At 38.1% G+C, this 72,089-nt stretch overlaps 1 pseudogene; it reads left to right on the top strand.

Moving 5' to 3' along the window:
* Positions 1-23,072: 23,072 nt before the first annotated feature.
* LOC102969802 lies at positions 23,073-45,919 on the top strand (annotated as a pseudogene).
* Positions 45,920-72,089: the final 26,170 nt, after the last annotated feature.

Below are 72,089 nucleotides of genomic sequence, written 5' to 3'. Positions count from 1 at the left end.
TTTATTGTCCACAAACTATAGTTGACTATGACCTTGGGCTGTCTTTCATGTTGAGAACAATGAAGTCAGACATCTCCTTGCTCTCAAAGAACTCTTGTTATAGGGAGAGAAACAGAAGGCTGGTGGAAGAGAGTGAAAAGGCTGTTATGAGCTGCAATGTATCACCACCACCCCCCCACCCAGAATTCATATGTTAAAGTCCTAACTTCTAGTACCTCAGAATGTGACTATATTTGCAGATAAGACTTTGTAAAGCGGTGATTAATTTAAAATAAGGCCATAAGGGTGGGCCCTAATTCATTCTGCCTGGTGTCTTTGAAAGAGGAAGAGATTAGAACATATTGAGAGACATCAAGGATACGGACGCACAGAGAAAAGCCCATGTGGAAGCCAAGGAGAGAGGTCTCAGAAGAAATCAACACTGCAGACATCTTAAGTCTCAAACTTTTAGCTCCCAGGACTGTGAGAAGATAAATATCTGTTGATCAAGCCATCAAGCATATGGAATTTTGTTATGGCAGCTGTAGGGATCTACTTGGAACCCCAACGGTGGTATGAGGATTTGAGATTCAGTGGAAGACTGAAAAAGGCCTTCACAGAGGTTCTCTTGTCTGACCAAGTGCAACAACAACTGGGGAAAGAAGCTATCATAAATCCCCTCTTTGGAGAGTCTAATCCCAGGAGAGAAATGACAAGTAAACCTACCATAAATTCCTTCTCTGGGGAATGTCATGTCCATGAATAAGAAAAAACACTCACAGCTGCATAAATAAATCTATCTCAAACTTCCCTATCTCCCACTTGTTCTTAAAAAAACATTTTTCTTTGCAAAGAAAATGATTTGTTTTTCCCATGGAAGTCTTTTCTCTCCCCTCCCTTTCCCCTACTAAATAAGGTAAGGTGTGCCTGTAACTTTAACCACTTAGCTAGCTAGATATTTATTTTGCTGATTGCCATACACACGTGTACAGACAAACCTGTTTTCTCCAGTTAACCTGTTGTGATTTTAATTCAAAGGCCCCCCAGGAATGGACACTAAGAGGGTGGACGAAAAGTTTTCCATTTGCAACAAAGCCCTAGCAATCAAGCATGCCATCCAATGGTGATGTGTACTACACAGAAAAGGAAACAAGGGGATGGATGCTATCCATGAGTTTAAAGGCCATCGGAAATGTCTTTGAAGAGATGACATTTGAGCTGAGACGTGAATTAAAAGATGATTTGAGGGAGCTGACATTTGAGCTGCTAACCAAATTACAAGATGATTTGGGGAAAGATGAACTATAAAGTGCAAAGCCCCCAAGGCAGGGCAAGCTTGGCGTGCTCTGGGATTGGAAAGGCCAGAGTGCATGAAGGAAACTAACTACCATCTGGGATGAGTGAGGGCCAATGTCATCAGCTTTGTAGGCAGGGTAAGGGGCTTGGTTTTCATTGTCACTCTGAGGCAAGCTGTTGGAGGACGTGAAGCAATACTTGAAAGTCAAGTTTAAAGTTGCAATTTGTGGAAATATTTAAACAGGCACACAGAGAGGGTTTCTTTTTCTAAATACTCCCCAAGTCTAATTCCATAGTCTTCTTGCCATCTTTTTTCAAAATCCCCTTTGAATGTTCAATCCTTGACCACAACTTTCCAGTAAGAATGGCATTATTATAGTTTATTTTACTGGGAAGAAATTCATTTTCAAAATGAACAGCATTCCCAGAGATAGTCTGTACTCTATCTCTCATCTTTTATTCCATTGACACCAAATTGGTTTTGTATTTTGTACTCATTAAAATCCCACAACTGTTTAGTTAATTGGACTATAGAATAAACATAATGGATGCTTTCAACTGATAATTTGTTTTTGCTTACATAGCTTTTCTTCTTAATATGACAACATAATATGGAAAACATTGGTGAAAGGATCTATCACAGAGCACTAATTTAAAAATTGGTTGTTGTTAGTAAAGTATAATAAATGAAGTATATTTAGAAGGAAATTATTCAGAAGGAAAATATCAGGCCCTTAGTATAGAGTTCTTAGCATGAGAGCTGAGCATCTTTAAGATATTGCATTTAAGACATCTCTAGGTAGGACCTGTAAAAACTCAACTTTGTTTTTATTATTTGGTTATCAATTGGATATCTTATACTTCTAGCCTAACATAAATACTAATCACATTCTCATTTGATTAATTAGGGTAAACGAATTTAAGTGTCACTCCCAACTGTAGGTTGGTGAGTAAACATTTGCTAACACCTCTGCAGGAGCATTTATGCAGCAATGGGCAGGAACATTTTAGTTTAGTAAATACATTCTTCATAGAAATTCAGTTGGCGTTTGGTAGTCAGTAGTGTGTACATGCATTATGTATTAATTCTTATCATAATATGGACATCCCGAGGCTCAAAGTAACTGTGACTATTTAGAGCAATTGGTTTCCTGGGCTATTCTGCCTGGTAATAGGTTGTTAGTTATAATAATAGACTTAATATCTGCATTCGTAGTCATATTTATTGTGGTTAAAATTTTTCTCTGACACGGGTCCTTTGTAGCAGGCTGTAATTTCTCCCAATTTAATTGCTTTGCAAAATGTGCAGTCATCAAAGCTGTCAGGGACGGAAATTCTTGGACTTAAGCACATTTTTCTCCCCAAACTAACAAGGTTTTTTGCATATTGAGAACTGCAAGGTCACTGTTCACGTAGAACACACGGAGGAGAAACAGAACAGGCAGAAGTTTGTAGCGATCTCTGCTTTGTGCCAGGCACTGTGCTGTTTGTTCTGAGTCTTCATGGAATCTTCATGACACTTTCTTGAGTTGGGGGTTATAGCAGGATGTAATTCACAGCACCAGCCTTTTAGAAATCAAAGCTAGATCTAGTCATGTAAATTGTTATCCACACGGAAGTAAAATGTGTTGACCCAAAGTCAGTAGAATGAAGACTCTTTAGCGATTTTTCCTGCAATAATAATAGAAAAAATAGAATAGCTAAAACAAATGAAAAAGTAGTGGTTACAGTTGTTAGTTTTCTCGCAGTCTTGAGAGCTTCTTGTAAACCTTCTCCCTGAATCTTTCTATCATTCTGTGAGGTGTTCATTAAACTGATTTTTATTTTGTAAGTAAAAATATTACTATGCAAGTGAATGTTTTTTTACCATAACCACACACAAAATAACTTGCCAAGTGAGAGCTTAATCCTAGGACTTTGATAGCTAAATATCACCTCTCTTTTAAATTTTTTTTAATGTTTATTTATTTTTGACAGGGAGAGAAAGAGCGAGCAGGGGAGGGACACAGAGCAAGGGAGACACAGAATCCGAAGCAGGCTCCAGGCTCTGAGCTGTCAGCACAGAGCCCAACGCGGGGCTCAAACTCAGGAATGGTGAAATCATGACCTGAGCCGAAGTCAGATGCTTAACTGACTGAGCCACCCAGGTGCCCCTATCACCTTTCTTACTATAACATTTTGGGGATGGCTCTTTACTGAGACATGCCATAACATGCTTTGGTGAAGACTTTTTAGTTGAAATGAGAAAGCAGGTCCAAAGAAATAGCTGCTCCACGCAAGGTTAGCTCACATTTATAGCACCTTTACCTTGGGCCCATTTTACACCACACTCTCCCTGATAGGGTCAACTTGCTCAGACATCCAGAACCAAGCACCTTGCACCTGAGAGCTTACTTGGAATTCTTTTGTGCTATACCTGATGTTCACAGTCCGTATCGACACCCTAAGATGTTGCTTGTAATTTTATTGTTCAAGTAATGATGAAGATGTCGTGTATTTGTATGCAAAAACACTTCATCGGATATCCTAAACATATATCTTTAAAGCAACAAAACGTTCCAAAAGTGATTTATATTTATCACATGCAAATATTTTCATCACCAAAGAATATAGATATACAAATCATTTACTACACTTCATACATCTCTAATTACTATCTAGATGTTTTCTTTCAATATTGTTCTTATAAAATAGTGATGCTTTATTGTTAGAAACAAAATCAAAACACTTAGACAAAAAGAAGTGGAGAAACTAGAATGAGCTAAAATACAATTCACAGTAAAAGCAGGCTTGATGAGTTTGTTTTGATTTTTGTTTTTATTCATGTGAAAACAAGAACTCTTTGGAAGGAAAGATTTAAACAGGTTTTCTGTGAACTCACAATAGAGAGAAGGGGTAGAAAAACAGATAAACATGAAGAATTATTACTTATTATTTATATATCATTAATTAGATATCAGAAAAGATACATGACTTACTGTCACACATTGTGTAACTTAAATACATTTTGTCAATGATGAAAAAAATGCTTTATAATTACCTTAGTAGTAGTAGGTTTTCGAAAGATTTTAGAACACATATTTTAGCACCAGGCTAAAGAATTAAATTCCCCTAGAGATTGATATCATTAGACATTTCAGTCCCTGAAACATCTCATATCTGTGTTTCATTCTCATAGATGACAGACGGCTTGAGTCTCTATCAGATCCAGTGTTTTTCCCTCTCATAGTTTAAATAATAGGTTGCTGCTTCAGATCAATATAGCAAGCAGATTAAGCCATGAAACTCAGAAAGATAAAGCATTCTGGTGCTATCCATCTCATCACATAATCTTTCCACCATTGCTTCAAAAATTGAACACATGCCTTCATGAATAACAGATAGGTTCAATCAGACATTACAAGAATCATCGGCAATACGCTTACAAATCTTCACTAGTCTCTTTCACGTACATTTGTTCATTTCCATGTCACTTCATTGTGATTTATATATTTCATAAGGAATTACTGAATTATCCATTTTGACAAATATTGCTAAGTGTATACTCTACAGCAGCCATTATGCGGGGATTAGAATACACAGATGAGCAAAGGTAGCCAAAAACCTTACACTGAGAGAAATTAAAATCAAGCAGGGGCTGAGGAGCAATATTAAATGAAAAATCACAGAGATAAATGCAAAACCACATTCTGATAAGTGTTTAAAGGACAATATAAGGTTCAGTAAATGCTCCTAATAAGGGGACCAGAACCAGTCATGTAGTTAAGTAGAAAGGGTCCTGTGATGATTGAATTGAGGGTTGCAGAAGGGTTTGAATGGTACATTAGTGTCCTGGGGCTACTGCAACAAAGGGAGTGACTTAAAACAACAGAAATGTATTCCCTCACAGTTGTAGATGCTAAAGTCTAAAATGAATGTGCTGGCAGGGCCATGCTCCCTCTGAAAACCTTCATTGCCACTTATAGCTTCCAGTGTTCCTTGGTTTGTGACAACTTAACTCCAATCTCTGCGTTTGTCATCACATGACATTCCCCTGTGTACCTCTGTATTTCTTCCCTCTGTGTGTGTTATCTCTGTACTGAATTTCCCCTACGTGTAGGGACAGCAGTTGTGTTGGACGAGGGCCCATCCTAATGATTTCGTCTTAACCTTATCATCTCTGTAAATACTTTATTTCCAAAAAAGGTCAATTCACAGGTACTGAAGATTAAGACTTGAACACATCCTTTTGGAGAACACAATTCAACCCATAACAAATGGGGTGGACAGCGTTTCAGATAGTCTCTGTGGCTGGAGAAAGCTTGATGCATTTGAGGAACTGAGGGAAGAGACTGTATGCTTAAGTGAAGGGGACACATTTCATGAAATAAATTTGCAGATGAAGTCAGATTTGGAGGCCAAGGGAAATCCAATCAAAGCATTTGAAAGGTTTGGAGAGCTCATGGCTTAATTTTTACATTCCCAAGGTAAGTTTGGCTTCAGTGCTTAGAAAAGCTATATGGATATGTGTCAGGCCATGTAAGAGCATTTGATGTGGGGAGGGTGAATTTAGGAAGATCAGTTAGGAAGTTATCAGAGTCATACAGATGAGCAACAGGTGGATGGGATCAAGATATAGCTAGGAAGTAAATGTATAGGTTTCCAGATGGATTGGTAAACCACATAAGGAAAATGGAGGTGTCAGGATTGACACTCATTTTTCTACATTGTGAAATTAGAAAGATGATGATATCACTTTGGGGTTAGAGATTAATTTTTGATGAACAAGATTGAGAGAAGATCGTAAGTTCAAGTTAGAATTTGTTGAGTGCAGAGTTTCTTGGAGGAAACCAAGAAGACCTATCTCGTAACTCATTTTCTTGAAGTTAACTAAATATGTGGAACTCAAAGGAGAGATCTGGGGTAGGGTAACACATTTTCAGGCCATCAGAATAACAAAGTAACTGAAGCTTTGCTTTCTATAGGCAACTGTATTTCTTATTTAAAATGAGTAGTGATGTTATGTAAGTCAATTAAAAATATTGTTAATTCATTTTTTAATGTGATAAAATTCACATAGTATCAAATTAACCATGTTAAAGTGTAGGACACAGTGGCATTTAGTACATTCACCATGTTGCACAGCAACCACTTCTGTCCAGTTTGAAATCATTTTCATTATTCCCAGAGAAAACCCTGGACCCATTCCGCATTTCTATTCTCCCCCCTCTACAGCCCCTGACAACTACCAATCCATTTTCTATATCTACAGACTTACCTATTATGGATATTTCACAAAAAAAGTCACGTTATACGCTTATTTTTGTGGTAATAGTGTCACTACTTGGAAAATAAAAGTAACTTACAGCTTTACAATCCCTAGAGGCTTGGTTTCATGTGAACTTAGATAAAATAAATCTAGTAAAAAATAGTGTTCCTTTATTTACAGCTAAAAACATACAGTTGAAAAGCATCTCCTAAGGTAGAATTACAAAGTGTCATTAAAATCAGTTTAATTAGTTTTGCAATATCCATTTGATATATTCCAGACTTAAATAGTACTTACCATGACCCAGTATTATTCTAAGTTCTTTACAAATATTAATTCTCTTGATCCTTGTTTCCACTTTCTGAGAAAGTTACTATTATTTTCTCTTTTATAGATGAGGATTCTAAAACATAAAGGATATTAAATAACTCACCCAAGTAAGCCCAGCAATACAGTGGAAAATCAGTCAGTCTGGCTCCAGGATCTGTTGTCTTAGGGTGACATAATTGTTCTCATTTATTGACTTCCTCCTGTGTAAAAGACTATCTATTACCAATCACAGCCATGGGACTCATAATGCCATACAAAGGATGAGTATATTCCTTGCCCCAGTGACTTTTGATTTAGTCTCATGACATATTTTGGCCAAGGAAATGAGCAGATGTGTTATATACATGGTTCTGAGCAAAGACTTTAAGACCCTTCTCTATGTGTTTCTACCACTTCTCTCTCTCTCTCTCTCTCTCTCTCTCTCTCTCTCTCTCTCTCTCTCTCTCTCGGGCAAAAAATGGCATATGGGGATGATCTTTCAGCCTAGGGCTCATAACAAAAACACACAAAGAAAAAAAAACCCTACAGCCCTAACATGCAATGTGAGAAATAAAGTGTTGTTGTTATTTACTGTGGTCCATGGTCTTTTTGTTCTCACTTAGCCAAAGCTAACTTTTTGACCACTATACTATATTTCCTTTTGTATGTCCTGCTACTTTATTAAAGATCAAAGTTATACTCAAGACACTGAATGTTTTCGTTCCACGGCATCACAACACCATTTCTTCTTGACAGTAGACCTCATTTAGCAGTTGCATTTTCTCATTAAAAAATTTTCAGTGACCACTGGACAACTGGGGTATCCTCTGACAATATTATTTATTTATTTTTAATTTTTAATGTTTATTTTTTGAGAGAGAGAGAGAGAGAGAGAGAGAGAAAATCTGAAGCAGGCTCCAGGCTCTGAGCTATCAGCACTGAGCTGGATGCAGGGCTTGAACTCACAATCCATGAGATCGTGACCTGAGCTGAATTCAGACACTTAACCAAATGAGTCACCCAGGCACCCCCTGATAATTTTAATAAAAGTCCCTCATATAAAAGTCTATCTTCAAAACTTCATTGTATTTCAAATTTAACGGTGTTATATTTATTCCTAGACTTTTACAAAGAATTTAAAAAGTGGACTCTGTTGACCCTTACCATATGATTGTATTAACAAAACCCAAATGTTCAAGCAAAATTTTCCATGTTGCCTTGTTTATGGCATGCACAAATACCTACATGATTTATTAGGATTAGCCCATATATTCTATGCCCCCTTTTTAGTTTTTTCTTTATTTTCAGAATTAATTCTCTTTACTTTTTTCTCAATAATGGCAACCATGGCAAGAACACTATTTAAAGCAGAGCACAAATCCTGGCCCATTACATGAATTTAATCACGGTGTAAAGAATCAATCATTTAACTCTTGATTAAATAAATGAATACATGTATCAATTTATAAAAATGGGCACGTATTCAAGATATTTTCTATTAAAGTGAAACTGCAATGTGCATCCTCCATTTTCTCATAGCTTTGCTTGTTTTTTCATCATCCCATTCACGGTAATAAGCCAAAGTGATCAACTTCAGCTGTCTTTAACTTCTTCACACGTTTGTGCTTTGGTTCTCATCGGGACCCATTTTTATTGACTTTTAAGTAAATTCTCAAGTACAATTTTTTTTTAACACTTTGGTTCTCCTAGAGTGGGGGAAGCATTATTACTTTTTAAAAATTTTTCATTGATTACATATTTTTATTAAATCCCTACCATAGGTTAAGCTGAGTGCTTGGTTATTCTCAAAAGTATGGTTCAGAACTGCTTTGGATTGTTGAAGTGCCATTTTCCTTGAAGGTTTCTACTTCCCATGATTCATGTGAATGTCATTTTATGATTCATTAACATTTGTTCACAGGCCTTTATCCAGTTGAGATCCTTCCCATCTCTAAAACTTCAATAGGAGGAACAGTTTTTGGGTTTTTTTTAAGAAATTATTTATGTCAAATTAAAAACTTAACTTTTAAGAATTCCAAAACTAATGAAACACAAGTCACTAACCAGAAATAATAATGCAATCTTTATTTTTTAAAGCCTGGAATATATAAAATGTTTGGTTTGGGTAGCTTGAAGGATAATGTCTTGAAAGAAAAATTGAGTTAAAGGATAATGTCTGGTTCAAACATTTTTTTATACCTTGCCCATAGATCAATACTGAGTACAATGTTGTTGGAATATTGGAATACCTAAAGTGAAGAGTGTACCTGGCATTAAGAAGTATGTGTGTGTGTGTGTGTGTGTGTGTGTGTGTGTGTGTGTGTGTGTATATATATATATAAAATTGAACTCATTTCTACACAATAATAAATTTTCCTAACCTCCCATTTTGTGGAAGAACATAATATTGTCATTGTTATTAGAATATTAGATAAGCAAAAAATAATCATTATATGTAGATATTTGAATTCTTTCTCAGTTGGTGACTTTCATTGCCATGTCCTGTACATTAATTAAGAAGTCTAAAAAGTACAAAGGAACAAAGACTTAAGACAGCAGCAATGGGCCTCTCCTAGAGAGCAGCAAAAGAGTTGCACACTAGGTTTAGTCTCAATTCAGTATGTTTTCTGCATACTCTCTAAGATAGCTTCTTGTTAGAGAAATCCATGAGTACTGGAGTCATTCCTTTGGTTATTTGATGTGGCAGAAGCTGAGACCACACATCTGCAACTTTGACTAACACATACATTAAGAAACTCTAGCTCCAACATTCAAGGAAAATAGGGTAGAAAGAATGAGAGAGGAAACAAAGAAATCTGATTTACTATCCTTTCTTGATTATTTCCCTCTGCATTTATTTTCTACAAGGAATCCATCCATTTTTCCTGTTGATAAGAAAACTTGAATTTCCAGACTTCCTCCAATAATTTTTTTTAAATGGTAGAATCTGCCAGGTTTTTCTCCATTTGTAACATTATCAGCATTCTATTCCTAAGTAAAGGGAAGCAAGTCATTAATTATCATCAACACTGGGTCACATTGAGAATCAACAAGCTTCCAATATGCAATCAAAGCCAGCCATCTATGTAGAATACAACCTATAATCAGAAGAGAGCCATTGTACAAAGCAGGTCAGAGATAAGTATAGCAGACATGTTTCAGGCTACAATAATCTAAGATTGTGCAGCATTAACTATTTTTTACCAAGGCCAATACACTTGCAGAAACAAAGACAAATGTACTTTACCATATTATTTAAGTGATGACCCAGCTGCAGAGCAGGGTGTGTACCAACCACTCAACCGTTTCCAAAGATATCAATGAGTCCTGAGGATGCACTCTGGGGGTGTCATGGTGGCAGAAAAGCCATTTGAGAATTGGTTTATCCTTTTGATTTTCAGCCCTCACCTTTATAAAGTACCACTTCAAACTGTAAGTTTCTCCTCTCAAGCTTATTGTCTGTTGTATTTTCTTTCCTCAATTTGATTTTATCTGCACGGCAGATTTGATTTATATTGAAAAAGATCTACAAAATTATAGAGGACCAAAAGTGTTTGGTTTATGAACTGTGTTGCAGGAACTCCCTCTTGCTTCTTTTGAATAATAATGATGACACAAAAGACAGATGGATTCTATAGTCCAGTCCTTTTGTTGTGTTATATTTTATACTCTCTATACTGTATAGAGACAGTATGCAGTACAATACTCTATACTATACTATAAAATGCAAGTAAATAATATTAACCCTCTAATTATTTATGTTCTTAGTATTTAGCCTAAGTAGAGCCAGACAGCTGCTTTCTTCATTTATGTAACAACTCTATTATTGTTTTAAAATTTTAGGCATGAAAATAAGCAAAGTACAAAATAACTCTTAGTTTGGAAAAAAATATCCATACTACTTAAATATTAAAGGACTCTTAGATAAGTTCTTTAATGAAGTATAGGATGAAAAGTCCAAGAGGCAGATTTTCACAGCCCAATGGGAACAAATATGCTTATAATGGCCATAAAAACTTGCTTTAAATATATGACCATTTTCTTCAAAAAAATGCTAGGAATAAAATGAAATGACATTGTAGGAGTTGCCTTCACCTCCACTTAAGTGTAAAAGATTCTTTGTCCTATTGTTATTTTGGTTGCCATGGCCATCAGCACCGACTTTGTGGCTGGTGAGTCCTTGATTTTGCTTATTGCAGAAAACTGTAACACCCATCTTTCTTACATTTTGAAGAGTCAACCATAGGAATACACGATGATATTTTCAATAACTAGTTATTTCCCATCCCTTTCATACCTGTGAAACTGACAAAGAATTATCCTGTCACCTGTACTAAAACTATTTTTTCAAAGGTCAACGATCACTTCCTCACTAACAAATCCAATAGTCTGATCACCCATTGTAGAGATGTGATTCAGAGATGGGAGTACAGAGGACTTGCTGATCTATGGAGACAGAAATAGGAGTTTGCAGGTACTGAGGAGACTTGACTTGATAGAGAAGACACCAAAAAGACAGGATATTCAGAGAAGGAGATCCAGAAATCTATATGTAAAGCTCTGGCTAATCTTTGACTGATTATAAGTGCAGAGGCACAGGTTAAGACTTCATGAAACCTGGCAAATTAAAATAATAAAATAAAAATAAAATAAATAAAATAAAATAAAATAATAAAATTTTAAAAAGAAAAGAAAAGGGAGAAAAGGGGCACCTGGGTGGCTCAGTGGGTTAAGCATCAGACTTCACCTCAGGTCATGATCTTGCAGTTGGTGAGTTTGAGCTCCCACATTGGGCTCTGTGCTGTCAGCTCAGAGCCTGGAGCCTGTTTCAGTTTCTGTGTCTCCCTCTCTCCCTGCCCCTCCCCCACTCATGTTTTGTCTCTCTCTGTCTCTTAAAAATGAATAGACGCTAAAAAATTTTTTTAAGAAAACAGCATCTACTGAAATTGCGCTGAATAACTGTTAGATGTCACAAAGGGATAAAAAATATTTGTGTGCAAACCACCCAGGGTGGAGAGACCACCTTCTACACCATGGATATTGAGTAATAATATTTCCAAAACATTACACTGTTAGAGAATAGGTATTTTAGATCTAAAATAAAGGCAATTCTAGAACTGACCGAACATGGCTGAAAAATAGGATTTTAATACATATGCTGATTGTTAATATTAAATGAACTGCCCATAAGAACCAAACTCACTATTAGGGAAGATAATAAAATGAAGATACACAACGTTAAGGATTCTTAATATCTAGCATGCAAAAATAAAAATTCTAAACATGTAGAAAATCAGAAAAACTGTGAGCAATAGATATGAATAGGGGATAAATAAGGAACCTTAACAAAGACATAGAAACTATAAAAATCAACCAAACATACATCGTCTAAAGTGAAATTTTTTTGGATGGATTTGACAACAGACTAAACCTGTAGAGATAAACTTGAAGTGACTTTGAAAATAGATTATGAAAATATCCAACAGAAACAGACTATGAAATAAAAGTTGGAAAATAATTGAATAACACTTCATTAATCTATGGTATGTTATAAAGTGGCCTATGTGTGATTAGAATACCATAGTAAGAGAGAAAGGAGAGAAGAAAATCATTGAAGAAACAGTAGCCACGATTTTTCAAAGAATTACGATAAACACCAGGCAACACAAACATACAAAGCCATCTCAGTCAATCATAATCAAACTGCTGAGAACTAATGATTGAGATAAAATATTGAAAGTAGACAAAGGAAAAATCCAAGTCACATGTCAGGGGGGAATCGTTAAGGATAATTCACAAGTCCTTGTCAGAAATAATGGAAGCAAACCAAACAAACAAACAAAAACATTGGAAACAGCATAAAGACCTGGGGAGAAAAAGTGACCTACAATTCTATACCTGTTCAAAATTGAAAAAAATTCAACCTAGAATTCTATAGCCTTAAAAAAATAAAGACCAAAAAAATATTGTCAAATAATAGACGCTGAGAGAATTTGGTACCAACACTTGTACAAAAAGTGTTCAAGAAAGTTGTTCAAAATGAAAAAAAAAAAATGATATTAAATGGAAACACCAAGAACTGGAGTGCACCAGAAATGATAGATATGTTAAACTGATGGACTCTTTAAAACAAACTAATAGTAAGTTTGGTGTTATAGAATGTAAAAAGGAAAAACATGTCTGAGAATACCGGCACTAAAACAGGGAATGAAGTATGCTCCTAAAAGGATCTTACATCGTACATCAAGTGATAAAATATGATTTCAGTGGAGGCTGTGAGAAGCTAAAGGTATGTATTAAAAACTGTGCAGAAACCAATAAAAAACCAGGGAGAAGATGTATACTAATGAGACAATAAACACACCAAATGAAATGCTTAGAAGACCAACCATTCTTTGACTTTAGGACCTCAGAGACATTCTACACACCAGCGCAACGGTAGGTTAATAAAACAAGTTTACCAAAGGCAACTGTTGGGCTTAACAAAGTTTTAGTAAAGATTTTGAGTACACAAAACAAATAGGAAAACAGAGACATGAGAGTCCTGGAATCAAAAGCCTAAAAGCAGGAAGTAGAATGTTGACACCAATGCAGCTGGAAGCCTCAGAGCTGTGTTGCCTGATACCAAGAGGAAAGTTTCTGCCCCATTAAGGCAGAATTCTGCGTGACAGACTTCCAGTTACACAGGTAATGAGTAATGAGAGGAAAACGAGCAAGTTCAGGGACAGGCTGGCTGGGCTGAGATAAAATGTTAGAGATAAGACCAAGAGAGGGAAACCTAGAAATGACTGAGGGTCATGGGATGCTATCATCTCTGGAAACCACGTTGTCTCTCAAACCAGAAATTTGGAGAGCAAGATTATCTTCAGTTATAATTTTCAAAAAAAATAGATGTTCTCTTTCTCAATGCTTCATGCTGAAATAGGTTATACAATGTTCTTCACATACAAAGAGCTATAAAATATGAGCTTAGTAGAATTTTTAACAACTGATGATTGGTGATATATGTTCTATTTTCCAAAATCATGTTTCCAAACTGTGGTTGAGAGTTCTCTAGATTTCCTGAAATTTTTGATACATGTGGGAATGAATTTTTTTTGGAATATTTTTTTAAATGATTTTGAAGTTCTCAGTAAACTGCTGAAGGAACTGGTATCAGAGATGGACTTGTTTTCTTCTAGCTGAAGAATATAGGAAACACACTTTGTTTAGAAATTGAACATCAGCTGTGCATATATCGTAACAGAACATGGAATTCATAATGCTTCTTTCATTCCATAAAAAAAAAAAAGAAAGAAAGAAATGGCCTCTTGGTAAGAGAATGCATCTTGCAATCCCTAGAAAGGAGTTTGGTATGATATATAACTCAACTACTATTAAAAAAAAAAAAAACCTCATTGAGTGTTGGGAAATAATGAGAATATTAAGATAGACCAATAAAAATCCTCCTTGTCTTTTCTAATTCCAGTAATTCTTGTGAAAGTCAGAAATATAACTTAACTTTGATCACATTAGATTTAAGAAATCTGTTCTCTTTCCTAAGATAAGTAGTGAGTACACAGGGAATCATTGCGTTTTATTTTTATTAATCTTCAAATTATATGTTATATTTGATATACTATCTTATTTGTATGACATTTTAAAATAAAACATTTAACACAATAAATACATCAGATATAAAGGTTATTTAGCAGGTACAGTTGGTAAGATGTGCATGTTTCTGATGAAGGCTAGGAAGAGATTCCTTATAAAAGGATCCTCAAAAGTTCAAGCTGCTTGCAGATATATAAGGGAAACAAATTCAAGCCATGACTCATTCAGTGTAGAGCAGGTCTGGTATCCAGGTGTGCCGGATGGTGAAAGAGAGGCAGCTTCTGTGATGCAGGGAGATGAGGTTGGCAACAGTCAATGGACTTCTGAGGTGCAAGGGCATATCCTAGGCCTTCTCCCCCAGCAAAGATTCACAATGCCTTTTCCACATTGTAACACACACAAATGCTTCACTTTAGACTTTTCTACGTAGGCTTCCCTGACCACTCCTTTCCCCGGTAGAATTAATAACTCCATCCTGTGTCCTCCCATTTTACCTTCGATTTCTTCTGAGTTCTGAACTTACCAAGCATACTGTAGTTTGTGTGTGTATGTGCAAAATTTCTCTCTAGAACAATTTTGAGTACTTCAAGGAGTCTAGAAAGAAGATGAGTACCTAAGTAGTCTCTCTATTCCTGGTGCCTGAGTACCTATCAATGTGTAAATGTATAGAATGAATTATCAGTGTAGCTCCTCATTATTCTTACCTTTTTTCCTTCCTTCCTCTTTATGCCTATATTCTTTTCTTGGAAAGCTTTTTTTTTTTTTTCACTTTATTTATGCAAGTCCACCCTCCATGATGGCTTCTTTCACATTTTTTTAAATTTTTTTTAATGTTTATTTATTTTTGAGAGAGAAAGACAGAGTGCAAGTGGGGGAGAGGCAGAGAGAGAGGGAGACACAGATTCTGAAGCAGGCTCCAGGCTCTGAGCTGTCAGCACAGAGCCCAATGTGGGGCTCAAACCCACAAACCACAAGATCATGACCGAGCTGAAGTCAGACATTTAACTGACTGAACCACCCAGATGTTCATCTCACAGTTCGAACCCACAATGGCCACCTCTCTTCTGAAAAACCACAGGGCTAATATTATGTGTCTTAATCAGCTCAGGAAGCTATAATGAAATAACACAGACTGGGGTGCTTAAATAGCAAAGGCTTGTTTCCCTATCACAGTTCTAGAGACTTTGAAGTCCTAGGTCAACGTTCTGACAAATGAGGTCTCTGGTGACAGCCTCTTCTTGACTTGCAAACAGCCACCTTCTCACTGTGTCCTCACGTGGTAACTCTTCCTCTTATTACAACACTAATCTCAGGATGGGGACTCTAGCCTCATGACCTTATCTTAACCTGATTGCCTCCAAAAGGCCCATCTCCAAACACCGTCATATTGGACATTAATGCTTCAACATACAAATTTTGGAGAAACAGAAACATTCGATCCATATGTGACACACAATTTAGTATAAATATAGCTGATGATTAGAGGTCAGAAGACATATTTCCTCCCTTCACATGAGGCACGGGTAGTTGAGGAGCACTCCAGTCATAGGCTCTCAAACTGTTTGCTAATCCCAAATCATGGTCAACAGCAAAAAAACATTTCATGCAGCATATTGCTTGGGTTTTTCTAATCATGTGTGCATTAACAGTCTTGGCTCAAATTTTCCTCTTATTCTCGATGAATAGGTTGCTCTTAAGAAATATTTCACTGTAAAATTATTTCATGCAAGTTGACCCTTAAGAGATCTGTTTCCAGTAGTTCTCTCCTTCTTCCCATCTGTCTCACCCAATAAACAATAAAAACATAGATGATAGATAGATAGATAGATAGATAGATAATAGATAGATATTCAGGATGAATATATGTATGAGCATTAAGTTTCTCTACACTGACAGTTACAGGCATATAAGATTCCAATAGAGATATGAATGAGCACTTTATGAAATTTATTAAAACATTCTGAAGAGCTCAGATGTTGATAGAAGAAGGGGCAGTCTAGAGAGATGTTCTTTTTCAAACTGAATTCCAAAATGGCACACAGCAGAAATCATGATCATTCATCTCAATAATATTCTGGTAATGCGTAGTTGAAAAATCAGTCTTTCAGTCCCCCTGGCTTCTCCCCTGACTCCAGCTCTTGGCTAATACCAAAGGCAAGTGGAGAAGGCAGCCCTCTGACCATTTCAAGACTCCATAATCACTTGGAAAAGAACTAATCCCTGAACTCAGCTTTTAGCAGGTAAATAGAAAAAGCAATCTGTTTTAAAGGCTAAAAAACAATCATAATCTTTATGTGCTTTTCTCAACCTCAGTACAATTTCATTTATAATATGCTGGAAATTTCAGTGGAAAGGGTATACTTGATGAAGTAGAAAATTGTATTTTTTATTTTCCCAGAATGCTCCTTCTATTACTAACCTCTGATTCTGTTAAACCCCACTGTGATATTTTTCCTGCAGTTGAGCCCATGAAAAGTATAATTCTTTAGGAATTTCATTAAGAGCCCATGAACTGCCTCCAGACTTTTTTTCCTGTGTGGACATTGTTCTTCTCATCTTCTCTCCTCCTGGTGCTCACCCTCCATTGTGTCTGGGGAGAGAAACCTGATTTGCAATTTTCTGGGCAATGAAGAGGGAATTTCTCTTTTTCCAAAGCCTAAAAACCTAAGTGTTACTTACACATTTGTGAATTATTCTAGGTTACCCCAGATAAGGTTTTAAAGAATTGCTTTAATTGGGGCTGTGGTTACAAATAAACAATTTTTTTTTCTTGCATAAAGGGGAAAGCACAATCATGGCCACTGCATTCCAAAATGAAATTTACTAACAAGGAATATATTCACTTTCTATACTCTTAGAATAAAAATTGGGCTGGTATAGATCATGATGATGTCACTCATGTGTACCCTCTCCAATCTTATTGAGGAGTATAGAATAAATATTTGCAGCTTTTTGTATATCAATCATATCTCAATAAAGCAGTTAAAAAAAGAATTGGGTGGTGCCTGGGTGGCTCAGTCAGTTAAGCGTCTGACTTGGGCTCAGGTCATGATCTCATGGTTCCTGAGTTCAAGCCCCATGTCGGGCTCTGTGCTGACAGCTCAGAAGCTGTGCCGAAGCTGGAGCCTGCTTCGGATTCTGTGTCTCCCTCTAACTCTTCCCCTTCCTGGCTTGTGCTCTTTCTCTCTCTCTCAAAAATAAATAAACATTAAAAAAAAAAGAATTGGATTGGCAATCTCTTCATGTTATTAATCAGTGCAGCACTTAAAGAGAAACCATATTTCTAAAATAAAGATGTATTTAGGGTGACTATGAAACAAAATATTTTTAACTTATTAAAGTATTGTAAGTCCACTTTTTTTGAAACCCTCACCCCCAATTTATCTGTAATCTGTAGTCAAAGCCTCTCTATGTCTAAGTCAAGGCCACCTCAATATCCTTCTCACCTCATTAAAGTGACAGTATTCTTCCATGCACCCTATTGGTTATGACGTGTTTTTTGAGAGAAATTTCATGACTACTCCACACCCCATCTTCTGTAGCTACCAGCTCACAGGCTCCCCTGCCCACTTGGATGGCACAAGAACTACCATAAGCTCAGGAATTCGGTCCTTCTAGAAACCACCCAGACACCACCAGTGTCCAGCTCTTAGAGCTCTCTGGAGACTGAACCCACAGGATGTCAGATAATCCTTGGATGGACTGTAGGTCCTCTTACATGCAAAACTGCCACCGAAAGCCATAAACACTGTGTCCTCATGTGGGTTGCTGGTTGTCCCTGCAGCCTGGCCAGGTCATGGAAAGTGATGAAACTCTAGGGCGGGAAAGATTCCTGTCCTGATCCCACCCTCCACAAGCCATCTTGCTATCGTACTGCTTCTTCTTGTCAGTTCAGCTCCTATTAGCTAAATATAATTTCCCAGGTTCCTCCTGCCTGAACTATTTAAATGCCACACCTATTTGGGACTCATGCCCCTTAAATCTAGCCTCTGCTTAATTCCCAAGCCTCATTTCTCACTACCTATCCTCACTACTCCAAGCTTTCATGCTCTCCTGCCAATCCTCCCACTTTCTCCCATCTGCTGGCTCTTTCTGCTTTCCGATCCTCTGTGAAGGACACTGTCCCTGCCCCGCTGGGGTAACTTTATCTCATTCTTCTCTAGGCATTAGTTGAATCTTCACTTGCCTTGGAATGTGTGTCAGGAACCCTGAGACTTACGTGGGCTCCCGTGCCTTAAAACTCATAACTTAATTGCCTGTATTTTTGTGTTATAAACTCCAGAAGAGATAGGACCATCTTTATTTTTCTTTCCTGCACTCTGATACTTAATTTGTGCAGTTATATAGTTTGCACCTCAATGTACACTTGCTGAATGAATTGAAGGTGGCAAGATTTTATTTATGCACCATACTGCAGAATTAAGCTAGGATGTAAACAAAAATACCTAAGGTATACTTTTACCACTGTGGTATTTGTTATCATGGCTCTCATTTATATTTTATGGTGGTTCTTCACACATGCTGGCTGAGATATTGTTTGATGAGTGTACCATCACGTATCTCTCCACTACCAGTACACTATGAAATTCTATAAAAATTACTAATGTTTTAAAATATGAAATGTGGCTGTCAGGGAACCAGAAACTCCCTAACTCCCACATCAGTTGGGATTCAAACAGAGAATGCCGAAGTTTGGGCAGTGACATTCTGAAAAGGGGGAAATGGGGAATGAGAGATATCACCAACCAATCAATCTGAGAAATCGTATACATTCAGCCAGTGACAGGCAGCATGAAGGGTAATGCAAAAATCCATAAGAATTCTTTGAGTCTGCAGCCAGGAACATGGAATAGGTCTCGTTGGTCAGCAGCAGGAGAGGTGAGCTGGATACAGAGCCCTGGAATATTAGGATATGCTAGAATCCTCTTGCCTGTGTGAGTCTGTCACAACCACTGACCACCACAACCTTCAGAGATCAATGGGCAATGCCTCACTCCTGCTTTCCAAATCTCGCACAAGAATCTCTTTCGGTCAATGCTGCCACAACCACTTCAAAAAGGATATTCTGGGAAACACAGTTCCAAGTTAAAAATATAACAATGCAGCCAGTTCCTTTTTTTTATTATAGGTAAATTTCAAGGTACACCCACACCCACACACACACCCACACCCACACACACACACACACAGAGTAGCTTGATAATTCTAAATGAGACAAACTTATAAACTCAGGAAAACTTTAAGGAAAACCTAACATAATGATCCTCATTGTTTAACATTGCTATGATAGACATTTAATAAAATATTTTACAATGTTTATTTGTGTTGTCTTCTGCACAATGAACTGGTCCAAAACTCAGTGACTTAAAACAACAGCAATGATTTATTTGCTTACAATTCTGCAATTTGAGCAGTGCTTGGTGGAAATGTTCCAAGTGGGGAGAATCAAGCTGGGAAGCTCTACTGGGGACAGAGAATTTACTTCCAAGATGGTTTGCCTCTCAGTGTTGAGCTCTCAACACAGCATTGGCTCTCAGGTGGAACTCAGCTGAGTGGGCAGTATTATCCAGGCCTCAATTCTGTCACTATTTGGGCTTCCTCACAGCATGACTGATGGGTTCCAAAAGGGGAAATCTTTTTCTTTTTTAATGTATTTAAATCTAAGTTAGTTAACATATAATGTAATGATGATTTCAGATGTAGGATTTAGTGATTCATCACTTACATATAACACCCAGTGCTCATCCCAACAATTGCCCTCCTTAAAGCCCATCACCCATTTAGCCCATTCCCCCCACCCCACACCCCCCAGCAACCCTCAGTTTGTTCTCTGTATTTAAGACACTCTTGTGGTTTGCAAAAGGGAGATTCTTAAGTGCCAGTCTTCTGAAAAGTTTAAACCCTCCACTGGCACCATGTCGATTCTGCTATATTTATTCTAGATTAAAGTAGTCACAGATCAACTAAGACTCAAGAAGATGAAGAAATATATTTTAGCCACAAATAGATTTTAGAGACAACCCGCCAACAATTGCTTAGGTTTGTTTTGCAATTATAGTATGTAGTCCATTTTAACAGGTAAATTTTAAACATATGCATCATAGGTATATGGTAATTAATAATTGCTAGAAAAATGTGGGCGTACGCTGGCCTTACATTTGCATGCAGTTTTTTTTAAGTTTATTTTTATTTATTTTGAGAGGTAGAGAGTAAGCAGGGGAGGAGCAGAGAGAGGGAGACATAATCCCAAGCAGGTTTTGCCCTGTCAGCATGGAGCCTAATGCGGGGCTTGAACTCATGAACTGTGAGATCATGACCTGAGACAAAGTCAAGAATCTTCAGACGTGTAACCTACTGAGGCACCCAGGTGCCTCTGTATGAAATTTTTTACTTTCCTTCTGATTTTTGCTATAGTGAGAGGCAGATGGTGAAAGGGTAAAAGTATGGACCCTGGGCACGTCATCCAAGATTTGAAATCCAGATTTGACCTTAAGTTATATAACCTATCTGTGTCTCAGTTTCCTACTAATAAAATGATGCTAATAATAGTACCTACATCATAAGCTTATTTCAGGATTAACTAAATGTAAATATTAATAACTAAATTGGCAATACATAAATCATTAATAAGACTATAAGCAGTATTTAAGCATTCACTGTCACTACTACTACGTCTTTTAGCAAATCTTCCTTGAATTTGAGATGAATATGGCATGTATTATTAGTGAAATGCAGAGGAAAAACAATGTAATTGTTTTAATTAAAATTAAATATTACTACTTAGAAATATATAAAAACCTACATGGACTGAGTTTACTTTTTTGAGTTGTAATGCAAGTGATATGAATGTACACAGAGATGTCTACTTAACACATCTAGAAAGAGATAAATCTACTTAGAGCAGTGGCAATGAAATATGGAGATGTTTCATGATTTTTGGAAATACTTAAAGTTTCCATGGTAAGGCAATGTGTTACATTATCAGTAAACACACTGCCCTGTTTTGACCCAAGTTTAACACATCCTCGTTTCTTGACTCTTACCTTGGGTCTATGTTGTATAATTGCTGTGTTTCCATTTCCTCACCTGTAAGGTAAATAAAGTAATAGTTCCTATTTCATAAGTTGTGAAAAATGGTATAAGCTACCAAATGTTAACTACATGGAATACTGCCTATCAGTTAACATACCAAAGCTGTTTCTATTATTATTATTATTTTATTATCTTTAGCAACATTTTATTTATAAGAATATAACACAATCGTCAGTATTAAAACTTCCATAACAATCAACATATTGATTCCAACAGCATAGTAAACATGGTTTACTATGGCACTCCACCTTTGCATGATGTGGTTTCAAAATAAAATACAATCACTTAAAAAAAAAAAGAACTTGTCAAAATGGACGTAGCTCACTGTTTCACTAAGGGGGAGGAATATTCTGTTCCCTGACATAAGGATAAGGGCTGCAGATTTTCCTCGTTGGTGGGGACAACTATTTAGGAAATCAGGCTACAATTTCCACCTTACTGTTGTTGTGAAAAGTTAGAGAAAACCATACCCTACTGAAATGGGGGGAGAAATGCAAAATGTTTCTGAATTATAACTGGAACTTCCAATCCTGGGGAAAAACTAATAATGGAGTTGCTAAATAAATTGAGAAATATTTTTTGTCAGTTACTGGAAGTGAAATATAAGAATAGCATTGATGATGATAGGAAAAAAATCCAACAATGCTTTGTGCATTAGTTTTCTAGGGCTGCCATAACAAAACACTGTACACTGGGTAACTTAACTTTGTTTTCTCATAGTTAAGGAGGTTAGAAGTCTAAGATCAAGGTGTCAGCAGGTATGGTTTCTCTTCAGGTCTCTTCTCTCCTTGGCTTGAAGATGGCTGCCTTCTCTCTATGTCTTTATGTGGCTTTCCCTCAGCACATACACATCCCAGTGTCTCTTTGTACATACAAATTTCCCCTTCTTATAAGGACACCAGTCATATTGGCTAGAGCCTATTTTAACAGCCTCAACGTAATCGCTTTTTTTAAGACACTACCTGTAAATATGGTTACATTCTGAGATATTATGGATTGGAATATCCATAAGAATTTTTAGGGGACACAGTTCAGCCTAAAACATTTACCATTCAGATACTAGAGAACAGATTTTGTATTAGTATTCTCCAGAGAAAGAAGCACAAGTGTGTGTGTGTGTGTGTGTGTGTGTGTGTGTGTGTGTGTGTGTGTGTAGAGAGAGAGAGAGAGAGAGAGAGAGAGAGAAATATTTTAAAAAATTGGCTCACACAGTTATGGAGGCTAGTAAATCCCAATTCTGCATAGTGGGTCAGAAACTCAACCTAAACAAGAGCCAAAGTTGCAGTTCAAATCCAAAGACTGTCCACTGCAGATTCCCAAACTGGTTCCCTGAACTGTGGAGTCAGGGCTATTGTGGTGGAAAAGGCCAAGAGGAAACCACTAGAACTGCTTCTACCCAGAAAAGTAGTAAACCAGAACAGTACTGTATTCCTGGAGGGATTGCAGCGATTAGTGCCATCATCAAGGACTTGAAAGATGCAGGGGTGGTGATTCCCATCACTTCTCCATTCAACCAGGCTATCTGGCCTGTGAAGAAGACAGAAGGAATTAGAGAATGACAGTGGATTATCATAAATGTAACCAAGTGGCACCTCAAATTGCAATTGCTTTAACAGATGTGGTTTCATTGCTTGAAAAAATTAACACATCCCCTGGTACTTGCTATGTAGCTGTTAATCTGGTAAGTGTTTTTTTCCCCATCACTTTTCATAAGAATATGTCTGGAATACAAGAAATTCCTTAGGGTGTTTCTTGTTATTATCATTCCCTGTGTTTAAAGTCAGTGGAAAACTACAATAGCCTAATCCGGGCAGGACTACTAATGAAATAGACCCTTCAGGAACAAAGATTTGGATCACCTCACCAGGTAAAGAACCATGACCAGTTGAGAAGCTTGCTGAGGACAAAAGGCATACAGAATGAATATTGGAAGGAGGTATTTATTAATACCAGATGTGACCACTTACCTACTTACATAAATGAGGACTGTAATTATCATGAATATTCTTCCACATTTTGTTATGTTTGTGTGTGAATATGTATTTAGTAATGAATAGATCTATCTATCTATCTCTTTGTTGTTGTTTTTTTCTCTTAACCCCTTGTAATGTAACTTAAAATGTATTGACTCCATCATGGTATTTAAGTATTGTTAACTTTCTATCATAGTGTTTAATTTACAGAATACCAAAGAGAAGAGTAAACATCACCCGAAGACTTTTTGTCTTCTGGGGAAAGGGTTAGTTCATTTTCAATTGTACATAGGAGAGCTGTATAATGTTAAGTTGAAGTATGACCTTATTATTGTCTTTATTTATAGAGTAAGTATGGCTTAAGGAAATGCATATGGGAGCCAGGTTGGCAAAGGATGAATTTGCGATGGTTCATTTTTATATGTCAACTTGGCTGGGCCACAGCACCCAGATACTTAGTCAAATATATTCTGGATGTTTCTGTGAGGATGTCTTTTTTTTTTTTTTAAACCCACATCCAAATTGATCAATCTGAGCAAAATACAGGTAGTAACAAAGAAAAGTAATTTTCGTATTTTATAATTTTACAATATTGTTTATCATAGAAAAAGCTTTAATATCTTTTAATAAAATACAAAAGCAAATTGTTAGTGTTGCCAGAGATTGCTTGCCTGCCCTTAAAAAAAATTAACAATACCTGTTTGCAAACAAAAGCATTGCTAGAATGTAGTCAAACCTTTTGTTCTCTTTTCAGGACCCAGCCCACTGATCTCTTTTCTGTTCAGTGACTAACACATAGTAGGCGCTGAATAAATATTTGTTGACCGATGGTGTGTTCTTTAATCCCTATCATTTATTTCTTGACCCTAAATTGGATCTTCATTCACAGGGGAAAATCCACCACCCTCCACCCCCATTCCTAGGGTAGCCCAGTGTCCTTTCATTGCCTTTGATCCAGGACATTGGCCCAGACACACTTGCCTGAGGGGAATGACTGAGGGTTTCCGAGGGTAAAGGAAACATTTAGAGGATAATTGTCCTCTTAATCCCTTTCACCTATTTCAGCCATCCCTGTGGCAACCATTAGTTTGTTCTCTGTATCTGAGACTGTTGCTATTATGTTCTGTTTTTTCTAAGCCACTAAATTTGTGATAATTCCGCACAAAAACAATAGGAAACTAATACAAGCAATAACCCTGGGATAGTTAGAGTCCCAACTGTTACCCTGTCTAAGCCTAAGGGATAAGGGGAAAGAGTAGTTAGTGGAACCTCAAGGAAGGAAGCCATGTAGAAAAACATGGACTTAGGTCTATAGATCGAGCAAACTCAAGTCAACCTTGTCAAAATGGAGCCAAGAGACTAAATGCCTGGCCATTGCCCCACCCTTCCCCCACTTCCCTCCAATCTCCTTCTGAGCTTTCCCAATTGCTGGATCCAAAGGGAGCTATAGGGACAGTGGTTTTGGACAATGTACCGTAGGTCAGGAACAAACAGCAGTGTTTAGATGGACAGAGTATGGAAACAGAAAGATAATCTGACAATATCATGAACCATGGAGACATGAGACATGAGAAGTAAGGTGCCACATGTGCTGAATCAGAAGAAGATGCACATCTCTTCATTGTGAGTCTGGCGTTTATGCCCTGTTGCAGTGGATTCTCAACTTTGCTGTGCATCAGAATAATGAGAGGAACTTAAAAAAAAATCTCCGGATGTCCAGGCCCCACTCACAAACAACTCAATGTTTCCCAGGGAGCAGCTCCAGAAGCTGTATGCTTACTATTATATTGTCTTCCCAGTGGTCATTTTTCCGGCAAAGCAACTTCATCTTTTCACCTTATGTCTTTAGACTCAATATCTTACTTCACCACCAAAATGTTCTTCATCCTGAATCAAATAGACAAATCATTTGTCTTAATTCACATGAACATTTCATCACCTGAACTATGCATTAAAATGGACTGTTGTGCAAAGATTTTCAAGTGAAATCTCTTCTGGTTTCACAATAAATTGAATGGGCCATGACCTTAACCCAAGCGTGCTTGGCATTATGTTTATCCTGCGTATCATTCAGTTTCTCTTAGGGCTTTCTCAAAAGTAAGATGGCTCATATTTGTCCCTCAAGAATGCAGAATCATCTTAACTAAAAATGTGATGCCTCCACGTTAGTTAAATTGTCAAAACAGTGGTGTTTCTTTGTCTATGGCTTCAACTAGATTTAGATTTAACTCATGTTTTCTTGTATGCTCATGAGCTTATACATTTTTTTAATGTTGCATAAAATGAGCCATTTATTCTGTAACTATATAATTTTTGTCCTAACTGGAGGAATTTTAAGAGTGAGAAAGGAACTAGTAATAATATTCAGGCACAAACCAAGCATTAATCAGGCCTGCCCAAGGGCGCACTGGGATGTGCGTTCACTCTTGGTGGTCATCACCCAGAGCTAAGGATGCAGGAGGTCAAGGGCAAGGGGTCTGGTGTGCATTCATCACGCACATGTTGAGGTCCGGTTTCATATTTAACATGGTTAGGTCTTTGGTTACAGCATCCTCTCTGGCTGCTGCATGAAATTAGATGGGGAGCCTAGTGACAGTGACCTAGGGAAGAGATAATAGTGGTTTGCATTAGGATGATGGTCATGCAGATAGAGAGAAGAGACTAGAAGGACTTTGAAAGTAGAATCTATAGGAATCTGAATCGATTGTATGTAGGCATAAGGACATGTAAAGAAGGGTAGCAACTGAGTGGGAGTAGGGCTATTACACAGGACATTTTGGAGGTATAGCGGGTTATCCACAGCTGGCTTCCCCAAGGGTGACAGCAAGTCTGTGGTCCATTGTGCTCCTGTGAACAGATGATTTTCTGGGGACAAAACTCATTCATGGTAGATATGAATATTTATGAAGATAACGTATCTGGCCCTGCTTTTCTGCCTGAGTCCTGAACTCCAGAACATTAACTACACAAACCTGGCCTCACCCCACCCTCCAGACCAGGCTGCTTATGCCCTGTGTGTTTGTTTGTGCTATGCCTTCTGCAGAAATACCCCTCCTCCTTCATCTTTCCCTCACTCCTACCCCACAATCACTTAAAAATCCTCACTATTCCATGTCTAGTACCCCAGCATAGGCATCATCTGGGAGCGATGCAGAGTCTCAGGGCCACTCAAGAGCTGATAAATCAAAATCTACATTGTGATAATATATGCAAGTGATTCATATATCCCTTAAAATTTGGAAAGTTTTATAGATAAATCCTGTTCATCCTTAAGTATTCAGTTCAGGGGCTACCTCTTCCAGACAGGCTTTTCTGACACTCCCTTCCCCACCTTCAGTCTGCTGCAAGAACTGTTAGAAACCCATACATGGTGCCAGCTATGGCTGTGTGCACCATATGCAGGACCGTATCTAGTTCATGAGTCTTTTCCATTAGCTGTGCACCTTGAGGGTCTAAACTTATTCATCATAGTATAACCAACTAGTAGTGTCATATCAACACATGCTGTGAATGCATCATCCCTGGGAATCCTCATCTTGCACTATTGTTGGACCACCTGATGGGTGAGACCACCTTGTCCTGAGGGCCTTCAGGTATTGTAGAAGCCAAACTGAAGTCCAAGACAGATATGCTTTACACCATATTTTGTCCTGAAAAAAAAAAAAAAAAAAAAAGATTTTTTTTTACAGGACAAAATATGGTGTAAAGCATATCCAGGGTAGTTAGAAAACGTCTAAGAGTTGTATTGCCCCCTGCAAAATCTGTCCTCACTATTCCAGATTCATGATGACGACCCCAGTGTCAGCCCCCAGTGCTCTCTTGCAGACAGCTTTCTGTCCCCTCAGCAAAATACCCCTCTCCAAATTCCATTTTTTGCTCAACCAAAGAGATATATGCAGAATATACATCACATCATGTCCCCCCTCCCCCTGATTCCCCATTTTCCCCACTACAAGGACTAAATCTCTCCCCGGTGTTATACACTGAACCAAACACAGTAGCTGTGCAATTGGCCCTATGCAACCTCCACCGTTCTCCTCTATGCTGTGACCTTTGCTCCATGTCCCTGGCTCCAGAAACCAAGGTCTCAGGGCCTTTCTGCTACCACCCTTTCTTTCTCCCTGGAATATTGTGCTCGCTGACATTCTTGGGCTGTCTTCCTCTCATCTGTTAGATCACACCTTAAATGTGACCTCTGATGTTATTCTATAACCCCCATTATCTCTTCACCTTATTGTAATTGTCTGCATAGTACTTAGCACTATCTATTTGTTTATTTGTTCATTATTATCTCACTTACTCCTTACTAGATTATACGCTCTGTGGGTCCACAGGTCTCATTGGGTTGTTTTTCTATCACTGAATTCCAAGCATCTAGAATAGTGCTGAAAACACTGTGGAAGCCTGTTAGGAATTTATTAAATAGATGTTAATGTATGCAATAACACACACACACACACACACAGTTTCAATCAAATAGAGCCAAATGTGCTAGTCATTGTCCAAATTCATCAAATTTATTCTGTACCCATGACTTTTTGCCCTGTTCTGTCAAAGGGGCATGTGAGCCAGGGACCTGCCCCCTTCCCGGGAACCCTAATAACCCATGGGATCCCTGGACCCTTCGGGACTTCTGTGGGCTATTGGTGGAGCAGCAGAAGCAAAAGGGCCACTTGAGAAAAGCCAGAAGCTGGACTCGAACTTAGTCCAAACTTACATGTTATAAATCATTTTGATCTTTCAATCGACAGAGCTGCCTCCAACTTTCTTAACCTCTTTTCTGATAGAAGAGAATCTCCTTTTGATAGGAGGGAGTGATTCTTTCCAATTCTTTGTTCATGTCTTCTGCCAATTTCTTATAAAAGTTGCATATTTGATGTTTCTACACACATTGAGAAATTTCTTCTCTATTTCTAAGCAGTGTATTTCCTCCTCAACCAATTTTCTGTCAAGTCACATTACATGTTCTTGATGCAGGCAGTATTTGAAGCTTCGGCTTAAGCTTCTGGATCTCACTTTCCAACTGGGAAATTTTCAGACTGCATATACTTGCTTGGTTTGAATTTTTTATTTTTCCTGTAAGCTCTTCATTCATTTGGTTTTCTTCACACAATTGCCTGGATATTTCTTGTTGTTTTTTTTTTTTTTTTCTCTTTCAGGACTTTTAAAGGACATATTTAAGATAACATCATCAATGAGACTCTTTAGATCCACTTCTAACAGACTAGATGGTGGCCATTTTGTGCTTCCCTCTGTTTCTCTACTTCCACGTTTCTGCCATCCGTGTGATTTCTCCCAATATCAGGAAACATCTGGCCTTCAGTATGGTTTCAGCCAGAGATTTTAATTGTCTCGCTTTATCATTCATGACCCGGTTCACTCGTGCATTTGAGTGTTCTGGCATTTCTCCATGTTCCTTCTTTTCCCACACTTTTTCTTCCCTCCCTCTTCCTCTTCCCTCTTGGGCACCTCTGGACTGTGATAAAGATGAGCATTTTTATTCAAATATTTCTTCATTTTCTTCTGAAGCTTTTCTCCATTATTCTGTAATGCTTTTACAATGTCATTAACCATAGTTATTTGGGAAAGTTTACAGGGCTTGCTTTTCTGTCCTTTGTCAAGAAAGTCTATTATGTCATCAGGTGAAACCTTGTTCAGAATTTGAACTTGCAAACACAAAACTTGCAATATTGAAGGGCTTGCTTCCAGCCCAGGTGACTGGAGGGCTTTGGTGACTTCTGTCATTAGTTTATTCTTTTCACTGCCTTTTCCACACACTTCAACTTAAGGAGAACACCCTTTGGCTGGCTCTTTTTTTTTCTAAAGGAGACCTGGGACTTGTCTCAAGCATTCACATGTTATCGGCAGAGCACTTCAAAGCTCCTCCAAGATTGGCTGAAAAAACATCTCAGTGGCAGGCAGTGGATCCTTCATGGCTCTGAAGGGCTCTGCAGTTCTCCTTCCAATGTCCAGTGTCCTATAGGCCACAAGTGACCGCATGGAACCCTGTGAAGTATTCAGTCTCTAATGTATAGAAGTGCCCAGCAACCAGGGCAATCCAGTAAGTAGTTGGGCTGGGGGAAGGGGAGGCCAACCAGGTTCTAGAGAGCAGTGCTTCCTAACTTTGTTCAGCTCACTGCATAAATTGAAAGTTATATTACCTATACAATAAACCAGAGGAAGTGGAAAGGGCTGAATGCAGCCTAGAGCTCGGCCATTCTAGGCCCCACCTGGCCTTACAGCAAACCTAGAAGTCCAAAGCAATCCCATGCCATTACCCCTCCTCTGCACACAAGTCTGTCAGGGCATAGCGGTGGGGCCACACTCATGAGTGAGGCCTATTCTCTTGATTTCAAGTTTCCTTTGATTTTGCCTATAAAGTTCCCAAGTATCTCCCTCCTCTGAAGTTTCCTTCCTCCTTTGTGTTTAGTCAAGGTGGTCAGACAGGGGCAGAAGATGAAGGGTATACCCACAGCAATTAATCAGAATCCTGCATTTAAATCATAAGGACTCAGGATAAGTCAATTAGAAATGGCAGGGCCTTAAAATTTCATGAATTTTCTATGGAGTCAGCATGTCCCTGTTTGATCCAAGTGTTCCTAGAAGGGAGCGACTCTGCTTCTGGGCTCTTTCTTTCACAAAGCCCTGCTATTTTTAGCACATCCTCCCAAGGTTGTCTTGAAGACAGTCTCCAATCCACCAATTCATCTTCAGAAGTATACCTCTACAATCAATTGTATTTTTTTATTCTTCATAATATGTTCCTGAAATAATGATGTGCTTTCAATAGTCCCCTTTTCTTGACTCTAGATTTATGTCTCCAAATCTGAGAAATAGTTGTTTCTGCTCTTGGATGCTTAATATCAACTATGGAAGTGTTATATTGTAAGTTACCAGGCAAACAACAGCAAAAAATACCACTTTGTTTTAATTAGGTTTTAATAAAGACTTAACATATTATTTTGTTTTCACTTTCGATGAAAGTAATCAATAGTGCATTAAATTTCTTACAATGACCATGACGTTTCAGAAATAGTGACAAGTAGTCATTATGGTTTTCATTCAGTAACAACACAAAAATGCTCTTACCACACACTTTATAGGTACAATCTCATTAGTGTTTGTCAATCCTTCCGATTTTTTTATTCACCAATAGGGTTAGGAAACAATAGATCGTCTACATTTGTCATTCATAAATGTGGACTTTCCATCACCAATAAGAGAAATGAGACATTATAATTTGAAAATGCCTAAAGTATTTGCCAATAGATATAAAATATAGAGGGAAAGCAGATGTTCAATGAGTAGTCTTTCACTGGGGTAAAGACTACCCTGGGACAGCCATAAGTGATAAAAAATAACAAGGACTCAAAAGGAATAAAACACTATCAAAACATATGAGAAGGAAAGGAGAACGGAAGGAAGGAAGGAAGGGAGGGAGGAAGGGAGGAAGGAAAGAAAAGGTAGAGGATCAATTTTGATCTGCAGTGTCCCCAGAACACTTGACAAAGAATAACATGAGTAGTGTGGGAATATAAAAATTATTGGATATAAGACTTCTGAAGTCAGAAAAATGTAACCTAAATTCATCAAATCCTTGTCTTTATTTTTTTCTTTTAATTTTTTTATTACAAAATTTATTGTCAAATTGGTTTCTATACAACACCCAGTGTTCATCCCAACAGGTGCCCTCCTCAATGCCCATCACCCACTTTCCCTTCCCTCCCACCCCCATCAACCCTCAGTTTATTATCAGTTTTTAAGAGTCTCTTATGGTTTGGCTCCCTCCCTCTCTAACTTTTTTTTCCTTCCCCTCCCCCATGGTCTTCTGTTAAGTTTCTCAGGATCCACATAAGAGTGAAAACATATGGTATCTGTCTTTCTCTGTATGACTTCTTTCACTTAGTATAACACTCTCCAGTTCCATCCACGTTGCTACAAAAGGCCCTATTTCATTCTTTCTCATTGCCAAGTAGTATTCCATTGTGTATATAAACCACAATTTCTTTATCCATTCATCAGTTGATGGACATTTAGGCTCTTTCCATAATTTGGCTCTTGTTGAAAGTGCTGCTATAAACATTGGTGTACAAGTGCCCCTATACATCAGCACTCCTGTATCCCTTGGGTAAATTCCTAGCAGTGCTATTGCTGGGTCATAGGGTAGATCTATTCTTAATTTTTTGAGGAACCTCCACACTGTTTTCCAGAATGGCTGCACCAATTTGTATTCCCACCAACAGTGCAAGAGGGTTCCCATTTCTCCACATCCTCTCCAGCATCTATAGTCTCCTGATTTGTTCATTTTAGCCATTCTGACTGGTGTGAGATCCTCGTTTTTAATAAAGTGGTAATTTTATTACAGTTTGACTTTGTGGCTTTCATGATATTTGATCACATGAATATCCAAAAACTATTTAACTTTTGATTTATCCACTCTAATATTCAATTACTATTTAACCCGGTCAACTATAAATTTCCTTTAAAAGACCGTGACAAAAATATGATGATCAAGCAAAGCTAAATTCACCACTTGTGTGACAGAGAGATTTCTGTCTTCAGATTGCCAATTGTGTTTCAAAAGGGGAAATTTAAGATAGGATATTTGTAAGGTTTGGGGACATGTTTTTGTGTCACTTAGGTAAACTTTTTTAAGGTAGAGAACCAGGATTTGGATTTGGGAAAGTTCACAAGATAATAGTTCAAGACTTGGTGGACATGGTCAGTTAAATGCCCTGTGTGAATTTTGATGAGCAAACTACTACCCTAAAAAAAGCATTATTTTCCCAGATGAGCAAACTGCTTGCTTGACTAATTTGGTTAGCAAACATTTTCTCAAGTAATGACATTATTTACTGGCTTTCAGCCTGGTGTTCCAACATAAGAACTCAATGTAGCAAATCATTGCTAGATTGACAGGCAGTCTTAGCCCTCCACCTTCATCCAAGTTAGATGTTTGAGTAGCCTCAGTCCAAACTACTTCTCTCAAGCCTCAGCTGTCCTTTCATCTAGGACAATTCATCCAATTTTCAGAGATTTTCAATTTCCCAAGTTATCTTTTCCATGGTGTACTAGATGCCTCCTTTTGGCAAACACCAAAGAAAAAGCAAGTGCGGTTCTCTAGAACAGTGATCCATACATCTCTTATCAACAACGGTTTAGGATTTTTTAAATGGTTCACACTTTGTTTCTTTATGATATTTCCATTACTAAAAGTCTACAACAGTCATTCATAGAGGGGGAAAGGCTTCTAGTACACCTTTGTACATACAGACGTGTGTGCCTGTGTGCATGTATTTCTAGTTTATATGGAAAGGTTGCATTTTTCAAACTTACATACTGGAAAAATATATATACAGCCCCATAATGTGAAATTTTATAATTTACTATTTGATTTTCCTGAACAATTTGTGTTATCCAAAAAAAAAAAAATGATTTTGGCTACCTTACAAGAAAGTCCATGTGCTTTTTCGATTCCAACAGAGGTGAGATAAATCATATATACTTATCTGGCGTCTGATGTGGTGCTTCAGAAAAAAAAAATGCTAAATATATCTTTCCTTTCAATTCACGTAATTTTCCTTTTGGATGCATGCCATTAAAAAAAGGTAAGTAAAACAGAGTATACTCGATGAAGGCAGAATATGGTGCAAGCTACCAATGTGGAAGGCATTGAGTGAAATCTAATTTCAAAATGTAAAATCGGAGTAAGAGCCAAGAAAAGATCATTTTCATTTCTTCATATGCCCAGCAAGTTCATGATTGTGACTTTACTGAATATTTGATGCATCAACCTCACTATTTACCGTAGAATATTTTGAAAGCAGCTACAATATCTAAAGTTGCAAAGCATCACATAAATATATGTCAAGAAGCCCTGGACACCATGATGAGCATAAAACAAAAATTTACCATGGAGATTCTTCACTCTGACTAACCCTGTTTGAAATGTTGAACAAGAGACTGGTTCCGGAAGATGGCGGCGTAGGAGGACGCGGGGCTCACAGCGCGTCCTGCCGATCACTTAGATTCCACCTACACCTGCCTAAAGAACCCAGAAAACCGTCAGAGGATTAGCAGAAGGGAGTCTCCGGAGTCAAGCGCAGACCAGAGGCCCACGGAAGAGGGTAGGAAGGGCGGCGAGGCGGTGCGCGCTCCACGGACTGGCGGGAGGGAGCCGGGGCGGAGGGGCGGCTCGCCGGCCAAGCAGAGCCCCCGAGTCGGGCTGGCAAAAGCGGAGGGGCCGGACAGACTGTGTTCCGACAGCAAGCGCGACTTAGCGTCTGGGAGGTCATAAGTTAACAGCTCTGCACGGAAAGCGGGAAGGCTGGAGGACAAAGGGAGGGAGAGCTGCTGAGCCCCCCGGACGGCAGAGCTCAGCTTGGTGGGGAACAAAGGCGCCAGCGCCATCTCCCCCGCCCATCCCCCAGCCAAAATCCCAAAGGGAACCAGTTCCTGCCAGGGAACTTGCTCGCTCCGCGCAAACACCCAACTCTGTGCTTCTGCGGAGCCAAACCTCCGGCAGCGGATCTGACTCCCTCCCACTGCCACAGGGCCCCTCCTGAAGTGGATCACCTAAGGAGAAGCGAGCTAAGCCTGCCCCTCCACCCCCCGTGCACCTTGCCTACCCACCCCAGCTAATACGCCAGATCCCCAGCACCACAAGCCTGGCAGTGTGCAAGTAGCCCAGACGGGACACGCCACCCCACAGTGAATCCCGCCCCTAGGAGAGGGGAAGAGAAGGCACACACCAGTCTGACTGTGGCCCCAGCAGTGGGCTGGGGGCAGACATCGGGTCGGACTGCGGCCCCGCCCACTAACTCAGTTATACACCACAGCACAGGGGAAGTGCACTGCAGGTCCTCACCACGCCAGGGACTCTCCAAAATGACCAAACGGAAGAATTCCCCTCAGAAGAATCTCCAGGAAATAACAACAGCTAATGAACTGATCAAAAAGGATTTAAATAATATAACAGAAAGTGAATTTAGAATAATAGTCATAAAATTAATCGCTGGGCTTGAAAACAGTATACAGGACAGCAGAGAATCTCTTGCCACAAAGATCGAGGGACTAAGGAACAGTCATGAGGAGTTGAAAAACGCTTTAAACGAATTGCAAAACAAGATGGAATCCACGATGGCTCGGCTTGAAGAGGCAGAGGAGAGAATAGGTGAACTAGAAGATAAAGTTATGGAGAAAGAGGAAGCTGAAAGAAAGAGAGATAAAAAAATCCAGGAGTATGAGGGGAAAATTAGAGAACTAAGTGATACACTAAAAAAAAATAATATACGCATAATTGGTATCCCAGAGGAGGAAGAGAGAGGGAAGGGTGCTGAAGGGGTACTTGAACAAATTATAGCTGAGAACTTCCCTGAACTGGGGAAGGAAAAAGGCATTGAAATCCAAGAGGCACAGAGAACTCCCTTCAGACGTAACTTGAATCGATCTTCTGCACGACATATCATAGTGAAACTGGCAAAATACAAGGATAAAGAGAAAATTCTGAAAGCAGCAAGGGATAAACGTGCCCTCACATATAAAGGGAGACCTATAAGACTCGTGACTGATCTCTCCTTTGAAACTTGGCAGGCCAGAAAGGCTTGGCACGATATCTACAGTGTGCTAAACAGAAAAAATATGCAGCCGAGAATCCTTTATCCAGCAAGTCTGTCATTTAGAATAGAAGGAGAGATAAAGGTCTTCCCAAACAAACAAAAACTGAAGGAATTTGTCACCACGAAACCAGCCCTACAAGAGATCCTAAGGGGGATCCTGTGAGACAAAGTACCAGAGACATCACTACAAGCATAAAACATACAGACATCACAATGACTCTAAACCCATATCTTTCTATAATAACACTGAATGTAAATGGATTAAATGCGCCAACTAAAAGACATAGGGTATCAGAATGGATAAAAAAACAAGACCCATCTATTTGCTGTCTACAAGAGACTCATTTTAGACCTGAGGACACCTTTAGATTGAGAGTGAGGGGATGGAGAACTATTTATCATGCTCCTGGAAGCCAAAAGAAAGCTGGAGTAGCCATACTTATATCAGACAAACTAGACTTTAAATTAAAGGCTGTAACAAGAGATGAAGAAGGGCATTATATAATAATCACAGGGTCTATCCACCAGGAAGAGCTAACTATTATAAATGTCTATGCGCCAAATACCCGAGCCCCCAGATATATAAAACAATTACTCATAAACATAAGCAACCTTATTGATAAGAATGTGGTCATTGCAGGGGACTTTAACACCCCACTTACAGAAATGGATAGATCATCTAGACACCCAGTCAATAAAGAAACAAGGGCCCTGAATGATACATTGGATCAGATGGACTTGACAGATATATTTAGAACTCTGCATCCCAAAGCAACAGAATATACTTTCTTCTCGAGTGCACATGGAACATTCTCCAAGATAGATCATATACTGGGTCACAAAACAGCCCTTCATAAGTTTACAAGAATTGAAATTATACCATGCATACTTTCAGACCACAATGCTATGAAGCTTGAAATCAACCACAGGAAAAAGTCTGGAAAACCTCCAAAAGCATGGAGGTTAAAGAACACCCTACTAACGAATGAGTGGGTCAACCAGGCAATTAGAGAAGAAATTAAAACATATATGGAAACAAACGAAAATGAAAATACAACAATCCAAACGCTTTGGGATGCAGCGAAGGCAGTCCTGAGAGGAAAATACATTGCAATCCAGGCCTATCTCAAGAAACAAGAAAAATCCCAAATACAAAATCTAACAGCACACCTAAAGGAAATAGAAGCAGAACAGCAAAGGCAGCCTAAACCCAGCAGAAGAAGAGAAATAATAAAGATCAGAGCAGAAATAAACAATATAGAATCTAAAAAAACTGTAGAGCAGATCAACGAAACCAAGAGTTGGTTTTTTGAAAAAATAAACAAAATTGACAAACCTCTAGCCAGGCTTCTCACAAAGAAAAGGGAGATGACCCAAATAGATAAAATCATGAATGAAAATGGAATGATTACAACCAATCCCTCAGAGATACAAACAATTATCAGGGAATACTATGAAAAATTATATGCCAGCAAATTGGACAACCTGGAAGAAATGGACAAATTTCTAAACACCCACACTCTTCCAAAACTCAATCAGGAGGAAATAGAAAGCTTGAACAGACCCATAACCAGCGAAGAAATTGAATCGGTTATCAAAAATCTCCCAACAAATAAGAGTCCAGGACCAGATGGCTTCCCAGGGGAGTTCTACCAGACATTTAAAGCAGAGATAATACCTATCCTTCTCAAGCTATTCCAAGAAATAGAAAGGGAAGGAAAACTTCCAGACTCATTCTATGAAGCCAGTATTACTTTGATTCCTAAACCAGACAGAGACCCAGTAAAAAAAGAGAACTACAGGCCAATATCCCTGATGAATATGGATGCAAAAATTCTTAATAAGATACTAGCAAATCGAATTCAACAGCATATAAAAAGAATTATTCACCATGATCAAGTGGGATTCATTCCTGGGATGCAGGGCTGGTTCAACATTCGCAAATCGATCAACGTGATACATCACATTAACAAAAAAAAAGAGAAGAACCATATGATCCTGTCAATCGATGCAGAAAAGGCCTTTGACAAAATCCAGCACCCTTTCTTAATAAAAACCCTTGAGAAAGTCGGGATAGAAGGAACATACTTAAAGATCATAAAGGCCATTTATGAAAAGCCCACAGCTAACATCATCCTCAACGGGGAAAAACTGAGAGCTTTTTCCCTGAGATCAGGAACACGACAGGGATGCCCACTGTCACCGCTGCTGTTTAATATAGTGCTGGAAGTTCTAGCATCAGCAATCAGACAACAAAAGGAAATCAAAGGCATCAAAATTGGCAAAGATGAAGTCAAGCTTTCGCTTTTTGCAGATGACATGATATTATACATGGAAAATCCGATAGACTCCACCAAAAGTCTGCTAGAACTGATACATGAATTCAGCAAAGTTGCAGGATACAAAATCAACGTGCAGAAATCAGTTGCATTCTTATACACTAACAATGAAGCAACAGAAAGACAAATGAAGAAACTGATCCCATTCACAATTGCACCAAGAAGCATAAAATACCTAGGAATAAATCTAACCAAAGATGTAAAAGATCTGTATGCTGAAAACTATAGAAAGCTTATGCAGGTAATTGAAGAAGATATAAAGAAATGGAAAGACATTCCCTGCTCATGGATTGGAAGAATAAATATTGTCAAAATGTCAATACTACCCAAAGCTATCTACACATTCAATGCAATCCCAATCAAAATTGCACCAGCATTCTTCTCGAAACTAGAACAAGCAATCCTAAAATTCATATGGAACCACAAAAGGCCCCGAATAGCCAAAGTAATTTTGAAGAAGAAGACCAAAGCAGGAGGCATCACAATCCCAGACTTTAGCCTCTACTACAAAGCTGTCATCATCAAGACAGCATGGTATTGGCATAAAAACAGACACATAGACCAATGGAATAGAATAGAAACCCCAGAACTAGACCCACAAACGTATGGCCAACTCATCTTTGACAAAGCAGGAAAGAACATCCAATGGAAAAAAGACAGTCTCTTTAACAAATGGTGCTGGGAGAACTGGACAGCAACATGCAGAAGGTTGAAACTAGACCACTTTCTCACACCATTCACAAAAATAAACTCAAAATGGATAAAGGACCTGAATGTGAGACAGGAAACCATCAAAACCTTAGAGGAGAAAGCAGGAAAAGACCTCTCTGACCTCAGCCGTAGCAATCTCTTACTCGGCACATCCCCAAAGGCAAGGGAATTAAAAGCAAAAGTGAATTACTGGGACCTTATGAAGATAAAAAGCTTCTGCACAGCAAAGGAAACAACCAACAAAACTAAAAGGCAACCAACGGAATGGGAAAAGATATTTGCAAATGACACATCGGACAAAGGGCTAGTATCCAAAATCTATAAAGAGCTCATCAAACTCCACACCCGAAAAACAAATAACCCAGTGAAGAAATGGGCAGAAAACATGAATAGACACTTGTCTAAAGAAGACATCCGGATGGCCAACAGGCACATGAAAAGATGTTCAACGTCGCTCCTTATCAGGGAAATACAAATCAAAACCACACTCAGATACCACCTCACGCCAGTCAGAGTGGCCAAAATGAAGAAATCAGGAGACTATAGATGCTGGAGAGGATGTGGAGAAACAGGAACCCTCTTGCACTGTTGGTGGGAATGCAAATTGGTGCAGCCGCTCTGGAAAGCAGTGTGGAGGTTCCTCAGAAAATTAAAAATAGACCTACCCTATGACCCAGCAATAGCACTGCTAGGAATTTATCCAAGGGATACAGGAGTACTGATGCATAGGGGCACCTGTACCCCAATGTTTATAGCGGCACTCTCAACAATAGCCAAATTATGGAAAGAGCCTAAATGTCCATCAACTGATGAATGGATAAAGAAATTGTGGTTTATATACACAATGGAATACTACGTGGCAATGAGAAAAAATGAAATATGGCCTTTTGTAGCAACATGGATGGAACTGGAGAGTGTGATGCTAAGTGAAATAAGCCATACAGAGAAAGACAGATACCATATGGTTTCACTCTTATGTGGATCCTGAGAAACATAACAGAAACCCATGGGGGAGGGGAAGGAAAAAAAAAAAAGAGGTTAGAGTGGGAGAGAGCCAAAGCATAAGAGACTGTTAAAAACTGAGAACAAACTGAGGGTTGATGGGGGGTGGGAGGGAGGGCAGGGTGGGTGATGGGTATTGAGGAGGGCACCTTTTGGGATGAGCACTGGGTGTTGTATGGAAACCAATTTGACAGTAAATTTCATATATTAAAAAATAAAAAAAATAATAAAAAAAAAAAAAGAAATGTTGAACAAGGCATCTAGTGTTTAATTACAGATCTATAAGACTTGCTTGTAACACGTAGGCACATTAATATTCTTATAGATTCAAAAAGATACTTTGCACAGAAAAGCTTTGTGAAATCTTTCTTTTTTTTTCCCAATTTTTTAAAAAGTTTATTTGTTTTGAGAGAGAGAGAGAGAGAGAAAGAGAGAGAGAGTCCCAAGCAGGCCTCGCACTGACAGCACAGAGCCCAACGCATGCCTTGAACCCAAGAACTGTGAGATCATGACCTGAGCCGAAACCAAGAGTCGGAGGCTTAAACAACTGAGCCACCCAGATGCCCATTTGAAGTCTTCTCAGATTATATTCACATTCACATAATAAGTCCTTTACTTTAGATTATTTTAACATTTATCAATTTGGGCCAAAACCTCTATAATATACTTACTGATGAATTGTCTTAAGGTTATTTTTCCTATATTTCTCACACGTATGTTGTGTTTCTCTACTTAGCTTCAAACTTCCTCCAGAGCTGGAAGAATGTCTTTTGTGGCCTGTTTTTCCTCTACACTGAGTATTATATGCCCATTTTATGAGTCACTCCTAAAGGGCCAACTTTTCCCTTAAAAATCCTGAGAAAGTGAGTTCATAGATTGGCATTTTACACTTTTCAAGAAGCATCCTAAAACACCTCACAGCCTTGTTATAGAGCACCTCTCAGGGTTCCTGCCACAGAAACATTATCATAAATCAACGCTGCAGATGTCATGGACACATAGGTGTCTACCACAATTTTATGCAGCCTGGAAAATGGAGAAAAATAAGGAAAGAGTAATAAGTTCTCGTGACTCTAAGGTCTGAAATGTAAAGGGTTCTGCTTTATTCTAAGATTATGTTCATTAAGGGCTGATCTTAAGTGTCACTCACCAGTATAGTTTAGCAGCTGATGTCTGTTCTGACTGGTCAAGTAGTACGAGCACCATACCAGTAGCTTAGTATTTTGAATGTAACCCAGAGAATGAATTACGCTTTTATCCATTAAACCATTTTATCCATTCTTTCTTTTATGAAACAATGGCAATATTGGAGTTCATTTTCTCTTGTTTTTTTTTTCTTGAATATGGACTTAGTCGAAAAACATCGACTTCCCTTTCTTAGTCCTCTTTCTCTGTAGCATAAAAATAATTTTATAAACCAATGAAGTCTGAAAGCCTGGGAGCCATACGAAACTACTTATTTCACCTCTCTAACACTCCTTCTTCACAAAAGTAATGTGTTTATGGCCTCACTTACAAACTTTTAGCACACAGCTCAGTTTTCATGCCTGCGTATTGTGTCCAAGAAGCTGGATGGAAACAAAAGCTTTCAAACTCAATTTCTTTGCAAAATCCTAGATGTCTGGAATTTGGCATAGGCATCATGCACTAGAACATGATGAAAATAAGCCCAGCTCCTACAAATAAAACTCATCTATAACTTTACACTTTATGCAGCTTCCATGCACCGTACTGCAAATGTGATATAAAAAATTCTAGGTAGTGAAGTTTTGTTGAAGTATATGTTGATTTCTGCCTTCAGATATTTATAAGCATAGCTGTGCTGGTATTATTAAGATAAATATATTTATTATCAGGGAATACAAATTTTAGAATCAAAACATCTTAAAGTCATCTAGCCTAATCAGGTTAAGTTCAACCATTATGCCTATATTTGCTTCCCTGGCCACCTTATTCCTGCACACATAATACTAAAATGTCCACCACCTCATATGGCTTCCCGTTACTGCTAAGGAAGCACCCAGTGTCCTAAAACACTGACTGAAATGGACCTGAATCTTCATCTATCAGCAACATCTTGATCTCCAGTTAGTCTTTACAGATACACAGACTGTATAGTTCTTTCCCACAAACATAAGAGCATTTGAAGTATCTGGAATATTAGCAGATGTCTGTAAAGGTTAAAGTCTTTTAGAAAATCTTACACCAAGAATTGCAAGCCCTTGCCCTAAAGTTTGTTTCTTTCCTAAACCCCAAGCTGGGGAACATGCTTTCTTGGAGTGGTTTAAACCTTCCATTTTCCTTGCAAAATTCCCAACCACAGACTTGCTTGTTCTCAGGTCATATATTTCTGAGAAGTGAGACAATCACCTGCCTTGCCTCGTACATCATATTCTTGTTTGTTGATTCCTTTTAACTCATGACAAAACACAACTGCCTGTAACACGTAAATCTTCTGCTAACTGCCAAAAGATAGGGGAATCTCACTTGCAGGATACTTCAAACACTTTAGTTTTTTTTTGTTTTGCCTCATTTCTGTTTCTGTTATTGTCTTAGCAGCTTTAATGAGATTTAATTGACATATAACCTTGTATAAGTTTAAAATGTACAGTGTGTTGATTTGATGCATTTATATAAACCGTTTAGTTTTTATTTCATTTTGTTGTCCTTCTCTTATTGCTCTCCATTTTTCTCTTACTATCCATACTAAGATAGCTCATTTTTGGATACCATGATATCTGGAAGGGAAAGTTACATCATCCTAACTGGAGCATTTCTATCTAAAGGCATGTCTTTAACAGAAGGCCTCCTTCTTTGCTAAACTTATCCTCATTTCTTTACCCTGAATAGGTGGTCTTATTAGGGAAAAGTTGTAGGTCATGGACACATTTTCACTGACTTGTTTGTCCTTTGCCCCATTTTTAGAAATGTTCTTCAATTTTAAATGCAAGATTCGCAGTGTATGTGTGATAGTTAATTTTATATGTCAACTTAGCCAGGTTATGAAGCCCAGTTGTTGCAAAATACCAGTCTCCATATTGTTGTGAAGGTAATTTTTAGATATGATTAACATTTGAATCAGTAAACTTTGGGTAAAGAATATTACCCTCTGCAATGCAGTGGGCCTTGTCCAGTCAGTTGATGGCCTTAAGAGCAAAGACTGAGATTTTGAGAAGAAAAAATTGTCCTCCAAATTAAATTGCCTTTCTGTTATTTGACTCTGTAATTAATATTGACTTTGTAATTCTGTTATTTGACTATGTAAAACAATTGACTTTCTAGCCAGGCAGGATATGGATGGATGGATGGATGGATGGATAGATAGATGATAAATAGTTGGCTCTGTTTCTCTTGAGAACATAGACAAATACAGTGTATGAATACATATATTTTTATGTGTATGTGTAGATAGATAGATGGATGATAGATGATAGATAGATAGATAGATAGATAGATAGATAGATAGACAGAGCCTGCTATACAGGTAAGCAATTCAGGCTTAAGCATACTACTTTTTAAGTTAGTTAAACTAATTACTATATAACCATAGTTCAGCATTTAAAAATACAAGAAAACATATACCAAAAAAGCACACAATCCCCTCCCCTTTCCAAACTTCTCAGCCTTTCATTTCCCCTTCCTAGGTTAACTATTATGACCAGTTGCCTATGGATCCTTTCAAAGGTAGCCTTTGTATAATCACATATATGTTTTTCCCCCACATAGTAATACATTATACAAACTGTTCTGCACCTTTCTTCTTCTTGTTAATATTTCATGAAGATGCTTCCATGTAAGTACATATAGAAGGATCTCATTTTTTCATAATTTATCACCATAATTTTAACTATGGGAATTCATTTAGGATATTTCTAATTCATTGCTATGTAAAACAATAGTGAAACCACATTATTCTAAAAACTCTCTTTATGTGTATGAAAGTTATAGTTTACCTGTACAATATAATACTAGATGTGGAATGTCCTTGTTTTAAATTTGTGAAGGAATGCTATGTTGATAGTTATATGACAAACTTTTTTATGTGATTAATATATCCTGGTACCATTCTGATATTTAAATAACATTTATTACTATTTGGTGTTTGCCGTCCTATATCAGTATAGGATATTTTTTTTATCTCGGTCAAGCAATTAATTTGGAAATCGGTGATTCCTGATAGTGTCATAATTCCCAATTTGTTATTAAGGGAGTAAGCCATTGAAAAACCTTTAAAACAGGGGCGTATGGGTGGCTAAGTCAGTTAAGTGTCTGACTCTTGGTTTCAGCTCAGGATAAGATCTCAGTTTGTGAACTTGAGCCCCATACCAGGCTCTTTACTGACAGTGCAGATCCTGCTTGGATTCTCTATCTGTCTCTCCCTCTGCCCCTCCCCAACTCGTTCTCTCTCTCTCTCTCTCTCTCTCTCTCTCTCTACCTCTCTCTACCTCTCTCTCTCTCTCTCAAAGTAGATAAATAAACTTAAAAAAATCATTTTTTTTAAAAAAAGAAAAGTCTTTAAAACAATAAGTGCACTATCCCAATTTGGGCTATTAATGTCACCATAAGAGGTTAGCGGTAGTAGGATTGTAGCAATCGTGGCACTTAGGTAAAGCTCAGGGGCATGATTAGAGATATACATAGGGAGAGCTCATAGCTACATCAAGGAAGGGTGGGTGAAAATGTTAGCCTTTGTGAAAATATTTTGAGTTGTTAAATCAAATTTCATATGAGATCTCAAGCAATTGCAAGAAAAAACAGAGCTGCAGTCTCTAAGAACAGATGCCTTCGGTGTCTTGATTTCCATAAAATTCTGAGAGGAGGAGATGGAAAGGTGTTTGATTTTGGTTTTGTTTTACTTCCAGCCATTGTCCCTTGTCTCTTCTCGTGCCTTCTCTTAGTAACCAGAGCTTCTGCCAATCCTTCTGCTTGTAAGGAGTTTCTTTTTATTTTGTCAATTTGAAGAGAGAGAGATCACTGTACTTCTTATACTGATGATGACTACACTTCATGGCAGTTTCACTTTATATTCACTCATCCAAGATGAAACTCTGGTAGTAGTTTCAGACCCTTTAGCCGGCATCAGACCTGCAGGGTGATGTAGGGGCAGGGGAGCCATGTCCTCTTGTGAATTTCTTCCTCAGGCTTTCCCTTCAATCCACCAACGGCCCAGTTCATTTTATTTCCCAAATAGCTTTCAACTATGTCCACCCCCTTTCATTTCCACTCCTTTCTGTGTACCACCTTGGGGTTGTCTTCTCTCTTTCTCCTTGCTGATGAATCTCCCTAAGTCCATACTGTCCTTCTACTGAAAGCTCTCTGGTGACATCCTTGTACCTTGAGAATAAAGATTAAACTAAAAGGTTTGCCAGGAAGAAGGGGGCTTGAGCCCATCCCAATCCCCAGCACCACCACCCTGGTTGCTCTGGTGAATGCTGTGACACTGAGGCAAGATGGTCATATAGCTCTTTTTTAGGACAATTCATTACCTACCAGGAGTGTCTCCAACTATGGGCATCTCCCCCTGCCCCCTGGGGTTGGCTGTTTAAGTCACAAAAAGCTGCACCCAACCTCATTTGGCGTCTTTCCTCTCAAGTGTCCATGATGTAGGGCCCTGAGGAAGTGAAGGCTTTGAGGTCAGGCCTGTCCCAGTCCTGCTCTGCTAAGGATAAGCAGAATTTGATTTCTGACTGCACAATTCATGCTGGGGTTGCAGACATTCATTTCATCTACACTAGAGAAGGCAGGCAGAGTGGCGAGGCTTTTGTTGGACTTGAATCAGAAACTGATGTAAATGTGGCCCTTAAAAAAGACAGAAAAAGCATGGGCACCGGTACATTGAGGTGTTTAAGTCACACAGAACTGAGGTGGATTAGGTCTTGAAGCCACTGATGGCTTTGTGTGGCCCGAGGACTCCCATTTGGATGACGAAGGGAGAAATTGTTCTGTTCTTATGGTTGGAATTGTGGACCCCAAGGGCAAGATTATAGGGGAGGTCTTTGTGTAGTTTCCCTCACAGGAGTTAGCTGAGAAGGGCCTAGAGAAGCACAAGGAGAGAATAGGGCACAGGTATATTGAAGTGTTCAAGAGCAATCAGGAGGAAGCTAGGTCGTACTCGGGTCCCCCTCTGAAGTTCATGTCTCAAGAGTGGCGGGGGCTTTATGACCACCCTGGCATAGCCAACAGGCATATTGGCATCAGCAAGCAAGCGGACCTATGGAGGATGAGGTCTGGTGCTCATAGTGCAAGGTATGGGGGCTCTGAGGACTACCGGGTCCTCAGCGATGGCTTCAGCTTCACCACTGATCTGTTGGGGAGAGACCTCAATTACTGTCTCTCAGGCAGGTGTGACCACAGATCGGAGGTGGCGATTTCACTGCCCAGAGTACCACTGTACACTGAGTCCGCATGAGAGGGTGGCCATACGATGCCACAGAGAATGACATTTATGACTTCTTCTCTCCACTTAACCCTGTGAGAGTCCATATTGACAGTGGCTCTGATTGACGAGTAAGGGGCGGAGCCCACATGGAGTTTGCCACTCACGAAGAAGTTGTGGCAGCCATGTCCAAAGACGGGACCAACACGCAACGTGGTTATGTAGAACCTTTCCAGAATTCTGCGACTGGGGCCAGCAACCAGATGATGCAAGGCATGGGAGTGTCCACCCAGTCGACTCCCAGAGGCCTCGAGAGTCAGTCTGTGAGTGGCTGTTACAGGGCTGACCGTAGAGGCCAGAGCGGCATGGGTGGATATGACTAGTTTCCTAGGAGCATTTGAGTTATTGCGATCAAATTTTCACAGGCAGCCAACAAGCAGTGAAAAGCAACAATTACTCTAGAGGAAGCTGTGGGACCCATTTTGCACCATGAGTTTCGTGTAATCTGCATTAAAAAATCAACTCTTCAGTGTTTTCTCATGCAGACTTTCTTATCACATTATCATGTGATAATGAGTAAAAGCTAAACTACTTTCAGCTTTTCTCAATTAACATTTTCGTAGTGCACTTCAGAGTGATGTTCTCTAAGTTAAAGTAGTTTTAAGTACATTACATGGATCTTTTATATCACATGACATGAACACACTGAGAGGAATACTTTTCTGGAAAACTCAAGGTGCCAGATCCCTAATTTAAAGAGGAGTTTTTTTTTCATGTTTGTTCATTATAGTTCATTTTTATTTAAAATCTTTTCAGTTTAAATTTCAGTTTTTTAAAATAAGTTAGTGTTTTTTAAAATTATTTATTTATTTTGAGAGAGAGAGAGAGGCAGAGAGAGGGAGGGAGAGAGAATCTGACAGTGCAGAGCCCGATGTGGGACCCAAACCCATGAAACATGAAATCATGACCTGAGCCAAAGTTGGAAGCCTAACCGACTGAGCCACCCAGGTGCCCCCAAGAATAGGTTGATTTTGAAAATGGAGACACATTGCTAATACTGTAGGACTTAGTGAGGCCTTGACTTAAAACTTTTTTTGTAGTTTGATTTCCTTTTGGGTGTATTTTGCTAAGTGAAACTTGTTAAATTTTTTAATTAATTTTTTTTCTTAAAATAAATATTTTCTTCACACACACAAAAAGACTAAACTAAGTAATAAAGCCTAAACTAAACTCTTAAGTATGATCTTCAAAACTGAATAATTTGGCCACTGACAAACTCTTCAGCCTCATATGGAACTCCCCCCCTCTCTGTCAATTCCCAAATCTCAAGGCTTCTTTTACCCTGTCTTGCTACTTTGAACACAAGTATATAATAAGGTAGTCAGTAAAAATGGTTGAGTAAAGACTTCCAAAATTATTTCTCATCTATAAAAGAAATGACAAAACTCACAAAGATTTTCAGAATTTACTTTTTCAAAACTCTGGAAATTAAGAAGATACTTGTAGTAATCCAAGATACATGTGAGTGTTTATTCAAGAAAAGTAACTGAATCTTAGAACGGCAAGCATTATAGTAATTTAATTTGCCCTAGTTGAGTCCCTAGGTCTCCAGTTCTGAGATAGGGTTGAAAATCAAAGCACAGAAACATGATCAAAATCTACAGCCTCATTAGCCACTGGAGACTGGATGGGAATGGGATTGGAGCTCCTTCAATATCTCATTTCCCAAGAATGATTATTTAACCTGTCCAGTCATTCCCTAGAAGAACCCCTTTGCAAGGCTATCTTTAACTAACCTGACTCTGAGCTCCCTGCATGAAAAGTTTTTGCCCCAGTGCATTTGTTTTTGAATTGTAAATCTTTTCTCTTCTATCTCACTTAAGGTACATAAAGAAATGAGTATAAATCTGTGTTGGTGGGCACGTGGTGATTTATATGACAACAGCAGTACAAAGGATAGGAGAGGAAAATGAGTTATATAAGAGTAAAATTTTTGTGTATAATTGAAATTAAGTTAGTATTAAACCTAACTAGATTGTTAAAAATTAAGCTGTTAACTTGACTCGCCAGCGCAAACACTAGGAAAATAACTCAAAAAAGAAATATATAAAAAACACAACTAAACGGTAAACAACCCAGATAAAAATGGGCAAATCATTTCAATAGATTTCCCTAAAAAAAAAATACAGAAATGGCAAATAGGAAGCCTGGGTGGCTCAGTCGGTTAAGTGACTGACTTTGGCTCAGGTCATGATCTCTCAGCTTGTGGGTTTGAACCCCACAACAGGCTCTGTGCTGACAGTTCAGAGCCTGGGGCCTGCTCTGGATTCTCAATCTCTCTCTCTCTCTCTCTCTCTCTGCCCTTCCCCCCACTCATGACATGAACACACTGAGAGACATGACATGAGAGACTCATGTCTCTCAAAAATGAATAACATTTTAAAAATATTTTTTAAAAATAATTAAAATTCACTGTCACCTGTAATAGATACTATTTAAAATCATTTCATTTGATCAAATAGAATTCAGATACATAATCGCAGGCTTCTGAAATGGATGCTCTTTTCAAGGAGAAAACAATAGACTACAGAGTCTGAGTTTTTAGTGAACAATGTTAATAGATGTACATATTACAAATGCAAACAAGTCAAAATTATATCTTTTAGACTTGAAATATGAAAATTTCTATAAATAAAAAGATATTGTTGAAACAATTGAAAAACAAGTACAAATGTCTTGTTTAATAATTTTTAGTGAGCATTTGCTGAATGAAGGCCCATGCTATTGGTATTTTAGAAAAGGCAAATGTAATAAGTACATTGACATTATTTTGTAAGCTGGAATCTTATCCATTCATATAGCTTAGAAGATTTTGGTAAAATCTGGAAAACGATGCAGCAAGGAGATACTTTTGAAAATTAATTGGGCATAGAATCATCAAAGAAAGTCAAAAATGAGAATCTGCTTACCACCTAGTTATGAAATGGGTGAAACTATCTGAACCAAAGTGAAAAGGAAAAAATGATATCAAGAAAAGAACCTAAGCATCTCTTTTTTTACACCATTACTGTCTCCTTTCCTCTTTATGCAGACTCTAGGAATATTCTGCATGTGCAAACCAGGCTTCAGGAAAAGCAAAAGAAGCTAAGACAGATGAAAGTAGTCTAGGTACAAGAAATTTAACTGTTCCAGGGTACCAGGGCTCAGTTTGTTGAGCATCAGACTTTGGTTCAGGTCATGACCTTTCTTGAGGTCAGCCCTGCATTGGGCTTGCTGCTATCAGCCCAGAGCCCACTTGGGATCCTCTGTCCCCCTCTCTGCCCCTCCCCTGCTCATACTCTCTCTCTGTAAAATAAATAAACCATTGAGAAAGAAAGAAAGAAAGAAAGAAAGAAAGAAAGAAAGAAAGAAAGAAAGAAAGAAAGAAAGAAGGAAGAAAGAAAGAAAAGAAAGAAAGGAAAGAAAGAAAGAAAGAAAAAAAGAAAGGGAAAAAAGGAAGAAAGAAAGAAAGAAAAGAAAGAAAGAGAAAGAGAAAGAAAGAAAGAAAGAAAGAAAGAAAGAAAGAAAGAAAAGAAAGAAAGAAAGAAAGAAAGAAAGAAAGAAAGAAAGAAAGAAAGAAAGAAAAAGTATCTGTTCCTGCAAGAAAGAAGGTTTGTACCACGGCTTCCAAGGGTTCCTATGACAAGTTTCTGAACATTGGAAGGTACTGACTGGGACATATCCCACATCCATCAGCAAAGGACACTCAAAAAACAAATCATTCTTCTTCACTGATGAACTTCTGGGCAATCTGAAGACAAGTGCTTATCCCCATCCCCAAATTTGTGAAGGTTAGTGTAAACTTTCCCCAAAGGAATCAATGAAAACAGATTCTGGTTCTGTGTATTAAGTGGGCTAAGGAACTGGGTTGTCAGACATCTAAGGTCACATGTTTTTCTGACATTTTTTGAAAGGAATTTAAACAGTAAAGTGCAAAGAACAATAGAGCCACAACATCACTAAGGTGAAAAGGCATTTGACATCACTGAAAAATTGGCTTTTCCAGTTTCATGTAGCACGCATTCACTTTTGTTATGATATAAAAATTTCTGCTTTTTGGTCGGCTTTTTATAACTTTGTCAAGACTGTAAAGACAGAAGTAGACTGCCTGGTTCTGTATGGTCTCTACATATCATATACTAAAATGTTGGGAAATTCACAAATTCATTAAAAAGCTATCATTTCTAGCAGTGATAGCAAGTAGTTTGCACCTCGTAAAGAAAAACACAGTCTCCATCTTCAGAGGGTTTGCAATCTAGTGGTGAACCCAGAATATGTACATCAAAAAATAAGGCATTGACATCATTAGTAACAAGTCATACTTGTTAACATAGGCCCTTAATATAATGCGATGAGAAAAACAGCTCACCCTTGTGTTTTGCTTCCCCAAAATCCATACCCTTGGTTTAAAAACATTAGACAAATTCCAACTGAGGGTCATTCTACAAAATAACTGATGAACCCTTCTCAAAACTGCCAAGGTCAGAAACAAGGAAAGTCTGAGCAATTGTCACAGCTAAGAGGAAGCTGAAGAGAACTGACAATTAAATATGATGAGATGTCCTTGCAGAACCCTGGAAGAGGAAAAGTATACTAAGTAAAAACTAAGGTAATCTGAATAAGACATGGACTTTGGTTAATAATAATATGTCAGTGTCAGTTCTTTAGTTATAGCAAATGTTCCGTGGGTAAGGTAAGACGTTAACAATCATGAAAACTAGGCATAGGGTATATGGGAACTATGTACCATCTTCAAACCTTTTCTGTAAATCTAAAACCAGTCTAAAATTAAAAAAAAAAAAAGCTTAAAACCATAAAGCAAAGGAAGACATGTATCCTATAAGAAAAACTCAAACCCATAAATTTATGTGTAGCTTTAACCTAGACTTGGATTAATCAGATATTAACTGGGGTTGCTGCTACTTGAAATTCATCTTTAAAATCATCTCCATTAACCAAACCCACTTTTTGTGAGAAATCTAGCATTCTCCCAAGATTTCTCAACATTTCCAGGCAGCTTAAGTACATCCAGTCATTTCTAGTTATAAAAACCTCTTCTGATGAATTATTGATCTTGTTTTGGCTTATCACCTGTGACTAATTTCTTCTCTCCTTTCTGCTGAAGAATTCACATATCTCCTCCTTCACAAATACCATTAAAACCCAAAAGTCATAGACTTACACCCTGTTACATACTTCTCCACCTCCCACCCAAAAGCTCAGCAGCTGCTGGTAGGTAAAGTTTGGATAAATAGAGATTTTTTTTTATTTGTCTTAATTGTTTCAATAGAGGAACCCCTGAAGTAAAAAGCGTATGGCATTAAATTCACAATGTTGACATAGTACATGTAAGCAACAATGAAAGTACACAAATGGTCTCTTCTTACTCTCTGGATATAGAAGGTCATGAAGTTTCATGTCAGTAAATCACTATAACATGGAGACCAGACCAAATATGAGTGCAGTTGCTTTTCTGTAACACCCCATCACCACTACCAACAACAATCACTTCCTATTAATTGGGGTCCTGGTGGGAGGTGGGTCTTCCCAGCAGTGTTTACCTGAAAAGACTTTAATAAAGAGACAAGTTAGAGGTTTGAGAACCAAAAATGGAGACAGCAAGAGTCAGAGGTCAGCAAAACAGGGAAGCCATTGCCACCCTAAGCCTGAAGGGGCAAAGGAAGGAAGCAGTGCTATCAGATCCAAATGCTTTCAGTGATATCAGGGCTTCCCAGAATCCTGGGCAGAAGAGGGAAGGGGGAAGGGAAGGACGCTGCTGTCTCTCTCTCTCCTTCTAGCACCCCCTTTCCTGCAAGTGCTTTCCCCTGACCAAGACCAACTGGAAACATAGAAAAATAGACTCTACATGAACCATTCTTCTATGGCATAGAACAAGAATAGAGGAGCAGAGGATGGAAAAGAAGCAGCACATGGCCTTACCGTAAATACCAAAAGCATTGGGTTACATCAGGCTTTATTAAAAATTACTCTTCTTCCTAAGACTGTATGTCATACCTCCCTATTCATCCAACTGGTTCCCTCTTACATCATTATTTGGAAAAAAAAAATTAGCTTTCCACTCTCTGCTTGCTTCTAGGCTTCCACTGCCTTCTGCACCACCAAAGACTAATCATTGATGGTTCTACTGTGTAGGTCGTCTCTTCAGGTCCTCTTCATAACTGTAACATTGGAATTTCCAACTTTCTTGTTGCAATCTAAACTCTGAGAAAGGAAGGAAAGAGTAAGAAAAAAGAAAAAAGAAAAGAAAAAAGAAAAGAGAAAACAGAAAACTCACTCCCTATCCATTGGAACACATAAATGACTGCTATCAATTTTAATTGTAAATATTTTTCTCCATTATATTGTCTAATGGAGAAAATTGAGCAAAAGCATGAGGAGGCAGATACCTGTGCAAATGTACTCTAAAGTTAACAATTGATGATAAATTGGTATTTTTAAATTAAAGAAAAATAGATGAATGAAAAATGAACATCCACTTTTCTTTTTTTAAGTTTCTTTATTATTGAGAGACAGAGAGAGACAGAGCCTGAGCAGGGGAGAGGCAGAGAGAGGAGGAGACACAGAATCAGAAGCAGGCTCCAGGCTCTGAGCTGTCAGCACAGAGCCCATCGCGGGGCTCAAACTCACAAACTGCGAGATCATGATCTGAGCCAAAGTCAGACGCTTAACCGACTGAGCCACCCAGACGCCCCTGAACATCCACTTTTGATAGAAAATTGCTGATGAGTTGAATGAGCAAAGCAACCTGGATCTCTCATCAAAAGGAACTTACTAATACTTACCTGGCAGGGGAGATACTATGATCACAAAAGGAACTTACTACTTGGTGTCCCTATTTCCACTGAGAAGTTTCTAAAGGATCATAGTAAATAATGTGCTACCATGTGATTCCTAGCCCCTTACCTTTTTTTTTTTTTTAATGAGATTATTAGTTTGGGCAGTATTAACTGTTGAAATGAAGAGTTTATTTCCCAGTTACCTAACAGCTATTGGACCCTGGATGCATACCTTTACATGGAGACACAGAGACCCAGTTCTTTCCATTTTGTGGCTCTGCTATCCCTTAGGGTCTTCCTGCCATCTGCATCTGGGCAACAGAGGAAAAAATAGATCTCTTGCTCTTGGAACCATATGTCGTTCCAAGAAGCATTGGCACACAAATGGCATACATTGTTCGATGCCCATTCCATTGGCCATAACTCAGGTTTAAGGCCACATCTAACTTTAGAGACCAGGAAATGTAGGCTGGTTCGGTGCCCAAGAAGTGGAAATTGATTTGGGGTGAATAGCGCTACAACATGAGTCATGAGAATGGATACTTAAACATTTAACAATGTCTAAACAACCATTTACACTTTTGATATTTAAAGGTAATATTGCTGCAAAGTTAAATATTACTTACAAGATAAAGTAAGTCTTTAGGTATGTATGCTAATGTAAACCGTTAATGTTTAATTGGTAGAGACTGAACACAGATAATGTATCTTTAAACTTTAGGGAAACAACTGGGGCAAAATGTTCTACCACATTCTATTTTCTCATTTGGGTTCATCCAAGGAAAGATGGGCTATGAAACAATATTGACGATTACAATAACAGAATAAAACATCAAAAAACATACTTTTATGGGGCGCCTGGGTGGCGCAGTCGGTTAAGCGTCCGACTTCAGCCAGGTCACGATCTCGCGGTCCGTGAGTTCGAGCCCCGCGTCGGGCTCTGGGCTGATGGCTCGGAGCCTGGAGCCTGTTTCCGATTCTGTGTCTCCCTCTCTCTCTGCCCCTCCCCCGTTCATGCTCTGTCTCTCTCTGTCCCAAAAATAAATAAAAAACGTTGAAAAAAAAAAATTAAAAAAAAAAAAACATACTTTTATTTCTATCTATCTAGATAAAATAGTTTATTCTCTTAGAGCTCCTGAAAACTGGAATCAAATTTCTCTTATGAATAATGAAACACTTTCTATGATTTAACTGGGAATAATCAAATTTCTTTTCTAAGGAAAGAGAAGATTGAAATAGCCAAGCACTCTAAAGTACAAGATTAGTAACTAATTCTTTTTTACACTTGCCCTGCTTCTTGTTTAAGTAAGAATCATCTTTAAGCCAACACAAAATTCAATTAAGTTTTGTTTGTTTGGTTGGTTTATAGAAATGTAATCAGATTCTACTTTGCTTTTCTAGGGTAGGTAGGCATTGTGCTATTCAGTGATCATAGATGTCTTATTAAGAAGATTACCAATGGGGTGTCTGGGTGGTTCAGTTGGTTGACCAAAATCTGGCTCTGCTGAGCATATGGCCTGCTTGGGATTCTCTCTCTCTCTCCCTGTCTCTCTCCCTCTCTCTCTCTCTCTCTGCCTCCTTCCCTCCCTCCCTCTCTCTCTCTCTCTCTCCCCCCCTTCTGCTCCTCTCCCCCTCTCTTGCATACTCTCTCTAAAAAAATTTTTTTTTAAATAAAAGAAGATAACCAAAAACTTATGGTCTAGTATTATTATTACAGTAAAAATATTTAGACTCAGAGAGAACTTAAGCAACTTGTCTCAAGGTCTTGCAGTTGAGTTGGAACCCAAACCCAGGTCTCTGGTTCATTCCTCTGGTTCAGTTCTCCATGTGACTACAGCTGCGTTCTATTTGAAATGGGCTGTTCCCAAAAATTCAGTGTGGTCAGTAAGACTGTTTTCTACTCTTTTGTTTCCCTTGTCTAATTTCAAATTTATATTGTCTATGGTCATATTTAAAAAATTGTGATCACCATATATATATACATACATATATATATGTATATGTATATATATATATATGTGTGTGTGTGTGTGTGTGTGTGTGTGTGTGTGTGTATGTATGTATATATATATGTATGTATGTATAGTCTCACTTCCAATTTCTAATAGTATTATGCATTTTCCTAACAGGGAAAGCGTTGTTTCTTTTTCTTTAAAGTAGAGGGTTTGCTGACCTATTACTAATGAGTAAACAGTGCCATCTTCTGTCTATATTCTCATAAGCAGTAGGAGATAAAAGTCTTGAAAGACTAGGCTAATAGAGATCCGTGACAGGAAGCGAGGAATCTGGAGAGTTTATAATCTTGGCAATGTGTACCATATCTTTGAACACTTGCAAAGAAGCTAATTGTCTGAAAGGCCTCTCGGGACAGATTCATGTTTAAAAAAATAGTTCTGTGTGATTAATTATCACACGGGGTTAACATAGTTGGAGGAATAAAATAAGCAATTCTCCTATTTGTTCTATCATCAGTCCATTCATTCCCCTCAATATCCATCTTTAAAGAGAAAAGTTTGATATTTGTCAAAAAGGAAAAAAGGAAAAGAGGAATGGAATAGTGTATTAAGCCCTTAAGATTCAATACCAGAAAAAAAATTTTTTTCTCTCTGCATAGGAAGCATGATTGTCAAAACTGAAGCATATGTGACAACTTACATTAATGTGGAAATCGTAGTGGGTTGGACATTCAGCCAAGAAAATATTTGTTTCTGGTGGATTTGTTTGTTTGTTTTTGTTTTGTTTTGTTTGTTTGTTTGCAAATCTCTGCCAGGTGGCTCAGAGTTACACGTCTGACTTCGGCTCAGGTCATGATCTCGGGGTTTGTGAATTTGAGCCCCACATCAAGCTCTGCGCTGACAGTGCAGAGCCTGGAGCCTGCTTTGGATTCTTTGTCTCCCTCTCTTTCTACCCCTCTGCTCATGCTCTCTCTCTTTCTCCCAAAAATAAATAAGTGTTAAAAAAAAATTTAAATATCTCTATCTCACAATGCTTATCTTTCACGAATCTAGGCTGGTTTCTAAGCCTTATGAGTCATAGCCACTTTCAGAAATGTTTAGCATACTAATCATATTAATCTGCCCCAACATAACTGTTTTTCTAAGGAATTTGAAGAGATGATGGGAATCCCCAAGGGAAGTAACTAACATTGCTGACGCTGTCTTGGTCAGGGAGCTCCAGACGGTGGCAAGTCACGAGCGTCGTGAATGAGAAGCAGCTTGAGTCCATGTCCGAAAAGTACGGCTTTTGTGAGGATGCCACTTTCTATATCATTTTGCATTTTCAGAGGCAAAGCAGAGACACTGACCATGCATTGTGGGTAAAATAGATGTATAATTGGAAATGTTCACACGTTGCCCCAAGGGAAAGTGGTTGCTTGATTTGAGGCAAATAATTATAATCTACCTATTTATGTTCTTCTGCTTTTCCCAGCCTTTTACTAAAATGATGTCAAGTGAGTTTTCTTAGTGTATATCAGGCTACTTTTCATTGTCAAGAGTTACTCCAAAGGTTCTCCAAATCCCCACATTTCAGTTCATTTTAATTTGGATTTTATGTGATGCTGTGGAGTGATCAGTGCTAGACAAAGATGCTTAGACTTGAGGTATTTACCGAAATTACCAGACAACTTAGTAAGGTGTCTGCAAGAAGGCTGGGTCTCTAAGGTCTGAAAGGTCATCCAATCTGAAGAGAATCTTTCATCCAGTGCCGGGGTACTCCATGCGAGGGTCCCCCCCCCTCGTGCTCCCTAAACCCCATTTTATTCCACATTGGCCAGAGGTTTCATACTTTGATTTTATAATATTAAAGACACTTTAGAAAACCCAGAATTTCCTATTAATTTGTAAGTCAACACAAGAAACTTAGTTTCCTACATTGGCATATCTATTTCTACAGGTTCATTAATGTCAACATTTCATTGTTTCTGTTGGCAGGACAGCCATTATGTCATGCCAAGAGCATGACATGTTGACATTTGAAGTGATTACACCGATACAAAAAATGCATATACATATTCATTTCCCATTTTGTAAAACTATAGTACTCTCTACAATTATTTCCCTTTTTTTAAAATTTTTTAATGTTTACTCACTTTTTAAACACAGAGAGAGACAGAAGTGTGAGCAGGGAAGGGGCAGAGAGAGAGGGAGACACAGAATCGGAAGCAGGCTCCAGGCTCTGAGCTGTCAGCACAGACCCCAAGGGCTCAAAATGGTGAACCATGAGATCATGACCTGAGCCGAAGTTGGACAATTAACCAACTGAGCTACCCGAGTTCCCCTACAATTATTTTTCTTTTAAACAAGGTCATTTTCTAAGCATACATAATGTAAAGCATTATGAAAATCTTAATGTTCTGTTGTCTCTCTCTGGCTGTAGGTGAGCAGAAATAAAGGCAAAGGGATCATGGTAAGCCATGGAAGGCTGGCTGCACATGCTAGGAAGCTCCAAATCTCCTTACATAGATCCCCAGGGGAATGAGGTTCTGCCATTTTGTATTAGAACATGACTCCCCGGCTGTGATGCCTTGAGAGGCAAAAACCCAGGGTACATGCAATAACACGACTGAGTAGTTACACCGCAGTGTAAGTCACTGAGAGAAATATTAGGCTTCAGCTTGAACCAGAAGCTCTCTCAAACATATGACAACCTTTCCATACATGAGTCAAGTTTTCTCTCTCGAGAACTCACCGTTGTTCATGGCCCTGGCCCGCCCCAGCCACTCTGCAGCGCTTTCTCCAAAGGGCAGCTCATTAGACCACTTGTGGCATCCTCTGTGACAGCATCCTCTGTGTACCCTCTGTTTACCCTCTGTTTATATCCAATTTATCCTTCCTGTATTTCTAATACATGAATAACATGGATGGAATATGAGAAACACTGTTACTACAGCAATGAATAAAGCTGTGCTGAAACCCAGAAGTCAAGAATGAGGGATGGTAGGAAATGAGCATTTACAAATCTGTGTAGATCAGGGGCGCCTGGGTGGCTCAGTCGGGTAAGCATCCGACTTCGGCCCAGGTCATGATGTCACACTCCATAAGTTCAAACCCCGCGTCAGGCTCTGTGCTGACAGCTCGGAGGCTGGAACCTGCTTCCGATTCTGTGTCTCCCTCTCTCTGACCCTCCCCCGTTCATGCTCTTTCTCTGTCTCAAAAATAAACAAACATTAAAAAAAAAAAATCTGTGTAGATCAAACGATAAACTTGATACCGCAGAGTTTTAGTCAAGGAGAAATGACCACTGGATTTAGTAAAACATGTCATGGAAATTTGATAAATTAAAGATATAACCCCAATGATAAAGACACTACTTGTAAGAACCAAGAATAATCACTTCAAAAGAAAATAGGTTGAAAACAAGTAGAGGAAGTTCAATAACAGTAGCAGCAGCAACAAAACCTATTTACAAGACCTCACCATAAGCACCTTAGAATATCTAAAATTTGATGTTCGAGGGGAGCCGGGGAGGCTCAGTCAGTTGAGCCTCCAACTCAATTTCGGCTCAGGTCATGATCTCACAGTTCATGAGTTCGAGCCCCACATCACGCTCTGTGCTGATGGTGCAGAGCCTGCTTGGGATTTACTCTCTCTTTCCCTTTTTCTGTTCTTCCCCTGCTTGTGTTCTCTCTCTCTCTCAAAATAAATAAGTAAACTTAAAAAAAAAAAAAAAAGAATTTGATGTTTGACAAGGAGTAGGAAAGGGATGTGGAGAAAGTCTTCCAGTAGAGTTGCAGATGTTTGAAGGTGGATGTGGGCAGAGACTAAAAGCACATCCCTTGTCCAGAAGTAAACCACTGACCCTCCACTCCCCTACCCCTGGCGTTTCTCTCCGACTCTGTGGTCTCTTTTCCTCTGAGCTGATTTCTCCATTTAGAAAAAGGAATACCATTCATTTGGAGTATTTCTCAGATTTAATGGTTCTAATTTAGAGATTTCCAGGCAGTGGAACTTAGACACTTGGAAGCAGACATGGGGAGAACCTCAAATTACATGAGAACTCCTTCAAATCTATTTTCAGACCAAGCATCATTTGTAGAATTAACTATTTATTTTGATATTTTTTTAAAAAATTGATGTTTAAAAGCAGAGTCGTGGCCTGTTGGTGGCTATGATGTTCCTTTAAATAAAATTTTCAAAAATTCATGAAAGGTTCACAAGTATAGAAAGAACATGACACTTTTTTGACAGTGTTAGATTTAAATGTCTGCATACAATTTAAGTAGACTACAAGTGAGAACTGGTATTGTATTTGGAACATTGTTAAGAATTATTTAAAGAGGAAACTATTTTAGGGAGATTTGGCTTAAAATTTTGAGATTAAAAAATCGTGTGGATCGGAGCACCTGGGTGGCTCAGTCGGTCAAGCATCTGACTTCAGCTCAGGTCATATTCTTCTGGTTTGTGAGTTGGAGTCCCGCATCAGGCTCTGTCCTGACAGCTCAGAGCCTGGAGCGTGCTTCAGATTCTGTGCCTCCCTCTCTCTCTGACTATCCCAGACTCACACTCTTTCTCTCTCTCTCTCTCTCTCTCTCTGTAAAAAATAAATAAACATTTAAAATTTTTTAAAAACAATGTGGATCTTTAAAATTCTGATAGTTTACCTATAAAGAAGTTGCTAGAAAAAAAAAAAAAACAAGTGTCATGGTGCAGATATATTATGGACAGAGAAGATATTTTTCTATTTGGGGGAAAGAATTAATGTGGGATATACTTCATATTTGGTGCTTTTTAAAAAAAAATTTCACGGGAAAATGTGGCAAATATAGATGAGCTTTTTCCCAGTAACTGAGAAAGGAAATCACACATACATATATTTTTTATTATTTTAAATGGGACAAATCACATTTGGAAGACAAGACTGCATCCGATATAAGCAAAGAACAATTTGAATGGTAAGATAAATTCACAAATAATGACACATAAAGACAGACACCACATTGCAAGATTCAAAGGAGTGTGAATCATAAAAACAAGAGCTAAAAATTGTCATATTCACAGAGATTTGGATAGTCTTTTATGACTATAAGACAGTGTACTAAAAGCTTTATTCTATAGAATCCAAGGAACTGTTTATTAACTCAGTGGCTTGATTGGATATAGTTACAGTCTTAGAATGTAACCCCCATGGCAGTAGCAGATATAAGAGATGCCGACAGCTAGAAAGTATGTTACAGCACAGTGAAGAGTTTAATAGAAATAGAAATTTAAATTAAATAAATAAATAGAAAAACGGGCACAGCCAATGGAGTGGAAGAGAAGGATATACTTGATCCAGTAGAGTAGCGTCATGGTTATGAATGAGACTCCAAGATGTGGGCCAACGAAGTATTCGGGACAACATTGAACTTTCTGGCTGAGATGGCCAAGCAGATGAAGAGGCTTTTAATTCAGGAAAGCAAGAAAGAAACAAATTAAAGGCAAGTCAAATCACAGGAGTAAGGGAGGGAGAGAAAGAATGTAATATGAGTAAAAACTTACACATCATGAGAGTGAGATGGACAAGTCTAAGAGACAGAAAGAAAATGAATATACTCAGTATGGCCATTTGAATACACTCAGTATTGCTGTGTCTTTTTTACATTTCTTATAGACTTGTGCTCAGCACTTTGTACACACTTTTGTCTGATCTTGTTGGCTTGCCTCATTGGTAACACTCTCATCTCTGTACCCTGTCTCTTGCTTCTCATATCTAGGGAATAAAAAAACAATCACAAAAATAAATACACACTTTGAGGTGGGGAACTGTCAAATTAAATTAATGAATTTACCCTTCATTTGTGATTGAGAAATACACTTTTATAAATTTGAGTATTTATATATAGTTGAGTATTTATATACAGTTATGCGTTTATTCTCACAGGCTTAAGCTAGAAAAGAAAAAAAATAGAAGAAAATAGAAGGAACCTAGGATATTAGCTTCCTGTTCAAATAAAAATAAAACTTGGAATTTTTTCCCCCGACCTATCAGACATTTTTCTGGTGCAGACAGTGGATACCTGGGTGGTTTTATGATTCATGTCATTTTAGAAGAAAAAAATGTGTGTGGCTTTAGCCTGGGATAGTCACATAGAGGAGATAATTAAAAAAGACATTTGATTATGTGCAACCTATGAAAGTGCTCACTTTCCTAACATGCTTTTTGTGCAAAAATATCCCACTCCCTGTGGGGACTGCCTGAAATTAAACAATGGTTCTTTGGGAACAGGGAGGATTTTAGTACCCAGGCAGAATCCCCTTGAAGGCTGCCTTGAGCTTTGCCAGGGGGCTGTTAGGAAGGGGCCATCAACAGAGAAAACCTGCCTGCAAAACCCAGTATAAAGTGTCTATTGAAATCTCAGGAGATGATTAATCCATTGAAAATATCTCTGAAGGAACTTTCCAGAATCTTGGAAGAAGAAAACTACCTACTTTATATAGTCTGTATCAACTTCAAGCATCCATGCTGTCCTTTGGAGCAGAGTCGAAAAGGGTCATTTGAGCAGCGGGAGTGTTTGGCTATACATAGCAGCCTCCTCGGGAGATTACTTTCCCCTCCTGATAGAGTTCTTTGTCTAGGGTTGAGGAGTCATTTTTAAAATTCCCATGGGGATGTTTCTCTCACACACTGAGAAGCGACATTAGTTAGAGTCACAGAAACTGATTTTATACTGTTTATGTGGAGTCAACTATGTTCAGAATTATACATTTGATATCCTTGAAGTGTGACTTGATGAAGCTTCTGGGGTCTTCGCTTTACATTTGCAACAACATTTTGAGCAGAGGAAAGGGACAGAATAGGACCAGTCATCCTGCCCCGTTGGATATTATTCAACAGCCCCTAAAGCTGATTAACTCACTGCAAACTCCACTGGAGAAGGAAGTGAACTTGCTTGCTTCAAAAGGGTAGTCACAGAATAATGACAGCTGGGATAAACAAGTTGTGTGAGACGGTAGAAATGATTGCATTTTTTTTCTCTGCTAAAGACAATGCTGGTGAATTTGCTGGGCTTAGTATGAAAAAGATGACTTTTCTTTCATTTTTATTCCAGTCAGTAACTATCCCATCAACCAAAAAGCCCAGAGCTTTTGCCACAAACTTTGGTGACACTTTGACCTTCAGCTCCTTCTACTGAGATGCACAACAAATTGTGTTTAGAAAATTGACTTTCTCATGATGAAAACCCATGAAAGAGAAGTGAGGAAAAAATTGTTTTTCTCACCTGAAGAATATCAGCATAACGTTTGAGGCCTTTGACTCATTTGTGAAAATCATCACTTTTTTCTGATTGATCACATCCACAAGGCTAAAAATTATGGCCAAATACTCTTAACTTTCAAAAAGAATAACATTCCTTTCTTTTTGAAGAGATACCTTTCCATATGAGCTTGAAAATAGGATGGATTTCTGATTTTAAAATTTATTATTTTTGCTTTTCCCTGAATTGAAAAAAAAAACTTCTATACATTACTGACGTGTACAAAACATGTCTTTAGTAATTAAAGTGTTTTGAAATACATCAGAGTAGAAGTCATTTCTGCATGTATAAATAGTGTCAACATCCGTAAAGTTTAAAAAGAAATGTAACTCAACATTTTATACAAAAAATATTTTTTTTAATTTTTTTTAACATTTATTTATTTTTGAAACAGGGACAGACAGCATGACGGGGGAGGGTCAGAAAGAGAGGGAGACACAGAATCTGAAACAGGCTCCAGGCTCTGAGCTCTCAGCACAGAGCCCGACGCGGGGCTCGAACTCGCGGACCGCAAGATCATGACCTGAGCCGAAGTCGGATGCTTAACTGACTGAGCCACCCAGGCGCCTCTACAAAAAATATTTTTTGACATTTAGATTTCCTAAAGTGACTTGTAACCGATTGAACTTTAGGTATGAGGTATGAAAAATAGAAAAAGCCTCTGCTTACAGTTGAAACTTTAAGACTAGATGATAAAAAATTGTGAAATAAATGGCTCTGAGTTCTAACAAATGTGTGACTCTAAAATTTCAACTTGACTCGATAAAGAACTTTACTTTGATATCTTAAAATCATTTTAAAATATTTAGTTGGCTTCATCATGTTCTAGGTATGTTTCCTTCTCTTTAAAAAAAAAATTAGCCTTTGTTGGAGGGCACCTGGGGATCTCAGCCAGTTGAGCATCCAACTCCTGATTTGGGCTGAGGGCATGATCCCAGGATCATAGGATTGAGCACCATGTTGGGCTCTGTGCTGAGTGTGGACCCTGGTTAAGATTCTCTCTCTGTCACCTCCGGCCCCTTCCCCCACTTGTGCCCTCTCTCAAAATAATAAATAAATAAATAAATAAATAAATAAACAAACAAACAAACAAACAAGCAAGCAAGACTTTTTTTTTCACTCTTGACTCCCACCCACCAATCATACTATTTCTGTAATGAATCAGAGTTCTTGACAGAATTTTCCATACATTGTTCCCTCTTCTTGAATTTGCCATCACTCCTCAAATCATGGAAAGCTGATTTCTACTCCTTCCATACCATCAAAAGTGCTTTTGAAAAGGTTGTAATTTCCTTCATGATGTTCACTTCAATGGGGCCTTTTCAGTCCTCATCTTTCTAGATCTTCAGCAGCATTTGACATGGTTAATCCTCCTTAGAAAAAAATAACTCTTTTATTTTTCATTTTATAAGAAAACACCTTCTGGTTTTGCTTCTACCATTCAAAGTCTTTAATATCACCTATAAGGACTTCCATGATTTTGTTTATATCACAACTCTGGGTTCACTCTGCCTCCAATACCATCCTTGGTCAATGGCCCAAACTTGTTTCTTTCCTTTCTGGAATTCACCAAGCTCTTCTCAACTTGCGTTACTTATAAATATGTAGTAGCCTAAGAATATTCTTCACCACACTATCCATGTGACTAATTCTTTATCATCTTTAAAGTTCAACTTAAATGGCTGGAATGGAAGACCTTTCCCGAATTCCAATTCAAAATCTAATTCTATCCATTATCACATCTACTCATAGATTTTTTTTGGTAGCACAGGGAAAGAGTTTCATTCATTCCTCTATTCCAGCACCTATCCTATTACATATTAGGTACTCAGTAAATGTTTATGGCATGAATTAGGCATAGATGATATCTACTTTCAAGGTGAATCTAATAATGGATATAAACAATAAACTTGTATAAATATTTATTATACTAAATGTTCTATTAGGAAATACATAGGATGCTTTCTGACCCCCACTTAGAGTGAAATTCAAAGTGAAAATGAAAGTATAAATATGAATCAGGAAAGAAGCATAGGTAGAAAAATTTTTCAGGTATATACAATTAAACATATAAAAAGTCAACAGGTTGAGCATATGAATGTGATCCAGCCTTGGGAACATCGCTACCCTGTGTGTGATAAAGGTGTCACTGAAACCTGCCTATCTGACATTCTTAGGTGTGTGGTGCTATCAAGTCTTGTTCTTATGGAGCAAGACTCAGAACAGAGTAATCAATAACATGCCTGCACCTACCACTTTATGTCAGTGACAAAGAAAAATATCATAGATTTTTAGAGTGCTTAAACATCATTTACCTACACAGTCATCAAACTATGAACACATTGTGCTTCAAAACTCATTTGCAAGCTGGTTTGGATATACCAACATATACTGCCAATGGTCATATTTTTGTTTTACCTAAGTAGCTTTTAAATCATTTAATAAATAATTGTGAATATCATACATCTAATGCCATCTGTATTAGAAACAGAGTTTGGTGCATTACATTAATCATCTTGTTTATACTTACCACAACACAGAATGGTAGAAAATAGAATCACCCCTTTTTAAAGAGGGTGAGAAAGTGTGAGAAAGAACTTGATTAATGTGCTTAAAATCACAGAGGTAGAGGTACCTGGGTGATTCAGTCAACTGACTCTTGATTTTGGCTCAGGTCATAATCTCAGGATGTGAGATCAAGCCCCACCTCGAGCTCTGCTTTGAGCTTCACACTACGTGTGGAACCTGCTTGAGATTCTCTTTCTCCCTCTCCCCCTCCCCTGCTCATGCACTCTTTCTCAAAAACAAAAACAAAAACAAATCACAGAGGTTGTAGGAGTCAAAGCCAGGATTTGGACTCAGAGCTGTCTTAGACTCAGGGATCCATCCCATACACCGTGAGATCATGACCTGAGCCAAAATCAAGAGTTGGACACTTAACCGAGTCAATCAGGCACCCCAAGAGAAGTTATTCTTTAGGTACATTGTTCTCAGAGAGTGATGCTGAGAACAGTATCATTAACAGCATCTAGATCTTGGTATAAATGTAAATTCTCAGGCTTCATCTCAAGCATGTAAAATCAGAAACTCTGAGAGTGCCTCAACAGGCTTCCAGGGGATTCTGAGGTGGATTAATGTTTGAGAATCATATCCTTAGGTCCTTTATATCATGAGTCTACTACTTGATAAAGATAGGGTCATGGCCTCCACAAGTGAGCAGAGTGAGAGAGCATGAAGATTATCCACCAGAGCCTCCCCTTTGCATTTACAAGCTATCGGAAAAACACGTATTTGCAAATTGTCTGTGGAGGAAGTGCTGTTTAGTTATGTAGTTGAGTCATAGTTCTGAATTTCCTCTATCCTCTCTGGCAATTCACACTCTTATAAACGTGAATGTTTGGGGTGAGCAGGTTGGGAAGGGTTGGGTTAGTGGAAGGATGAAGTGTGGCAACCATACACTGACAGTTTTCCTAAAATATCTTAATTAATTTATAGGCTATCAGCTTCAGCTTTTCATAATTCAATCTAGTATTCCCAACCCCATAGTCCTCCCTCTCCAGGTCAACTAGAATACTCCTCCAAGAATCCCAATCTTACACTGGGAAGATAAAAGAGTTTCAAAGAAGGAACACAAAGATCTGTGCATATAACTATCCCAAATATCATTTCCTTCTTTGCTAAGCATCTTTAAATGTTATTTATTTAACATTTCTTTTTAAGTGATCTTCAAAACAGAATTGAACTTTTAAAAGGCCAATTTTTGTGGCACTTTCTTGGAACACATGAGATAAAAATAATGAGAAAAGCAACTTTCAAAAAGACAATGATACCTAGGTTTTGTTTCGTTTTGTTTTGTTTTCTTTCTAAAGCATGTAGTTGGTAGAAGTGACTTTTTCTTGGAAAAACTGGTATATCTTGTTCCCTCCCTTCCCAACCTGGTGTAGTGACTGCTTCTATCAGGTTGAATGTGGCGTGTCAAGGTGGATTTCACTCCAATCAGAGCAGTTGGTGTGATAAAAGCAAGAAATTAACTGTAAATCTTCAAGTACATTTTGCTCCTTACAGTATATTCACTTATCTCTTGAGGGAACTAACTACTCATTTCCTCGTGCTCTCAAAATGTGGCCATTTAAAGCAACGTAATTATAATAATTTTGCAAGCATTTCCTTCCTCATGTACTCATTAACTTAGCTGGAATTGAGATTTTAATAGATACCACTGTGACTAGAGTCACACATCTCACATGTAAGTAATTACAAAGTTAGAACAAAGTTAGAACAAAAATACTACACCTATTTATCACTTCATTTGCTGATTAATTAGTAGAATTTAGAATTCGATCAGCCTATAGAGCAAAAACATATGAGCTAAACTCAAAACACATCCTCAGAATTTGAAGTTTTCTTAGATTCTGGAGTCTGTTCTTGCAGTAGCGTTTAATGTTCAGGAAATACCCTAATTTGCCACCCACAATAACTACAAATAAATAGGAGAAAAAATAAAAAATTGTTTTGGTGAAGTTAATATTAAATGAATTGATATATTGATGAATGAACTAATGAATTAATTAATGCATAAAATGGAATGAGTAAATGAATACATAGTCCTTCTTTACCCCAATTTTTCGGATATTGACTATGAACTACCCATGCTCTCCTTCCCAAATGCCAAGCTACTTGGTCCTCTTCTTCTAGGCTCTTTCCCTCTCTTATCTGTGGACCACTGTCATCTTTCTTAACAGAGACTGCTCATGTCCCTGATACCTCTCAGATGACACCAACATTTGGTAGTTTTTCTTATACGCCCTCAAATCCTAGAAGGGTTTGCTTAAGAAAAGTACTTAATCTTTGGGTGTTTACTTTTAATCTCACTGAGCCAATGATTATCCTGAGCAAGCTAATCAGTCTTCCTAATGGTTGATGAAATTAACAAAGCATAAACCAGCTCTCAATAGTCTGTACAACAGCATATCAAAGATACAAATAACCTAAAAAATTAGATAAAATGAAATATGCTATCTTGTATTGTGACTTTTGTCCAGAGATGTGTCTCCATTTTTGTTGTTGTTGTTGTCCTTCCTAGGCCAATAGGTCACATAGAATGATTTTGTTTAATTGTAATAGGTCAAATGATTTTGATCAACATTAGCACCAACTAATGGGCACAAGTTACGTCCTAGATTTTAACGTTTATATCATCATTATGCAACTAAATTAGAACCAATAAAAGTTGTTAACAATTTTTAAGTAAATAGTATAATAGGGAATAGTTACTGGATGTGAAATTGCAATATTCTACAGTTAACAGGACAAGAAGTAAAACCAATTTATCAATAAGTATGCTAGAAATATGTTCACTTTCCTAATGAAGCTATATTGACATTGAATATTTTTATGGATAGTCTACCAATTGAATTATCTAAATAGGTAAGTGAACTGCATTTATTGATTTCCTAGGAAAGTTCTGCTCCACGTGACCTTGGAGATCATCACCTTTATCATAGTTACAAAGCGCTTGCCTGGTGCGTTTATTATCACATTTAATTGACTATGAACAGTGTCTTTAAGGTGGGTTTAATGATCCTAATGTTACAAGTAACAAAATTGAAAATCAGAAGTATAAAGTAACCTGTCTCAGGACACATGGGTACAAAGTGGCAAGAGCCGTGATTTAAACACAGGGGTATTTCATAGGAAATATCTCGCAAAGTGCTACTTTGTCCTACACAGCATTTTTTAGGCATTCACTTCACAAAGGCCTCACTGACTACATTCATAACCAATACCACTCATTCCTTGCAAAGATGACTACTGTGGATATAACCTTCGGGCACATTTCTACAATCTAAAGTAAAAATGTAGTTTTTCTCAAGCACGGATAGAGTGACTTCTGAATTTTTCTGCATGGCAACTTAGCTGTTACTGAGGAATGGTTCTGGGCATATAGTTATCATTTTTCTGCATTTTCATAGCCAAGTGTATCTTTTGCAAAACACTGCAGGGTTTTCCTCTTGCCGCAATGCAAATGTTTTCCTCCTTTCCTAACGCTAATTTTCTTCGCCTACTTCCAATGTACTGTAAGATTTGGAAATGAAATACTGCCTGAGGCTTTGAGATATAAAATTGAGTTAACTTTATCCTACACAGAACCTGCTCTCCAGGGGCTGCATAATCTCTCATATCTCTACAGTCCTGTTGCTGATATATATGAACTGAAAAAGAAGCCAGTTCAGGAAAGTGCTGGTTCAAGAAGTGCAAAGGGCGAATCCCATTAGAATGGATTTACAATTCAATTACATAAGGTCTAAGGTACTGGGCAAATTATTGGGCATATTATTTCATTAGAGCAAAATTTCTCTGTATTGAAACAAAGGAGTTATTAGCTAGACCTTGAAAAGACAGTTAAAGATCATTGTTCTCACATGATTTGACTTGTTTATAAAGTATTTCTTAAAGCTGGTCTCATCTGTCATAGATTGTTACAAGAAGTTTCATTTTAGCTTTTCAAAAAAAAATGGGGAATTGCTAAATAACAATAAAGAGGTTCACATGTGTATTTCTGTGGAGCAAAGACCATGTGTTTTAATTTGTAGGTATGTGACTATACGGCATTTTCTGGAAAATTTTAACTCAACAGATGACTCATGACACATCAATGTTTTATCTCAATGAATAAAACACTAAACTGTACTCAAATTATATTTTATTCAAAAATTTCATCCAACAAATATTTTCTATTTATTAACATTCTTTTTAAAATATGTATTTATTTTTGAGAGGGAGAGAACAGGGAGGGACAGAGAGAGAGAGAGAGAGAGAGACAGAGAGAGACAGAGAGAGAGAGACAGAATCCCAAGCAGGCTCTGCTCTGTCAGCACAGAGCCTGACATGCGGCTTGAACCCACGAACTATGAGATCACGACCTGAACCGAAAACAAGAGTCAGATGCTTCCCTGACTGAGCCACCCAGGTGCCCCTATTTATTAATATTCTTACCAAAATGTATCCAAGAAATCAACTGAGAAAGGGGTAAGATTGAAAGGGCAAAACAGTAAAATGATATTTGGCAACTATAAATAGCATGATCCATATTACAGTTCAAGTTTGTTTCCTTCATTTAAATGGATAGTCCTCCAGTTTAGGAAAAAATGGAAAGTATAGAAAAGGATTAGTAGATCCTTGACGAAATTGTGTATATATGTCTTTTGAGGAATTACATCACATTATATATGGAAATACTTGACTTCTAAATGGAGCTAGTGAAGCCTTATGATTTTACAGAAGCCTAGATAAGGAATGTGAAACTCCACATTCTATTCCCAGTTGACCTTTCACTCATGTAAATTTTTCAACACTTTTTTTTTTATCATTTCTTATGCTTCTTTTTTATTTCATTCCTTCCACAGAGGAGAATTAGCTCTTTCCCTTCTAGTCCCTTCCCTGAACTGAAGATCACATCTTGCTGTACATTTAGTCACTCACTCAAAGAATATTTTCATTAAGTACCAGGCCTTCTGCTGGCACTGATCACAGACAAGTGAGCAAGAAAATCAGGTACTGCTCCCATAAAGCTTTGCAGGGAGGTAGGGAAGCAAATAATAAATGAGTTTAAAAGAATAATCAGAGGAATGTGATACAGGTTGCAAATACATAAAAATCTTGGCTAAAAGAGAGAATCACTAGGGATTATTTTGAACTCAGGGTTAGGTAAATTCTCCCTGGGAAGATTACATTTATTCTGACGCATGAATTTTATAAAGGATCCAGAAACATTATAGATAGAGAAAATGGCCAATGTAAAGATCTAAGGAGGTATATGAAACTGGGATATTGAATAAAAGAAGGAATTCTAGTGTGGTTAGGGCATGATGGACTACACCCACCCTGGGCTTCATTTATGTGGGACAGTGGAGACCATGGCATGTTAGGGAGAAACTTCCATCTTTAGAACTAATTACCTCACCCAGGCCCTCTACTGCTTTGGTCCACTCTTGGACCACATTCCCCAAGCTTCTTTGGGATTAGTTATCATCATATGTCTGAGTACAACCAGTAAAACATGAGTATAAATGGTTCATGCCACGTCCAGGTTTCAATTATAAAACTGTTTCATGTAATACCCCATGCTCTTTGCCCAGGCTTGATTTAGAAGCAACCTGTTGAGGCAGACTGAACCACAAAATGAAAGGAGTTTGTGACTAGTTTCTGCGCCCTCCTCAGAAAAGCTGTTTTGAACCCCCCGTGTGGGCATGTGGTTCTCTAGGGGCTGCTATTGTGTTAACCCCCTGAAATTTGCAGGTTTATCTTTTATGACAGCTACTGTTAACCTAAAGTGCTACAGTAAAATACTTGGATTTTATTCTAAATGGCAACAGAATACATCGACAGGTTTTAAATGGTGTGAGTAATGTGAAAATTCAGACTTCAAAAATATTCTTGATACAATGTAGAGAACGGGTTGTCAAAAAAAAAAAAAAAAAAAAAAAAGAACAAGGAAACCAGTTAACAAGTTATTAAAATAGACCAGACAAAAGATGGCAGTAGCTTTGACTGGGCTGGTAATCATACACATGGAGGGAAGTGAACACATTCTTGTCTACTTTGAGTCTGAAACAGACAAATTTTGTGGATATATTGTTTGGGGGAAGGGAAAGAAATAAAATTTCCAAGGATGCTTCTAAGTTTGTATTTGAAGTTCATTTAAATGGTGATTTTTCAAATCATTTTAGATTTAATCATTTTAGATTTATAGAAAAGTTACAATTAATAGTGCAATTTTTAGTGTACCCTTCACCCAGTTTCCCCTACTGCTAATATCTTACTTCACTGTGGTGTATTTGTCACAACTAAGGAATCAACATTTGTACATTACTATTAATTAAACACCAAACCGGTTTAGAATTTTACTAGCTTTTCTCCTAATGTCCTTCTTCTGTTCCAGGATCCTACTGGAAGACCAGGCTGTGTTAAGTTGTCATCTCCTAAGCCTTGGTAAGTGCATAAAAATTTCTTAACTTTCTTTGATTGATTCATTCATTGATTCATTGATGTACCTTTGACTTTCACAGTTTTGAAGTGTACTAGCCAGGTATTTTGTAGATTGTCCTTTAATTTGGGTTTTTCTGAAAACTTTCCCATGGCTAGACAGAGGTAATGAGTATTTTTAGAGGAAGATCACAGAAATAAAATGTCATTCTCATCACATTATGAAAAGGCATTGACCATGTTAGCCTTGATCACCTGCCAAGGTAGTTAGCCAAATTTTTCCATTTTAAGGCTACCCTCTCCTTCCCCTATTCTGTTCTTTGTAGACAAGTCACGAAGCACAGCCAACACTCAAGGGTAGAGACGATTGGTCGTTTAAACTCCATCTCCTTCAGAGGAGAGTATCTGGTACTCTAGACAGTATCTTGGGGTCCTTGTGTGCAGAGTTGTTGCTTTTCTATGTATTTGTTTATTCACTCATTCATTTGCATCATTACATATTCATAAATATTTATTTTATAATTTTGGGTACAATCCACTACCACTTTATTTTGTTCCTCATGCTACTCCGGCTTTGGTCACTGGGAGCCCTTTCACACTGGCTCTTGTATCCCCATGACAAGACCAATACTTTTGTTGCTTGAGGACATTCTCACTTTTTGTCACTACATCTTGTATATTCCTGCCCTAGCTCCAGAATCAGCCACTTCTCCAAGGATCCCTACTTTCTTTTATTGGAGAATGAAATTAGAAATCAAGATCTAGACACTAAGTGTGTTCATTGATACTAAGATGTCATGCTTATAGGCTCTCTGTAAATAAAGCTAAAAATATATATGGTTGCATACTAATCCATGTATATATACTTATCTATACTTATGTATCTATCCATCTGAATATATATTAAGCTAACCTTGAATTCACGCTGATATCTGAGACTCTAATTTAGCACCGCGTGTTTATTCTACCCTCCTTCTGGCTAATCTGCAATTTCTCTTTCCATCTGTCATCCATTTACTCTCCATCTGGCACCCATCATCTGTCTTACTTACTTGTTTAATCCCAGGATTTATGTACCACCGTTTCATAATTATTAACTTGTACCTTGGTGAGAAACAACTCTACCAAATAGAGTGGGGTGTTTATATATAGTTCCTTTTCTCTTTAGTCTTACAGTTTCCAAAACATCACTTTCCAATGTTACCTAGGTCAGTACCTTTATCCCCCACTATGTTCAGTGAAGATGGTTCATGTCATTGCATTACAGTCAATTCTGTTGTCACAGTCTGCATCCCTTCCCAGTATCCCCTGACTTTCTGGTTGGCTGCCTTTTTTTTTTCTTTTTTAATTTGCTTGTATTAGATTTACCCTTCATTGTGTAAAGTACTCTAGGTTTTGACAAATGTATAATGTCATGAATCCACTACTAGGCCACCATACAGAATATTTCCAGAATCTCAAAATCCTCACATCCTCCCCTCACCAAACACAACCCTC

The sequence above is a fragment of the Panthera tigris genome, chromosome C2 (assembly GCF_018350195.1).
Source record: "Panthera tigris isolate Pti1 chromosome C2, P.tigris_Pti1_mat1.1, whole genome shotgun sequence".
Lineage (NCBI taxonomy): Eukaryota > Metazoa > Chordata > Mammalia > Carnivora > Felidae > Panthera > Panthera tigris.
Note: the sequence above shows the minus strand (reverse complement) of the source record. Positions and strands in the feature narration are given on the sequence as shown.